Below are 61,655 nucleotides of genomic sequence, written 5' to 3'. Positions count from 1 at the left end.
TAAGTAAGTATAATTCTTACTTACACTGGTAGGCACCAGGAAAGAGTAGAAATTAATAGGGGTGCCACTTTACTCTATACTCGGAACCCGATTAGCTTTCTCAAACAAATGTGGTATTTACTTGTAGAAAGGTAACTAAAAGTATTAAAGTGTAGATAATAAGTTTTGGGCATCCTCCAGCCAACTGAACCCCGACGACAAAGCAAAGTAAATACATAGTGTCGCAAAAGGGCTATACTAAGCCAAAAGGGGATGACTCAAGGGGTCATTCTGAACAACTTTTGTTCTACGAGATTTGCAAATTCGCGAAAAAAAATATTCGTTTTCCATGGTAAAAAGTCACATGTCCAACAAAGTTTCTATGAAAAAGGTTTTTTTTTGTTTATTTCCAAAACTCGTAGAGCAAAAGTTCAGAATGACCCCCTGTCTTACTCCTTTTTACCCGACTGCCGAAGGAGGAGGGTAATGTTTTTTGATTGTATGTATGTATATATGTATGTTTGTCTGTTTCTTTGTTGGTGGTGGCTTGATAGATTTTGATGTATGAGGTATTGTTAGAAGCGTATTGATGGCGCGATGGTTATAGGCTATGTGACGTTCCATTAAAATGTACATAGCGCCCTCTTGAGGACATAACGTGATGATCGAAAATATAATAATTCAACTTTGCCGTGTAAGGTATCAAATGAAAGGACTTGATTTTCACATTACAAAAATATGCATATTGAAGGTATTTAAATAACAACACCAAAATTATTGAAATAAAAAATGATCATGAACTACCTACCGACGTAAAATTTCATAAAATAAAAACAACTAAAAAGTTACAAATAAAAAAATACAATTATAAAAAACTAAAAACCTGACTGTACGCTAAAAACATGAAAACGAGTCCCAATGTTAATGGAAAGTATCGCAGGCGGGGACCAACTTGACCGCCACTCAAGGCCGTTTTCTAAGTAACATTCAGCTAAATGGTGAACCCTCTGCTGGTATAATTTGTCTATATACCGCTTTTTCAATACCTGTAAGTACATTTTTTGGCAGCATAATATTTTTACTTAATTTTAGGGTTTCGAACGTCAAAAGAAAAAAAGCAACCGTTATACGATCTCTTTGTTGTCCGTCTGTCTGACTGACTGTCTGTCACCGCCCTTTTTCTCAGAAACGGGTAAAGATATCAAGCTTATATTTCGCATAGATGGGGAGTACCCCAAAAAAAATATTATGGTACTCCCTGTCCCACACAAGTAAATTGGGGCTTATATTTTTTCCAGTTATTTTGATGTGTATCCTTTTTTTTCTTTGTTGTTTTGTATAAGTATGTGTTTCTTTTCTTTAAATCTGTATTTTTTTTGTTGTTGCTGTCTATGTGTCGAAAAAATGTATCTTTATCTTCAAATCACGCCATCTATCGTTTGTTTTTTTTGTGGCTACTGTCTATAGAAGAAATTCCGTCATTGACAATTTTACGTTACGAATTTATTTTTATTTATTTTATTTTTACATTTTCGTGGAGAATCAACAGCATTTTGTTAATAAATAATTATTACTTATGAACACATAACAACTTGATGCCATTAACAGAATGAACTTAGTAAACCCAGTAAACCTAACACATCCAGAGGAAAAACAAAATCTCTTTCTCTCTCTTTGAAAAACATACTTAATAGCCCAGACTCGATGCTTTTAGCTATTAACATCTTTGAAATAAAATTGAGCCACCACCGTGTTACTGCCCTCATCAGATCCTCACGAGACCATACCTCAACCAGCACCAAGAGACTGTATTTTTGATCCCTAACCTAATGTTCGTGCGTATTGTCATCACTTAGATCCATTCGCTATATTCCTGCTCCTCATCAGACCTTTACGAGACTGTAATATCACGAGAATATTGCACACTATCTAATTTAATTTAATGTATTGAATATACTGGAAGAATTATGCTTCCTCAATTTCAAATCAAATTATGTTGGTGCCATAAAAGTTGAAAAAGTGCAATGACAACCAATGTGCAGTGATTTTGTATCTGTACACGATAAGATCGCGAGCTGTCAGTGCTGCCTAAACCGACGTGACCCTTCTTTGGAGGCCAGCGGCCAACTGAGTCAAACGTCACTTGTGTTTATGATTTTATAACACAGAAAGCCGCCATAGATATTTGTATGAAGATTTGAGGGAAAAAAATTGCTCAAGTTTGGGATTAATTTACACAAAATAAGTGTGTGTTTATTAAAAAACAAGGTATTTAGCGCCTAGTCCAAGCCTTTAACTTTATAATATGATAAAAATCCTATGAAAATTCTTAATAATTACGACACAGTTGTTACAATACGGGAGTGTGATTGACTGGTTTTTCTTGATATTCTGAAATTAATTTACAGTTATCCATAATCATTTACTTAAATTCGAATGATTCAGCACCTAGCTAGACTCTTCAACTACCTGTGTGATTTTTTTCAAGGCTGTAGAGCATCATTTACTACATAATTCTATGACAATGCCAACCCTCGATTCCCTATTGCAGACCCTTAAGTTTGCTTCATGGAAGTAGAAAAAAAGACGGAAGGAATCTCGCGAACTAAACATTGACGCACAGCAATGGCGGCGACCTGAGAGTGTGTGGGTGCGTAGGGTTGCCATTACAAAACCATTTTTCCCGAAAAATCGGGTAAGTACAATTTGTACTCATGTATTGAATGATTTATGGGCAAAAACTCATTAATGTAATGTAAATGATACTTACTTTTGTAAATTTTGCAGTCTGTTAATAATAATCTATAAAAATAAAATAATATGTAATCAGAATAAATTAAAATTCTACTGGTCTGTATAGATCAGGTTTATGAGTCAAAGCCAATTTTTGTAGCCCATATATTTTAATTTACTACCGTTATAGGTTGCTAACGGTATTGCTTTTTAGGAATGATAGAATAATGTAATTCACATCTGGAATCTAGATGTGCAGGTTTCCTCACGATGTTTACCTTTGCCATAAGAGTACGTGATATCATTGAACTTAGATTTCTTTTATAAAAATAATTTATAAATATAATTTAAAGTATGCAAAGAAGCCTGAAATCACTATTTTCGTGCTCAGTATAAGAAAGTAGTTCTCGAGTTTTAGCGAGACTAACAAACAGCAATTCATTTTTATATATAAGATTTACCAAACCACATAGAAGACAACATTAAATAAGACCAGGCAGTATGGGATAATTCCTTTAGCCTTTTCTGTAAAAAGGAAAAAAAAATACCTTTTTTGGCACTGCATTAGTGACAACACGAAAAAAACCTTTCTTTAGTGGTGTATAAATCATTTGCATCAAAATGAATGCTGCAAATGACGCTGGATTTGGAAGGAATCCAATTATTGTCACCCCCAACATCCCGTATTATGTCGATCCACGATTTTCTCCATGCGTCATGTTTTTTAGAAAATCTAAAAACAGAAGTAGGTACTGGTAAATTAATATTTTGTGATTGAGTTTGGTTTGGAGCATTAATAATATTAATAATCCTTTATTTCAGGCATAGTGGCTCACATCATAAACTAAACTCACAAATTTGAGGAAATTTAAAAAAATATTACTGGTAACACTGGAATGTTTGTTTACCTACATTTTTTTCTAACAAAATGTTTTGAGTAAAAAAACGTAAACCATATGAAATATAGTATTAATTGAATAACTTACCTGTGAAAAGTGATCCCTTCACATTTTTTCTTAAAACCATTGTGATTCTTGCAAGATTTAACAACGCAGGACGGCATATTTTTCGCACTTTTCAAACAACGTTTATGTGTTTACTACGGTAAGGTTCGCGACGTAATGGCGGCGCAGTGACTTACTTTTTGTGTGAATGTGTGGGTGTGTCTCGTCGTTACATGAAACTGACTTACTTTTGGTGCGTCACTTTTTAGTTCGCGAGATTCCTTCCGTCTTTTTTTCTACTTCCATGGTTTGCTTGTATTTTTAATTCGCTCTTGCGGTGTTAATAAACCCATCTAATCATTTACAATATACAATTCATTAGTAAGTAATGAGATATGGATCAATTTAGTTCGCTCTCACCGAAACAGATAAGTTTGTCACACTATAAGCCGATAGATGTCAATGTCATGAGACTACATACAGTCTACATACATATGCTCATGGAAGGCGTGGATGCGGAAATGAAGAGGTCTATTGTGGGCCCCGCGTCCGTAGTCGAGCGGGCTCATGGAAGTAATAAGTACCAAGTTGTACGTACGTAAGTACTTATTACTTCCATGAGCGGGCTTCAGTGATCGTAAACTGGTCGCTGAGGTTAAGCAACAAAACAACTGACGCGGCCAGCCATTGGATGGGTGACCGATTTCAAGTGGTTCTTTTCTGGACGCTTCCGTGCTTTGGACGGCAGGTTAAGCCGTGGGTCCCGGTTGCTGCTTCGGCAGCAGTTGTTAAGCCTAGTCAGAGGCCTTCGGGCGGCTTGAAAACATCTGACAGTCGGGTTGCCCACTTACCCAACAACTCTCTCAGCACAAGCTTGCTTGTGTTGGGGTTTGGGGTCCACCAACCCGCACCAGGCGGCCTAAAATCCTTCCTTCATTGGAAGGAGACCCGTGCCCCAGCAGTGGGGACGTGATGGGTCGTGATGAAAAAATCGTTGGCCCAAGTCAAGTGAAGGATCAAGATAGGGATGTGTGGCGAAGAATATATGTAGCCGTAAGCTCCACAGGGGAGTACCTACAGTCCAACTATAAAGTCATGACAATAAAGAGTGCGATTTTGCTAAGACTTTATCATTATCAGTTATTTTCTTACATTTAGGTACTTACATACTTTAAAAAAATATAATACTGATTGATAAAGGCTTTTTAACGGTTTTGTCCTTAAATAAATATAATAGGTACTTACTTAGTTCCATTAAATTTAGGATCCACTTCCGTTTTCAGGACTTTATAGTTTTACTGTAACAGGACTACAAGACCAAATTATTATACACAATTACACATACAGTCAAACTATAAAGTCCTGACATCAAAAGAGTGCGATTTAGCTAAGACTTTTTATGCTCATCAGTTATTTACTTACTTTTACATAGGTAAGTACTTACATTTTAAAAATAAAATACCGATCGATTATGAATTTTTAACGAATTTGTCCTTTAATAAATAGGTATAATAGATCGATTAAATACGATCTTAAACAATTAGTTAGGATCCACTTCCGTTTTCACGACATTATAGTTGGACTGTACAAAAAAGGTGTTGCAAAAATGGTACTAAGCCGAGACCTACATGTGCAGCATGGTATATCTATGCCATAGAACAACGCGGACTCGGGTGTACCCTCGGGAAGCGTCATAGCAATCTTTCTTGATTCAAAAAAGTCTGCCAATTTTTGCGGGGGGAAATTTTACCGTTTACCGATACGATACGATTTAACGATAATCAATTATGTCCCATGGAACATGTCATTATGAGTTTTAATTCCCAGCAATAAGGGTTATGTGAAGTGACATTTAATAATGAACACAGTGTCGTCATTTTTATTGCCAATGGATGTAACAATTATCGATAAGTATTATCGATGAATTCGAGAACATGGGTTGGAAATAATTATTATAAATTATTTAAATTATGAATTAAACGAAGCATTTATTTATATAACTATGTATTAATTATATTATACTTACTAACTTTTGTAACTATCATCACGACCCATTTCGTCCCCACTGCTGGGGCACGGGTCTCCTTTCAATGAAGGAAGGGTTTTCGGCCTAGTCCACCACGCTGGCCTAGTGCGGGTTGGTGGACCCCAACACAAGCAAGCTTGTGCTGGAAGAGTTATCGGGTAAGTGGGCAACCCGACTGTCAGATGTTTTCAAGCCGCCCGAAGGCCTCTGACTAGGCTTAACGACTGCTGCCGGAGCAGCAACCGGGACCCACGGCTTAACGTGCCGTCCGAAGCACGAAAGCGTCCAGAAAAAAACCACTTGAAATCGGTCACCCATCCAATGGCTGACCGTGCCAGTTGTTGCTTAACCTCAGTAATCAGTTACGATCACTGAAGCCCGCTCGACTACGGACGCTTTGTAAGATATGAAAGAAATATTTTGCAAAATAAAATAAATTGTGAGAGCCTTTAACTATGAACTTTTTGTCGATCAATACATAATATCTACTTACTGGTACATCACTATTGCATTTTTTTGACATTGGTTGCTAGGCAACTGCTTATAACAATAAACCATGACTATGGGCTTGTATACAAAACTGCGTCGCGACGTCGCATCGCAAAAATCTGCTACAGTTTTGACAGTTTTTCAGGGCAAATGTTTGATTACTGTCGCAGGTTTTTGCGATGCGACGTCGCAACGCAGTGTTGTGTACAAGCCCAAAATCTGTGATCAAATCCGGAATCCGGATATTCTATGAATTGAAGCTGTCATTTTAGTTTGTAAACAAATAATTTTCTATGAAACGAACGCTTTGCCAACTAGATTGAGTCTAGTGAAAATTGAGACTGCAACTAGTTTTTATAAATCGGTGGGCCTTTCTGGCCTACCACCCCGCCAGAGGGGAACGTCTGCCAATTTCGTCTCCAGACCATTCATACTCAATGATCTATGCCCGAAAATGAAATCAGAATTTCAAAATTCACGTGACTTTTTACTTGCTTTTTACTATGAAAGAAAGAAACATTTATTTGACACACTGAACAATGAAAACAGAAACAAAAACCGGCCAAGTGCGAGTCGGGCTCGCGCACAAAGGGTTCCGTAGAAGGAAATAGTTAAATCAACCTATCTCAAAAACTATAAGAGATACTTTGATCAAACCAAAAATCGTTGAAAGAGTTAATTAGCATGCATCACCTCTATTTTTTTTAGAATTTTATACCCCGTAGTTATAAAAATAGAGGGGGGGGGACATACTTTTTACGACTTTGAGAGCTGATATCTCAAAAACCGTTCACTTTAAGAAAAATGTTTTTTAGAAAACTTTATATCATTTTAAAAGACCTTTCCATTGATACCCCACACGGGTATGTACATCGAAAAAAAAAATTTCATCCCTCAGTTACATGTATGGGGGGCCCCACCCCCAATTCTTTTTTTTACTATTTAGTGTCATATTTTTGTAGCGGTTCATACAACACATATTCCCATCAAATTTCATCACTGTAGTACTTATAGTTTCCGAGTAAATCGGCTGTGACAGACGGACAGACGGACATGACGAAACTATAAGGGTTCCGTTTTTGCCATTTTGGCTACGGAACCCTAAAAAAAGAAAAGAATACTACAAAAAAAATATGGAGAATGACTTTATTTTTTCGCGAAAATTGCAGGTTGGAATACTTAACAGTTTATTTATTTAGTTTGTAGCATATGTACCTACATAAGTAATTGTTACAAATGAGGCAAGTAAAATACTCACTCACAAACTTTTGCATTTATAATATTGGCAGGAAATAGGGATACTTATTACATTTTAGTCTTAGTTAGACTTCATTAAAATCCCTACAATGTATCTTTATGTGTTAATAGCCGCTTACCCACCTAGCGCACAGGCTCGCGCGGCAGCCTCGGTGTCCGGATCGCGAGCGAGGCTTCCCGCGGCAGCCTCAGTAGTTTTGTTCAACATACGCGAGGCCGCATCACGACTCACGAGGCAGGCTGAGCCATCATAAAACAAACATGGCAAGAGACAAAATTTGAAGTAGCTTCGCGCGTGAGTCAAAACATACCCGTCCCCACCTAACGCACAGCGCTCATAAATAATGTAGGTACTCGGTGGCGCTCACTGAGGCACCTTTGAGCGCGTCAAGTTTACCGACAAATGGTTCGAGGCCGAGCCGTTCTCGGTCGAGCAAACGCGCGCCCGAGGCACGTCCATACCAGCCGAGCTTTTGGCTCGCGAGGCTGCGGCGCGAGCGTGTGCGCTAGGTGGGTACGTGGCTAATTTATTTCACTGCAGTCTCATTTATTCAGATCTCACGTAAATTCTATATTTCACACACTAAAATCTTAAATGCTTATTTTTTAGTAAATACCTATATTAAAGCCAACTTCAGAAATAAAGTAAGTAACTACTATAAAGTAGGTACTAAGTGACAGCACAAAAATACAATATACCTAGCTGGTCCCTTCATCATCAGGGATCGCTATTTTAAAAACTCCGCCTGTATACTTTTAGGCGCAGGCCACCGTACCTAATATTCTTTGCCATGCTTCACTTCGGATTAGGTTTTAGGCAGGTACTATTCTCTTTTGGAGTAAACATTATGACTGACGGTTACTCTGGTGGAGAAATTGCAGATAAGTATAATTATATGTCAATCCTTACTAATATTATAAATGCGAAAGTAACTGTGTCTGTCTGTCTGTCTGTCTGTTACCTTTTCACGCCAAAACTACTGAACAGATTTGAATGAAATTTGGTATACATATGGTCTAGACCCTGAGAAAGAACATAGGCTACTTTTTATCCCGGAATTCCCACGGGAAAACTTTTTAAGGCGAAGCGAAGCTCGCGGGGACAGCTAGTAAAATATAAATATGTTTATAGTTACAAAATGGCCAGAGAGCAGTCAAGATCACACTATTTGGAATGCATCATACAGAAATGCCCTATTTGAAAGTAATATACCTCGTTTACATTCAGCCGAAGTGAGCAGGGAAGTGGGCAGGGAAGGCGGCAGGGAAGTGGGCAGGACAGTATGTAAACGCGATACTTCTCATGCCGCTGCCATTGCCACTCGCGCTGCCCGGCACTCCCCTAAATGGCGGTTTTTTGTGCGGAAGTCAAAGGACCGGCAGCGCGAGCGGCAGTGCGTGTTTACATTCAGCTCCGACGCTCAGTACTCGCTGAGCGCCTGGAGGAGGTTCACTTGTACTTAAGTTGATTGTCTAATAAAGAAGAATGGCGAAACCTGACCCGCTTTGCGTAAGTTAGCAGCCACTAACCAAACCTATTTTAAGTTATTGATAAAAATGTCTACTATCAGGGAAAAATATTTAAAAAAATCTAAACCATGGGGTTCTTGAGATATTAGGGTTCAAAAGTAAATTAATTTAATATATTTTTTTCGTTAAATAAGATTTTGATGGATGGTACACGCACAAATAAGTTTTATAATCTAAATCATGGGATTCCCAATACATAGCGCATCACAAAATGTATTACATGATTTTGTTTATGCAAATAATATCATAATTATTTTTGCACATTTCACACTCAGAAACCTATTTTTATAAAGAGACCAATTTCAAAAAATATTTCATTCTATTCAAGTTCCCGTTATCCCGAAGTATTATAAAATACTTTTTATCCAGGAATTCCCACGGGAACACTTTTAAAATAAATTTTTAGCTCGAGGGTAACATCTAGTACAGTAGAAAGACTTGATCTTTCATCACCTATATCTTCGTTCTCCCATGCCTCATAATAATAAAATTAATACCAGTATATGCTGTAGTCACGGACTACACATCAGTGTATGTTTCATCAATGGCCGCTCTGGGTCATGGCGCCATAGAGAAATGACCATTCTCCTTTCGGGGTTTTAACATTTTTTATCAAGAGCTAATTTCTTACGTACTATGGGTACATTCGAGTAACGCATGTGTCTTTTGTTTCTACTACGGATAGTGATAGTTTAGGTAATTGCAACGACTGAACCGATTTTAATGCATCAGATAATGTAGTGTCGCTCCTTAGTGGTTGTTTCTTTTTTCTGCCTATACATTTTTTCTCCCTATATAAAATGAGGCCGCGGCCGATGTAATTATTTCGACGTCTGTCATTGCCGACACTTGAAAGCGAAGTGAGTGATACGGCAGTATGTAAACACACACTCCTCTCGATCCTGCTGCAGCAATATTTAGGGAATTATTCCCTGCAGCGCGAGGGGCAGCGGCAGGGGCTGAATGTAAATGGGGTAATAGTTATGGTGGTACATATGTATCTTCTAATTCTAAATGATAGTGCATACATAAATTGACCATATGTTATGATTATGATGCCACTGGATAATCCAAGGACACCTGAGGAGATAGTCTATATAATGAGTCCCAATAATAAGGAGCAGATTTCCCATTGAACGCCTCTGGACAATGGAAACCATGCTTGCTTGGGGATGCAGATACAATAAATAACCTGTTTCGTGGCTGTTAGAGTTAACATCTAGGCATTAGTTTGCATTTACTTAAACGTGCGACCTACTTAGACTTAGCGTCAATTGTACCTACATAATCATATTTCAGTGTTCAATATACCGTTCACACATTACGACGTCTTTTCATTATCATACGTCACGCGGCGGTTCGGCACTCACCCTATCAAACTATCAATTATCATTAACTATCAACCCCGTTGTTGTGGGCATCAATCAACCCCAACATCGTTTTGGTCCTTCGAGCCGGATTATCTGCTGATGCCACATACCTCCATGAGTCTGATGGGATGGTCTTCACCACCTTTGATACTCTGTTGGCCACGAAAGTTTTCCAACGTGCCGGCTCACCCTGAAGCCATCCTAGCACTATTTTACTATCGCACCATCCGTAAACTGATATTTTATAGTCTTCTGATAGACATTGTATGACTTTCTCCATAACAACTGATAGTAGAAGAGAGCCACATAGCTCTAATCTAGGTAGATACCTTTTCTTCTTTTGTGCTGCTAGCAGGAACTAGTCTTGCCTTTCCAGTTACTTGGTTGATTGATACATGGTCTCCTCTCTTGATTTTACAGTAGATGACGCACGCATAAGCTTTCAGAGACGCGTCGCAGAAGCCGTGCAACTCAATCTCGTCGCCGTTAACAGTGCCAAGCCATCGTTGTATTTTATAATAGTTGATATTTATGATGTCCTCTCTAAGCACCATCCATTCTGTGGTTAAATCTTTTGGTAGTTGATCGTCCCATCCAATCTGTGACATGAATACTTGCTGGAACATAATTTTTAATTTTGTAGTTAGTGGGGAGAGCCATCCGATGGGATCGAAGATCTTCGAAAGGTCTGATAGGAATGATCTCTTTGTCACCATTTCTGATGATATTTCAATTTTTGACTGGAATGTGAAACAGTCTTGAATGGGGTTCCAACTTAACCCTAAAGTTTTTGCTGTTTCTGCTTGCTTAAAGTCAAATTCTGTTTGTTCTGATTCTGATGTGGTTGATATAGGTAAGTGATTTGATTTCCACTTGCGCAGGTTAAATCCTCCACTCTGGAGCACCGACATAAGGTTTTCTTTCAGTTCTTCAGCTTCTTCTGCTGTATGACAGCCATGCACGACATCATCCATGTAAAAGCAGGACTCAATGACATCTGCTGCAATGCTGTTTGGGTTGATTTCTTTTTCATCTGCCGCTAATCTCCGCAGTGTCATCATAGCAAGAAACGGTGATGAGCGGAGTCCATAGGTGACAGATCTTAGTTGATATTCCTGGAGTACATGCTCTGGTGAATCTCTCCATACGATCTTTTGAAGGTTCTGATCTTCTTCATGCACCCAGATTTGCCTATACATTTTTTCTATGTCGGCTGTGAACGCGATTTGATATTGCCTCCATTTAATGATAAGCGTTTGAAGGTCTTGTTGAAGATTGGGCCCGCATTCCATAAGGTCATTAAGGCTATGTCCTGTTGAGGTAGGTGCTGACCCATTAAATACTACTCTAGTCTTAGTAGTTGTTGATTCTTCGCGTGTGACACTATGATGCGGCAAAAAGAAGGTCGGTTTCATATTGCCGTCATATGTTGATAGTTTCATGTGACCGAGCGATAGGTACTCATGAATGAATGCTTTGTAATCAGATTCCATTTGTTTATTTTTACAGAATTTTCGCTCTAATTGACGGAATTGAGCAACAGCTTTATTTTTGGAGGTCCCGAGTTTGTCCTCGAAGTTTTCCTTCATTGGTATCCTCACTTCATACCTGCCGTCCTCTAATCTCCGGGTTGATTTTTGATAAAAATTGATAACTTGTTCTTCGGATGATGATAGTTGCGATTTGTCGGTGATATCTTCTATTTCCCAAAACCTCTTTATTTCGTCAATATCGCATAATGTTACGTTGCATTGTAATGTTTTAACATGACCGCATAAAATCCAACCCAGCTGTGTTTGCTGGGCTATAGGTACGTTCTCATGTTGCTTGCATATTCCTTCCAACAAAATGATAGAGTATATATCAGCGCCGAGCAGTAAATCGACTGGCCGACTTATATAAAACTGTGGATCAGCAAGTTTGATATTGTTTAAAAATGACCATTCTGGTTCATTAAATGAGACACTGGGTAAATTTTTGATAAGAGATTTCATGATAAGTACCTCGGTCTCGAATTGATAATTGTTGTCCATTGATGAGCAACAGATTTTGGTGATAACTTTACAAGTACTTTCCTTAGTACCTACTCCTGATATGATACCGTGGAATTTGCTTCTCGATAGTCTCAATGCCTGCGCTGCCTTTTCTGTGATTAAAGATGTTTGTGATCCTTGATCTATAAGTGCCCTTAATGTATGATATGTACCATCCGCTGATTTTACTTTTAGCATAGCTGTGGCCAACAGTACTTCGGGTGGAACGTCACGTTGTAGTGACACGTGAGTATTTTTATTCCTATTTGGCTCAAACTTGATGTTCGATGATGTCGGTCGCGATGCTGTTTGGCCATATTGATGGCCTTGCGAAAATGCGTCATGTATAGTGCCACAAACTTATCTGTTCCGGTGAGAGCGAACTAAATTGGTCCATACCTCATTACTTACTGTACTAATGAATTTCATATTGACATAGATTATATGGACCAATTTAGTTCGCTCTCACCGGAACAGATAAGTTTGTGGCACTATAAGATGGTGTTATGATCTGAATTGCATTTTTGACAGCGTTTTTCTGATATACACGGCTTTCCAAAGTGACAATACAGACAGTTTTTGCATAAGTCATGCTTATTGATGATGTTTAATTTTGATTTGTTTTCCATTTCTAAGAATTGAGGGCAATAGAATAACGCGTGTTCGAATGTGTCGCAAATCGGGCATCTTTTTGCGAAGTTGTTGTTTTTATTGTAGACCGGACGTGCGCTACTTTTATTCAATGACGTAAATGATTGCTGGTAATTTTTGTTTAAATTTTTCGGCTTGATAAATGATATTTTAGATTTTTGTGGGGTGATATTTTCCTCGATTTTAGTTTTTCCGGAGGCTGACTCCATTTTCCTGAATTTGCCTTCCAGAAATGATAAAAATTCCGCAAGGGTGGGTAACTCAAACGGTTTTTGGAGAGAATCGATGTATGCCTCATTTGTACTCGCATCTAGCTTTTGTGACAAAATGTGGACTAGTAATGGGTCCCAAGTGGCAGTGTCGATTCCTAGATTTTTGACTGCGTTCAGGCACTCGATGGTGACGTCATGTAGTCGCTTGATCTGGTTGATAGAAGCTTGATTTTGCATCGATGGTAGATTTAACATGATATTGATATGAGCTGAGAAGATGAGCTTCCTTCCGGTTATTATATCTATTGTTAAGTATTTCCCAGCACGCTCCGTAGTTATCGCTGCTTACTTTGAGGTGTTGTATAAGGCGCTCCGCCTCACCTTTAACTTTAGATTTCAGGAACTGCATCTTCTGCGCATTAGAGAGCGATGAGTTGTTATGTATGGCCTCCATGAAGAGATCTTTGAATGAGGTCCATAAGTGATAATTTCCATGGAATTGAGGAATCTCCAGAACTGGTGTAGACTTCTCACGATGCTGCGTGCTCCACATTTTCTTATTGATGGCTCTTTTCATCTCATTGTAACACTGCTCGTACTCAGAAAATGCTTCTTCATACTCCAGATTCTGGCCGTTCAATTCTCCATCCAACTCCCAATGAAGAGAATCAATAGCACGCCACCTGGTTTGCAGCGTTTTAAGACAATCTTCCAATTCCCATCTCTCTGATAAATCGTCTAAATTAATGCTTGATAATGTTCTGTTTAAAGCTCGAAAATTGTATGCTATTTTGTTTGATAAGTTTCTCAGAGCATCTCTCAGGCTGCATCTGTTCTGAGGGATCGTCATCGGCGTCGTGTGAGCTAGTCTTCACTTTGAATTTGATAGGTGCCGGGGTCAATGTTGAAGTGTCCCGAGGTACGGCTCCTGACTCTTTCATGTTGATGCTGTCAACAGGTACCAAATCCGTCGCCCGACTAGTTCCAGGTGCTGCTGAGGCCGGCTGCTGCATCCTTGACGCCTCATCGACGTGCTCATGCTGTTGTGCTGTTCCCGTTCCCAATTTTAGGACGGGTGGTTTCATAAAAGGTGCTGATAATGATGATTTTGATTCCTTAATTTGATTCATGATATATTCGTAACGAACGCGTACTGCCTCAAAGACGTTGTTGACGAAATATTCGTGCGATTTGTCGTCAAATCCACATAATTTAATATGATTACTTTGAAATTCGCCCCAATAACTATTAAGCACATCTAATTTCCGCTTGAAATAATCAGTTTTTGATTTGCGATCCTTGGGGTCTTTTTTAAAGTTGATATAGAGACTTTCCATAGCATCAATGATTTGCTGTTTCGTAGCTAGGATGTCTTCCATGTTGACTTCCATTTTTTAAGTTGAGAGCAAGCAAAAAAAAAAGGAAAGATCTTACTTGATAAAGCTGGCTGAAGATGATAGTTTGATGGTTCCCTGACTCCACAGGTCTCCAAATGATAAATCCTTGCAAAACAATAGGTAAACCACTCGCGAAGCACAAATGCTAAGATTCACGACACTCGCGACTGATCCCGCCTGTTCCGAAGGCTCGAAGGACCAAAACGATGACCATCCCATCAGACTCATGGAGGTATGTGGCATCAGCAGATAATCCGGCAGACTGTGCTAGCCGAGGACAATCAGCCACAGAACTCAAGAACAACGCCCTCTGGTGGTGCGGGCCGGAATGGCTTCGAGAGTTCGAAAAAACAACCGCTCAAAAGGAAACATATCAAACCGATCAAGAAATCAAAAAGATAAAACAAGTAAACGTCACGCAGCAAGACAACAATGACGTCATCAATAAGGTCATCAAGCATTTCAGCTCCCTGAAAAAAGTTGTGCGTTCAATCGCATGGTTGAAGCGTTTCGTGCAATATTTATCAGACAAACATCACAAAAAACAGCAAATTTGGAAACCTTATCTGTCCATCAGCGAACTCAGAATCAGCAAAATCATAATAATAAAGCACACACAGCAGGCTGAGTATAGCAAGGAGATAGATAAATTACAATCAGGCCAGAGTATCAGCGGAAAAAGCAAACTGTTGTGTCTTACGCCCTTTTTAGACGAGGAAGGTATCCTCAGGGTAGGGGGTAGATTGAAACACGCTAACATGCACCCCGATATGAAGCACCCGATCATCATACCAGAAAAGTGCAGATTATCGGAACTTATCATAGATCAAACACATAAACTCACATTCCACGGTGGACCTAAAATGACTACAGGAGTAATCAGACAAAAGTACTGGATTATTGGTGGTTACCGTGTTGTAAAAAAGCAAATAAGATTGTGTGTTAAGTGCAGAAAGCACTCACCATCAAAACATCAACAACTAATGGGTGACCTACCGGAGCCAAGAATCAACACCGCTCGACCGTTTTATCATACAGGTGTCGATTACACCGGCCATCTTTATGTGAAACCTAGTAAAGGTCGAGGCACCAAAACATCAAAAGGATATGTTGCGGTATTTGTATGTATGGTGACAAAAGCCGTGCATCTCGAATTAGTTTCGGATTTATCAACATCAGCGATGCTTGCAGCCCTAAAACGCCTATCAGCAAAAAGAGGGACACCTGGGCACCTGTACAGCGATTTTGGATCCTGCTTCATTGGCGCTGACCGAAAACTGAAAGAAGAATACGAACAGATCAAAGAAACATTCGGTACAGAGTTCATGAGCGAGATAGCAGATATGAATATCGAATGGCATTTCCAAGGACCATCATGGCCATCAGCAGGAGGTTTGTGGGAGAGTCAGGTCAAACAACTGAAACATCACCTAAAGAGAGTTGTCGGCGATCAAAAACTGACATTTGAGGAGTACTCCACGTTACTCGCTCAGCTAGAAGCCTGTTTGAACAGTAGGCCCCTGTGCCCAATCACAGAAGACCCGAATGAGCTAGATTGTTTAACACCTTCGCACTTTTTGGCAAGCGGTCCTTCTCTAAACGTGATTGAAACGGAAGAAGATCATAGAAGTAGATGGTATCATACTCAAAAAATATTCAACGACATCTGGAGGCGATGGAGAAATGAATATCTCACGCAGTTATCCATCAAGGGTAAATGGCGTAGCCCTCAACCAAACTTCAAGGTCGGAGATAGTTATCATAAATGACGCGAATTTGCCGGCTGGGAAGTGGCCAATGGGCCGAATCTTAGAGGTCCGTCCGGGAAAGGACGGATACGTGAGGGTGGTAACTGTCAAAACGAAAAACGGCATAATAAAACGTCCTATCGTTAAATTATCAATACTGCCTGTAGAGCAAAATTATCAAACTATCAACAACCAAGCAGCAGAAAGCGATGACTCATCAAATGCTCAACGCAACTTGCCTCCCACTGAACAAAACAAAAGACCAAAAAGAACAATCAAAAAGAAGAAACCATTCAACCTATCATTACTCGTATCAGCATTATTGTTCTTCTTCAGCCTAATATCAAACTCCGAATGTGCCTACAACTATACAAGGTTCAAAAACAATCAATCAGTCTATTTTGACAAAATATCAAACGCACAATTAATAAGAGATGAGTGGCGGCTTATCGTTTATTATGACATGAACCCATACCGAGACGGCTTGTCGACAATTACAGAGTACTTATATTACATAAACAAAGTATGTACCAAGATAAGAAGTCAGTCACACTGTGAAGAGATCATGTTACAACTGCGACACGAGTTCGGAGAAATAAAGCACTACGATGGTGTACTATCAAATCAACAGACGGTGAGGCGCCGGCGCAGACGAGGCTTAGTCAACCTCGTGGGAAACGTAGCTAATACCTTATTTGGTGTACTAGACAGCCAGTTTGCAGAAAAATATGAGAATGACATCAACCTCATCAAGCAAAATCAAAATCATTTAGCAATGTTGTGGAAAAACCAGACATCGATAGTTGAAGCAGAGTTTAACTTTATCAAAAGATCTGAGGATATTATGGATAAACATCATAAGGCGATCAACAAGAGACTGTTAAATTTAGAACAGAATCAGAATAATATTCAGAAAGACTTGAACAGCATATCATTAATCAATGACTTCACGATGTCAGCTGCTATAACCAGTAATCTAATTTCTCAAATCAAATCTATGCAAAATGACCTACTCGATACCATTACCAACATCTATCATGGGAAAATAAACTTACATCTAATAACACCTGAACAACTACAACACGAGCTCAATATCATATCATCTCATCTTACCAAGGACCTTACACTGCCTGGTGAAGACTCAAACTTAGCGAAAATTTATCATCTATTAAAAACAAGAGCAAAACTATCAAAAAACTATATCATCATTGAAATAACCATACCCTTAGTCACCAGAGACTACTACGAGATTTTAAAAATAATACCAATTCCCCATCAAATACAAAATCGTAAAGTCAGCATAGTTCCAGTATAAAATTACATTGCTATAAACCTAAGAAAGGATACGATGATTCGAGTGTCTCAAAATGAATTACAGTTATGTATGGAGAGGGATCAGTCATCAATCATTTGCAACTTAAGGTCTCCAGTATATTCAATCAAAAGTGATGAAGATGTAAGTATGTCAGAAGAAAAATGGGTCAAGTCTATGTAAAACAGCTGTCCAGCTATGCGACAATGAATGGATAGAGCTGAGTCAAATAAATACATACTTTTATTTCTGTTGCGATAAATGCCCTGTTGATTAAATTATTATGCCCAGATCAGATTACATCATTACAATTACAATCAGCTGGCATGTTTGCTGTCGGAACCGATTGTGCTATAAAATCAAAAGAGTTTACATTATACTCACACAATCAGAAATCCAACAAATTAGTACTGCACTCCGAAATAGAACTACCAAAAATGGCTGCTATTAATCACATGTTTAATATAACGCTGCCATTAGAGAATATCACCACAGAATCAATATCAGACCAAGAGCACCAGCAACAATTATCAGAAGTTCAGACACAACTGGATGACATGAAGCAGAGAGTACCTCTGGTAGCAAGCAGTATGAGCAATCATGACATTCATCACTACGTGGCGGTGTACGGGATAGTAGCGACCCTGGCGATCGTCGGCGCGGCGGTGGCGTGGCGGCGAGCGTGCGGCGGCAGGCAGCGCGCCCGGGCGCCGGCGGCCCCGGCAGCCCGCCCAGCGGCCCCCCGCCCGGGCTCTCCGGTCCTGGTGGGCCACTCCAGTGTGTTGTGTAGTGACAACATTCGATTGCAAAATCTATCTTATGAGTGCAGTGATAGTGGTCATAAAATTCCAGTAGTATGTGCGCGTAAAAATAAGTACAATCGATCAATGTGATTGGACAAAATCATTTTCTAACTATCATTAGATTAACTGTTAACTTTAGATTAATTCTATTAATATTATAATTTTTGGAATAACTTCTATTTAAGAAATGTATCAATTTCAGATAATTTACTTAGTCATTACCTTATCAGTAGATCATGTATTCAATTTTATCATTTCGTTTCAATATCATTTTCTCTCTTCTCTGAGTGGGGAAGATGTTAGAGTTAACATCTAGGCATTAGTTTGCATTTACTTAAACGTGCGACCTACTTAGACTTAGCGTCAATTGTACCTACATAATCATATTTCAGTGTTCAATATACCGTTCACACATTACGACGTCTTTTCATTATCATACGTCACGCGGCGGTTCGGCACTCACCCTATCAAACTATCAATTATCATTAACTATCAACCCCGTTGTTGTGGGCATCAATCAACCCCAACAGTGGCCACAGCAGTTTTACATAATATCCTGATAAAGGCCCAGGACTATTTACCTGAGGATGAACCTGATGTAGAACTTTGTAATTACATAATATTATGTGTTGGCTGGTTTTTAATGTTTTTATGTACCTAATTTACTTAACTAAATGTATAAAATGTCCCTAAGTATTTCAAAATTTATGCTATTATAAAAAAAATATTGATCAGACTAGAAGATGATGCAGCATAAATTATTAATTATTCTTATTTAATAATTCATACTGTGCTGCTTTCAGTTTTAGCTCTAAAATTTTTGTGTTGATTTTTTCTTGTTTTAATTGCTCCTCCTGAATTTTATATTTCATCTTCCCCTCTGATTCAGCATTTTTTTGTAATAACTTAGCCAATTCTAGTTTATGTTCTAGTATCTTATATTGTAGATCAGTATATTTTGGTCTTCTTTTTTGCAACCATGTAGGACTGTGTTCTTTATTATTTACTAATCCATCAGACACATTTGTCATGCATTCATATTCTCTTGTTATGTTGTCTTGATACATCTGTGATTGACCAGATTCATTCTCTGCTCCTATGAAGCATTGGTCTACTACGGAAGTCTTGGTGTTTGAGATCTCTGATTGATATGATTCATTTTCTGATACTTCTACTTCATTTGCTAAAACTTTCTTTAAAACCAAGTTTGCATCACTATCTAATGGATTCTCGATTCCACTTAGTGTTGTCCCAAGTATTATTTCTACCTGGCCTTGGAATGGATTTGTCCCGCCTCTTCCTGCAAAAAATTATATTGAATAATAAGTACATGATACAACCATGAGACGAATTGAGTACACTGCACCAACACACCACTGATTTTACTATGTAGATACCTGTTGTTAGGCGTATTTCTTTCTTAGTTTTTGCCTTATCTTTTCTTGTGGTTCTTTTTATGTTTTCCCACAGTGTCTTTAATTGTCCCGTGTTTCGGACACAGCTAGAGTTTTTTAAATTAAACTCGTCGCTTATTTTCCTCCATACTTTGTTTTTCTTGGCATTGGTCTCATTATCAGTAATCAGTCTTTTTGTTCTCCACCACATCCTTATATTTAGTTATTAAATTTATAAGAATGTCTTTCTCAATTACGGTAAAGTTCGGCCCGCGAGTTTTTTTCGACATTGTTTTAAATACAAATTTGTGTTAGATCTGGGAAGATCTGTAGAAATTGGGACACCAAACAAGCCAGAGAGCAACATAATAGGGAAAGTAGACATGAAAAGTTGAAATTGGTGAAAACCTCAGTGAAAACCAAACCAAAATCCAAATTTAAATTTATCTGAGAAATTTATAGTTTATAGTACCTACTCTGTGGTTTGACCACAGATTAGAGAGCCTATGGGTTTGACACAGGTTTGACATCACAGCGTCAAGGCGCCGCCGACACATAAGCGGACGCGGCTTACGGACGTGGCTGTCAGCCGTGACTGATAGTCTGCGCGGTCTTTTGGGACAGTTTTAAATAAATATTTTTTCATTTACATTTTCATTTTCAGTTCGTGCCAGATCGCTCTCGGACGTCTTGGTCGTTCAGCTTTCAGTCGTCCGAGAGCGATCTGGTACGAACTGTCCCAAAAGACCGTGCACACTATCAGTCGCGGCTTACTGCCGCGTCCGCTAGTGTGTCGGCGTCTTCACAGAGACAACACAGATTTATAAAGGCGGTTATCCACTGGCGAGCCGACAAGCCGACGACACGGTAGAGTCTGACAAGCGAGTCTTGGCATAATGTCGGCAAATTTAAAAATCTTAAGAATAGCCACACTTATCAAAGTTGGAAAAAGTATTTTTGATACCTTTGTTGAAACGTGCACAAAATTTTACCACTGTATTATATGGGAGATTTTCAACCATAGACAAACAACCATAGATTATAGATGACTTCATACTCACCAGCACTGCATTTTTTTAACGAACGGATTTCGTTGGCCTTCGTTGCTGCAATCTGCCCTGTATTATGTATGATAAATATCCATCGTTGGGATAACCGTTGGCGTTCGTTGGGCGTTCGTTGGCCCGGTGTGTACGCAGCTTTAGCCGGCATCTAAAAAAAAATGCAGTGCTGTTGAGAGGCTGTTGAGTACATGGAAGTAATAATACAACGTTGTTGTGGAGTTGTATTATTACTTCCATGGTTGAGTATGAAGTCATCTATAATCTATGGTTGTTTGTCTATGGTTGAAAATCTCCCATCGTTTTAAGCTGCGTACAGACCGGCCCAACGAACGCCAACGAACGGATTTCGTTGACCTTCGTTGCTGCAATCTGGCCTGTATTATGTATGATAAATATCCATCGTTGGGATAAACGTTGGCGTTCGTTGGCCCGGTCTGTACGCAGCTTTACAGTTTTGGTCGCCCGCCTTTAAGAACATGACGGTCTGTGGAAGGTCTGACTGTAGATTGAGCACTGAGCAAGTTGGCTTGGCTGTTGCTGCTGGCATATTATGGCAGTGGCATGCATGACAATAGTTTGATCTGTTAAAATTTATTCCAGTTACTGGATTTTAATCTGGATCTGTAGAAGAAAAAAAATGTCAAAACAAACATTAACTTTTTCACCACGAAAAAGAACGAATTTTATTATTTCAATGATAACTACATTCTAGTTCATACGACCAATCTAAGCAAATTCAGTTGCTGAACAATGTAAGTAACATTCTCATTTAATTATGGATATTTATTCAGTTGTTTCTACTGATTGTATGAATGTAGTTGTGACAATATTATTATGATGTGCAGGCCGGCGCTGCCGCAGCCCGGGCACAGCCCGCTGGTGGCGAGCGCGGTGGAGGCGCGCGCGGCGGCCGGGCGGCGCGAGCGCGCGCTCTGCTGGGCCGCGGTCAACGCCGCGCTGCTCGCGCTGTTTGTCGGAGATCTGTGAGTACATGCTTTGGAGGTTAGCTTTGCTCCCGCCAACTTCTGGACATAAATGAAAAATCTAGGACTCATAGTGAGTTCCGACACACAATTATCTTTGTTGTGAATAGCTATCCATAATTTTCTTTCCACTTTCTAAACCTCCCGTAGGTTGACGTAAAACAAAAAAAACCCCATTATATTCCATAATTGTTCTGTCAGTTGGATGGCGTGCCCGGGGCACACGTCGGCGCTGCACGCGGTGGAGCTGGCGGCGGCGGCGCTGCTGGCGGGCTCGCTGCTGCTGCACGCCGCCCGGCTGCTGCCGCCGCGCCGCAAGACCAGCCTCACCGCCCGCCAGGCGCGCCTGCTGGGGCTCGACGACTCCACGCTAGGTAACACACATGCCACCCACCACTATACTAATCTCTGTTTTAAACTCAGATACTAAATTGACGGATTCCGAATAGTTCATCAACAGTCAATTGTCCTGGGATTAAGTTTTTATTTCTGTTATTTTAAATATGTGATCAGTTTCTTTACCATATGCAGGTTTGTTGGATTAATCAGGCGTTTAAGGAGTTACTTGTCCAGTGACAAGTACTCTTCTCTCTCTCTGGCGAAAAGTGGGTGCAGCTATGCACCTCTGCCTACCCCGCAAGGGAGTAATGATTGGATATGGTAAATGTTGGCTGCAGTTAACTAGTCCACATATAAGCCATATGCTTGAAAAGTTAATTACAGGAAACTAAATAGTTTAGAATGCCCAATACCTAAAGGCTTACTATCCTGTGTCAGACTCATCATTCCGCATTGTGGAGACGAGTGAGCTGAGCTCGTCGAGCGGCGCGCTGCGGGCGGCGGGCGAGGACACGTCGCTGCTGTCCCTGTCGCGCTCGTGGAGCTCCGCGGGGGAGGAGGGCGGCGCGGGGGCGGGGGCGGGCGGGGGGTCGCCGCGCGGCGGGGCGGGGGGAGGAGGGTCGCCGCGGGGCGCACGCACGCCGCCGCTGCAGGACCACTTCATCGCCGACGCCACCACGCTCGAGGAGTACTTGAGGTATGTTCCACCTACAATTTAAATCTCTTGTTTGGTGATATTTAAACTTGTTTTTGTTGTTGTTTCATCTCATTTAATCGCATCTATGAAGAAGTGGCCGGACCATGGTAAAGAAGAACTGCAATGATGGGGGAAAATGAAGGGGTCTAGGGCAGGCCTACACTGAGAGGAAAATCAATGAATTATAACGATGTTGGTGTGTCCCGCAGGTCGGTGAGTCCGACGGAGTCCCCCCCCGCGCCGCCCGCGCCCCCCGCGCCCCCCGCGCGCCCTGCGCCGCGCTACCAGCTCGCCACTGTCTCCACCGGTAATACAATAATAAATAGTATAATTATATGGAGACATCTTTAATGTTACACACACTAGCTAATTACTATAAACTTCCACTACAATCTAGCGCTGCTCATGGTCATGGCTACATCCCACAGTGTAAACTCAAACGGTCTTTCTGTCATTTACTACATAATAATGTTCGTTGACTGGGAAGGCATTGGCTTTCAAAAAACAGTGGAGTGAGGGTTTTCATGCTTTGTGTTTACAGTCAGTTTGATTGTAATAATGACATTAACTTATATGTATATTATTAGCGTAAGGACAGGCCCAACCGCACTAGAAAATGACATCCTCGCTCGCGTTGGCCCTAAAATGTCATAAATCTGTCATAATTTGTATGAATTAGGGCCAGCGCATAATGCATAATGGCCCACCTTGGAGGCTAAATGCGGAAAATCAGCTCGCCATGATAGATAGGGCCAGCGCGCGGGTGTCATTTTCTTTTGACAAAAAGATCTGACGTATACTTACTTTTGAAATGATTGAATAATGGTGATGTTGCAGAGAGCGGCGGCGGCGAGGCGGGGGGCGCGGAGGCGGGCGGCGCGCTGTGGCGGCGCCTGCGCGTGGACCCCGCGCGCCTCACCACGTACAACCTCAACCTGCGCCGGGTGCGTACACACGAGCCACACATCCGTCATGGACATACACACACATACATACATTATATACATCGGTCAGACTCTCAAATACACAAAGTAGGCTGAAACTTTGAAGTGTTGCTCTCAAAAGATGCACAATTATATTCCCTGACTTTAATTGATGTGTGCTGCCATCTTCACGTTGAGGTCGGAAACTTTTCAGACCACCGGCGTAATGCTAACCAGTTCACTACTTGGGTCTGTTGAAATAAATGAAGTATAACATTGCAGTGGCTGCACATGACGATCCTGGCGCGGCTGGAGCGCGAGCTGGAGGCGGCGGGGGGCGGGGCGGGGGGCGCGGGGGCGGCGCGGCTCGAGCCCTACCTGCAGCCGCGCGCGCACCAGGCCTACGTCGCGCAGCGGATACGAGGTATACCAAATGATTTTTTGCATAAGGCTTGAGAGAAAATACGATTCATTTCCTACTTGACAGACTCGGCGATCAATCTAAACAATTTTTGTTCCCCTTTCCATTGGTCTACTATTTACGAAACATAATTTGTAAATATAATAAAATAATATTAGAAATGAAGGGCTACTGAGCCGAAGGTCCCGGGTTCGATTCCCGGCTAGGGCAGATACTTGTTTAAACACAGATATTTGGTCTCGGGTCTTGGATGTGCCCGTGAAATGGCAATATGCCCGCCCCCTATTACATTGGGACTAACATAAACACTGGCGAAAAGTGGGTGCAGCAATGCACCTCTGCCTACCCCGCAAGGGAGTATACATGGTACAAGGTGTGAGTGTTTATATACCTATATAGAAATGAAGGGCGCACTAGCCCGGGACGCAATTGAGACAAGACAAAAGTTTTTCATCGCGCTCACTCACATCGCGCAGCCTCAAGAGCGAGCGCGACGGAGAACTTTTGTCACGTCTTAAATGCGCCCCGTACTACTGCCCTGCCCTGATGCAGATTGTAACAATGTGATGTCCGCAGAGCTGGCGCGCGGCGGCTGCCTCAGCGCCTACAAGTGGGACGGCGGCGGCGACGACTGGAACGACTCCAAGCCCACCGACGCGGAGGTCAGCCCACTACCACATCATTACAGAGTCGAGCCACGATCACTCTGTATCGAACCTTATTCATATTTACTTTGCCTATTTAAATTAGATAGATAGATAGGATAGAATACACTTTATTTGTACACCAACAAAAAATAATAAGTTTAAAAAAAGGGCTAACAAACAACTTTCAGATTTCGTAAATTTCTAATTGCAGATAATAATGCACCTGTTCGCGACGTACGTGGACAGCCAGGCGCCGCGCGTGGCGGCGGCGGCGGGGGCGGGGGTGGCGGGGGGCGCGGGGGCGTTCTCCGCGCGGCACGTGTCGGCCGCCCCCGCGCGCCCCCCGCGCTCCCCGCGCACGCTCGCGCTGCACCGCGCCTCCTCCCGCCCCCCGCACTACCTGCTGCTGCTGGGCGAGGACACCATCGAGGTACTGCGCCCGGCTCCTGGCAGAGACTCGTTATAATTAATACTTTACTAATACAGTATATTCCGGGGTCACTGATAAAAACGGTCATTGATCTCTCTGAGTATTAATATTAGCGTCAAAAGAATCCATGCATTTCTGTCACTAGTGTGTCGTTCCCGCGTAAGTGCTGCGTGTCGTGGAACTCCCTGTTCCCCTGTGGTGTGGTTAGCAACAGCAAGGCTTTCAGTCTGGCTAGTCACCTCTATCCTGTTGTACTCAAAGGCAAAAAGTTCACTGACCGTTTTTATCGCTGTGTGTATAGACTATAATAGTAATGATTGTTGTTGTGTGCAGGTGTGCTCGGGGCGCAACAACGTGTTCCACACGCTGCTGGTGTTCCTGGCGGCGGCGGCGCGGGGCGCGGGGGGCGGGGGCGGCGGCGCGGTGGCGGGGGGGCTGCAGCTCGGCCGCGCCGGGCTCAACCTGCTGTGGGTCATCGGACAGTAGCCGCCCGCACCGCATCACGACTCTACCAAGTGCCACTGACTACTATGCGGGTGTACACACCCGATATTGTAGATCATTACGTTTCCTGTTAGTTGTATAAATGGTTTCGACTATAAATAATTACTTAATATTTTTGCATCCGACTAAGTATAGTTTTAACTATCTTTTAAGTAAGTATTAATAACGAGTCTGCGTTGTTCTAAGATAAGATAAGATTAGGATTTTTTTATTTGTAAGCCTGAAGTGATTTTAAAATAAAAAATAATTGAAGATATTCATTTGTTAGTTTTTTTATTCTACAAAAGTGACAAGCATCAGCTAAGTCACTCACCCCGAGTGACTCTCTTTTCGCTTTGTATTGTACATCACTTTTGCAACCCCGTGTAGATACAAGTTATACCTTTATTATAAAGCAAAGATTAACTTATTACAGAGTGTCCCGTAAATAGTGAACAACCCATAAATAGTGAATCCATATTACAAAGCAGCTGCAGTCGGGCAGCCTTTGCGCAAATTCGTAAACATCCTAAGCTATAGATATTTATTTAAAGAATGTAAACTTAAAACCGGAAAGCTGAAGATCGCATCCAGTGGCGTGCTTTGAGAGAGGCCTACGTCCAGCAGTGGACTACAATAGGCTGATAATGAAACTTAAAATCGCAAGTGTGCGAACAGCTTTATACCTCCATTTCACAGATACGAATTTATAGCTGTCACTGTCATGTCAAGTTTACTAATTGTTAGTCTGTGCAAATCTGATCGAGCGAAACGCTGCAAGTTGTAAATCAATACATTTCGATTTGTATTTGGTTTAATATTGGTGGTTTGTGTGGTGTATCGTGTGATGGGTCGCTAGCGGCGCGGCGACATGGCGGGCGGCGCCGAGGAGACGCTGGCCGCGCTGCTGCGCGAGGCGGAGGCGCTCAAGGCGCGCCTGGAGGAGGAGCGACAGAAGCTCAACGATGTCACCCGTACGTACTGCCCTGCACGCACCGCGGCCCAGTGCCAGCACTGCACCGCGGCCCGCCCGGCCAGCCCCAGCTCCGTCACATCCACACACTCACTCTACACCGTAGTCAAGATCCAAACCTATTCATAGGGTGGTTCTAATACATAAAATCTTCAGCAAACATCTATACTTTGACTATGTGTGTTAACAAAAAGAAATAATACTAGTAACCTTGTATTTTAAGAATCATAACTCTCTTATGAGACCAATCTCCACCTTTGGGAGTGGCCTACGTCAAAGAGTGGACTGCTATATACTGAAGAACTGTATGGGAGTTCTTACAGTTAACTAGGTTTAGTTAACCCTACAAACTACACAACACATTAGCTTTGTACAACAACAAAATAAGTTCTTGGATACTATACATTCCACCTTTCCCCTCTCCTTCCATTTTAAAATGATAATATGATAAACAGTAACTTACTTACCAGATAACTTTCTTTTATTTATCTTAGTTGTAAGTAATTCCATATTTTTTCTTGTTCATTGTGACTTTTGTCCACCATAAGTATAAGATCCAATGGAAATCAAATTTTACATGCTACCATTGATTGAATAGCAAATAATTAGATTGGAAACCTGTTTTTTTTTTTTTTTTATAGCAATTCTCTGCCAACTTTTGTCCTGGCTGAGCCTAATACCATCCTTTATTGTAGATGCAACCTGTGTACAACTAAATAAATTTATGTTACATATACCTACATGCTTGTGTTGACTTAATTAGTAGTTGCTGAAATGTAAAATAATAATTGTAATTGGGTTTTATATGTATTCACACTGATGTAGTACTCTGTTTTGGTTTTACAAAAAAAAGAAATAAATAATAAACAAAAAACCCGACTGCACGCTAAAAAGATGAAAACAAGCCCCAATGTTAATGGAAAGTATCGCAGGTGGGGATCAGCAGAGGTTTCACCATTTAGCTGAATGTTACTTAGATAGGTTGTACATTGTGTGTCGGTCAAATTGTTCCCCACCTGCGATACTTTCCATTAACATTGGGGCTTGTTTTCATCTTTTTAGCGTGCAGTCGGGTTTTTTGTTTGTTTATAATTTTTTTTAATTTATAACTTTTTAGTTGTTTTTTCTTTATGAAATTTTATTTGAACATTTTTTATTTCAATAATTTTGGTGCTGTAATTTAAATACTTACCTACAATATGTATATTTTTGTTAAGTAGGTGAGGATGTTATTGTTTTGTCAATGACTGAGCATGGCGACATGATGTTGCAGTGGCGTCGGTGGCGGAGCGGCTGGAGGCGGTGAACTTCCCCAACCTGAAGCCGCGGCGCGTGCTGAAGGGGCACCAGAGCAAGGTGCTGGCGGCGGACTGGGCGCCCGACAAGCGCCGCCTCGTGTCCTCCTCGCAGGTCAGTGTGCTATTTTCTTTTGTACATGCAATTAGTACCTACACGGAAATCATGATTGTATAGTACTTTCCACTAAATGATTGAGTTTTCATCCTGAAACTATAGATGCGTTCTGGCTCTGGCCTTGTATACTTGACGGTCGAATGGCGTAGTGGTTAGTGGCCCTGACTGCTATGCCGAAGGTCCCGGGTTCGATTCCCGGCTGGGGCAGATATTTGTTTAAAAGACAAATATTTGTACTTGGGTCTTGGGTGTTGATATTTATATTTAATATCTATCTATCTATGTATTTGTGTAGATATATCAGCTGTCCGATACCCATAACACAGGCTCTGCCTAGCTTGGGGTCGGATGGCCGTGTGTGAGATGTCCCCACATATTATTATTATTATTATGTTGTGTCGTTACCATCACGGGACCATGGGGTCCCGGGCATTTGGAAGGCGTGCATGGGGCCGAAGCCAACATGTAGAGGCCCGTTTGACAACATTAATTTAAATTAAATGTGACACCAACCGACGATTTTCCCTGTGAAAACTATAAAAGTAAACCCAAGGAAAACCCCCGGTTAGTGCAGGACTATTGTAGGATATGGAGAAAACTAATACAGGGTTATGGAAGCGGGTGCTAAATGGACTGGGTAATTGGGACTATGGAAGGACTATGGCCCCTGCCTGACCTATATGTTTCACACACGGATAAAAAGGCAGGGGGTGACTCGCACACACAGTAAATGGGCCCCCCAAAACAGTCGCTAGCACATTACAGTGACGTAGCAACAAGGGGGCAACATGGCATGAGGTGCTAAGGATGGAGAGGTATTCCACGGCTCTCAGGACAATCGCGTTATCGGTCAAGATCCCTACAAGCACCTTACTGGGTAATACATCCTTCCTCGAGCATTGCTGCTCTAGCGGTACACCACTCAAACCAGCCAATGAAGGCAAGCAAGAGGTGGGAGATCCTGTTCCTCGTCAGTGTTCACTCTGGACAACCAATAAAGTCAAGCCAGAGATGAGGAACAGGGGTTCTCCCCGGCATCGGGTGGGTGGGGTCGCTAATGCCCAACAGCTCGCCACAAGCTGCCCTGCCGCCTTATTATTATTATTATTATACTTTCAAAAGGCGCAGTTGCAGCCTGCAGACGACAGACACTGAGTGCGCTGTGCTTGTGTTACAGGACGGCAAGGTGATCGTGTGGGACGCGTTCACGGCGAGCAAGGAGCAGACGTTCTCCATGCCCAGCACGTGGGTGATGGCGGCGGCGTACGCGCCCAGCGGCAACATGGTGGCGGCGGGCGGGCTGGACAACAAGGTGACGGTGTGGGCGCTGGGCGAGGAGGGCGAGGGCGCGCGGCGCCGCACCGTGGCCACGGGCACGGCCTACATGTCGTGCTGCGTGTTCGCGCACTCGGAGCGGCAGCTGCTGACGGGCGGCGGCGACGGCGCGTGCGCGCTGTGGGACGTGGAGTCGGGGCAGCTGCTGCAGGCCTTCCCCGGCCACGGCGCCGACGTGAGCGCGCTGGACCTGGCGCCCAGCGACGCGGGCGACACGTTCGCCTCCGCCGGCGCCGACCGCGCCGTACTGCTGTGGGACGCGCGCACGCCGCACGCCGTGCAGGCCTTCGACGCGCACGACTCGGACGTGAACTGCGTGCGCTTCCACCCGGGCGGGGACGCGCTGGCGTCGGGCGCGGACGACGCGGCGTGCCGGCTCTGGGACCTGCGCGCCGACCGCGAGGTGGCCGCCTACCGCAAGGAGGCGCTGCTGTTCGGCGTGGCGGCCGTGGAGTGGTCGGTGTCGGGACGGCTGCTGTTCGCCGGCTACCACGACCACACGGCGTGCGCGTGGGACGCGCTGCGCGTGAGCCGCGTGGCCGTGCTGTGCGGGCACGAGCACCGCGTGTCCGCCGTGCGCCGCTCGCCCGACGGCACCGCGCTCGCTACCGCCTCCTGGGACGCCACGCTCCGGGTACGTACACACACACACTCCTACCGACACTACCACTTTACGTACAGATGAAAATAAAACTTAATATCATTTCATTTTAACTATAATCAAATTATGAACTTTGAACAACAATTTTATTAATATATCGAGCTATAAAATAACTAAAAATCACCCAAAAGTATGGAAGTTTATTGCGAACAGAATATTATCTATTGTTTGAAGGATGCCACTGTGATCGAACAAGGCTCCCTGTCCCAATCAAAAGCATTGTCACGTTCGTTAACTGTTACTTTTAGATATTTTCAATGTAAATATAATTTCAATGTAAATATAATAATAATGTAAATTTACCTATGGCAGTTACATTTTAACTTATTTTTTCATATTTTTGAATATGAAAAAATATTTTATGAATATTATTTGTTATATTTCCAGATCTGGGCTTGAACTGCGCCGGAGCCGCTCGCCGCCGACATTCCGACACTATTCCAGAATATTCAGATATCTCCAATATCTCTATGTATACTGTAACTGTACCCGCAACCATTCCCCCCCCCCCCCCTCACCCCGCTAGCGACCGCTGCAGGGGCAGGCAGCACACAGTCAGTCACACTTGTTCATTATCACGTACGACCCTTCAGGGTGTGTGATCTGCTTTTTGATTACAACTTGTATAACACTGTATATGTAGGTATTTTAAGTTAAATACCGTCTCAACTCTCTGAATGATTATCTAATAGTAACTGTGTAGTGGAGGCGCTGCGTCACAAATTTCTCGATCCTAAGTTAGTTAACAGATCTTTAATAATTAATTTTAATAAATTTGTTGATGTGTAAGAGGAAGCGAGTGGTCGTCGCCTCACGCTAGCAACAATACTATATAGTATAACTAGCTATGAGTGCAACATGCTGCGGTCGCCGCGGGGCACCGGCAGAGGGCGACACTTACCAAAGATTTTGTTAATATTATTGTAAAACAGGCCGGTGGTCCGTGTGCGGCGACGACGAGGGCGTAAGGATATTGATGATACCGATTGTATTAATTCTATGTGTAGAGTATATGTAGCGAGTGTTGTACATAAGCGATGACGCGTGTTCGTAGGACACTGACCTCTATGTGCAGTGCAGTAGAGGTCATTGTCGTAGACGTTATTTATTTGTTAGCAGTGTCGGTCTGTCTGTCACATGCAATGTTAGATATATTACCTACTTACTAGTGAAATAATAAAATAATTAACATCAATGTTGAAATAAGTCGTTTCATTTACCTACATTCTCTTCATACTTACATTTGTCAAGCTTCATCGTCATGTCACGCCATTACGTTTTTTTCCTCAACCTCTAGTGTCCCACTGCTGGGCAAAGGTCTCCTTGAACTTTCCACTTATCCCTTTCTTGGGCCTGCTCACACTGCCATTAGATTATTGACCATTATTCTTAGCTTATCGTGGGTTAGCCATTCATTTTTCCTGATAGACCTAAGTCGCCAAAAGGGCATTATCCTTTTCATTCAACTATTACTCCTACATAGTAAAGGGTGACTCTATCTAGCATTAAAACAACAATTTTGGAACAAAATTTATTTGGTACTAATAATTCATTAATATTAATTTACAATTTACATAACCATTCTTATAAGCAAAGTTTGGTAAAAGGTCACGCATTAACAACTTTCATAGATGACTATCATAATTAACGTATTATAAGTAATTATTAATGAATATGCTAGTTGAGTGTGAGCACTCCGGTGCGGGAAGCTATGTTACTAATAGTTAAGTACCTACTCTAACATGACAACTTGATTAAGCTTACATTACTGAACAGGAGGATTAATTCTGTAAAAAAAATGTATAAAAATAATCAATTCGAACTTAAAATGGCGACCTCGAGATGTTCATATCTCAGTTTGTAATCTCCGCCGATCTTGCGTCACTCACTCGCATGATTCTTCTATTAAATAAATTCGCTAAAACTCAATAAAGATTAAATTTGTTAAAAATATGAACAGGTTTTAAAAATAATAATCACAATTTATCAAATTAGAAAACGAAACAGTAAAGTTCCGTCGACGGCCGCCCCGCTCTCCGCTCACCGCTTACGACTTCTTCCTGAAATGTACAAAATAACCAGATTATAAACCTACTCATGTAATAAATAAATATTATGTTTTAGGATAGATTGGGAGAGGCTGTGTCAAATGTTCTCTAGAAATCCCTATCATAGCTTGGAAGAGATTCATTACTTTGTTATAATAATATCTGAAGAATAGGAATAAGTATGCGTTGCGTTGAAAGATATTGTGTTAGGTGAGTCGGAGATGTTAAACTCCAGTCGGTCGGTGATATGAATGAATATAAGTTCTTTGAAATTTTTGTAAGTATAGCATCACTCGGTGAAAGAAAACATCCTGAGGAAATCATATAGATTTGTGAACCCACTAACGGCAGCTGCAGACCAGCGCGGGGATAAAATGGTCCTTAATGGACTTTAAAGGGATAATGATGATGTGAGTAGCTAGGTAGTAGGTACTGACGCGTCGTGGTGGTCGGTGTCGGAGTCGTCGAGCTCGGGCTTGGCGCGGCGCCGCTCGTAGATGAGGATGACGGCGCACAGAACCAGCACCTCCGCGCAGATGCCGAGGAAGGGCCACAGCGCCGCGTACATGTCCTTCACGCGCAGCACCGTGGCGCCGTTGAACGTGGCGTTGTGGTTCACGCGGCACACGAGCCGGCCCGCGTCCGTGCGCTCCGCCGCCGCCACCAGCAGCGCGCCGCCCTCCACGCCCTGCGACACACAGACACATGACACTATTGCTTAGAAACAACTCATATTTTCCAAATAGGCCATTCATCCATTCGCTCCAAATGTTCTAATGTAATAAACGCCATAAGCGTGACCTCGATAATAAGATATAAAATATGGTAATCCAAGGCCGCACAGTATTTATTGCCTTAACCGAGCCAAGAGTATAATATCACAGCCAAAAAGGAATAGTTAGTAATCTCATTTTATTGAATGTAGTTAGTAATTTCATGTATGTATGTGGATAGGAAGCTGTGATCGTGGAGTGAGTGGTACCTGGTCGCTGGTGGCGAGCTCTGCGCGCGGCGCGAAGGCCGCCAGCGCGTCGGTGAGGTTGCCGCCGGTGCTGTTCTCGTAGAGCCAGGTGACGGCGGGGTAGGGCTTGCCCACCACGCGGCACTGCAGCTTCAGCTTCTGCCCCTCCACCACGTTGGTGTTGGCGGGCAGCTTGGAGTGCGGGTTGCCCTGCACGCGCCAGGCCCGCGACGCGCCGCCCACGGAGCACGTGTAGTTGCCGAAGTCGTCCTCGTGCGTCTTGGGGGGCAGCACGAGCCGCGCGCCGCCGTCCTCGAGCCGGTAGCGCCCGCGCACGTCCCACCACGCCTCCACCGCCGTGTCATTCTTCTTCCTGCAACCCACACCGACACATCAAGGGGAGGCCCAGCCGGAAGATATTCTATTTAATCAAGCTTTACAATTCTTTATGTGTGCTGGAATACCCATATTTAAGTCTGCAAACATTGCATATAGATATTAGTAACTAGTGTTTGTTTATTAGTGGAGGAAGTGTCGCATTAGGAGCGAGGCTGCGGCGCGGCGCGGGGCGCGGGGGGGTGAGGCGAGGGGCGCGGGGGGGCCGCACTGCGCACTGATAGCGGCCGCTAGATACAGCTGATACGCAGCGAGAGATTAGTTACTTATCAACTTGCGCGTTTTATAATCACGTAATTATTTTACTACTTATCTCCACAAGCACCGTTTTTCTAAAATGCGATAAACATTGCAATGGTATTAACATGTGGTACGGTAAGAATGTTAACAAAATGACATGACATTGACATAGAAAAAACGTGGTAGCTCAGTCGGGTAAGCACCCGCTTCTCACACCAGAGATGCGATTTCGAATCCCGGCGCTGACATGTACAAATGAGTTCTTTGAATTTAAGTACAATGTATACCATCGCTCTAACGGTGAAGGAAAACGTCGTGAGGAAACCTGCATATCTAGATTTAGCACATCTAGGTATGTGAAACCACCAACCCGCAGTGGACCAGCGTGGTGGGAAATGGTCCGAGCTTAGGAAGGCAGTTTAGACCATGTTTGGATATGCCTAAAGGTTCCACTCGAGAGAGCCAGGTGCAGGAACTTACACCTCCACAGAGAATACATATAATAGACATGACATTCGTGATGCACGTATGTTGGATGGTATGATACTGACCACACGACGTCGAGCTTGGTGGGGTTGGGCAGGTCGCAGGTGAGCTCGATGCCGTAGCCCACGTTGTACAGCACCAGCTCGGCCTCGCCCCCCGCGCCCCCCGCCGCCGCCGCCGCCGCGCCCTCCGCCGCCGCCTCCGCTGCAACACACGCTGCTGTTAGCAACTACATACATCACCGGACCACCTGGCAATATCAACTACATACTTTTTGTAGATGAAATTATTGAATGTTAGTAAATGTGGTAGGTAGTGCCTAAAATATTGGATTGTGTCACCCATCTCGGATAACAATCAATGGAGGCCACCGTGAATACTTTCATAGGCATCATGTTACCATAAATAAGTGAAACAGAGCGACGCTAATAGCTTCTAATGGATCGATACTCATTGAGGCGCTCGGCGGGGTCGAACTCCGCTGCGGACGTCAGTAGGTACCTATACCATTCATTACATTATTGCCTACTTAGCTAATTCATTAAATAACTGAGATGTCTAAGCAATTACATTTATTACCCACTTACTAACAAATACGTTTATCTAATGGACTATCTACACAAATCTAAAGGCAACAGAAAATGGTGTCAAGTTGTCAAGTAATTGATAGTAAAGTCGATGAGAAGATAAGATATGCCGAGCTGACGACGCGACGGCCACAGTGGCGGAGCGGAGGTGCAGACAGAACATGAATGTGTGTCCCTCGCTGCAAGCGTTACAGACAGATGTACTGTACATCACATTTTAAATGCAATTTCTACTATGTGCGTATAATTAAATATAAAATTAAACATCATAATGAAGAATGTGCGTAAAACACCGCTTACAAACGTAATCATTAATATTAAAGATCATCAAGAGGACTAGAACTAGCGACAAATAAAAACATAAAACAAGAATAGATGTGAACAATCAGCCTCGCGACAAGCGACTAGCTACGACAGGACGCGGCTCTAGCTACTGCAGCACAGTAGACTGCACCACACGCCGCCGCCGCCGCCGCCCCGCGCCCGGCGCCCAGCGCAGACACCCGCATGCGTACTTTTTTTTCTCTTACATGTGTGTACAGAAACAGTAAGTATACTTATCGTATTTTATAGTAAGTATATAATTGTAAAACGGTTATAAACATTTTGTTTGAATTTTGATTGCTGAATTTCCTACTTGTACGGTATTTATCTCAAGGACAGATTTAAGAGAATGTTTCCGAAAATTTAAGAGCGTTCGGTACTTCCTGATTCTACAACATGAGGCGGCGCGGGCATCCTCCGCTTGCGCCGGCGCGGGGCCCGCTACCTGCACTCCGTTAACTGTACTGGTCAATGTATTATACACATACATGCATCTCATTTATAATTTGAAACGATCGACTATGTAAGTAATTTGTGGTAGTCCAATCAATGGGTGCAGTGTGCTCTCAATGAGCTTAATGAACAAGTAGAGTCCGCGGTCCAGCGAGGCTGATTGCTCGACACTACACAGCGAGTCATAAATTTAGTGATGTCTCATCGAATCGAGGTCGCCGAGAGCCGCGGCCGCGTGTCTGCGCTGGAAATAGCCGCGGGCGGAGCGGTGCGGGCGGGAGGGGGGGAGCGGGGGGTACCGGAGAGCGGCGCGGGCAGCACGACGAGGCGCGTGCGCTGGTGCGGCGCGGGCCCGCAGCGGTACTCGCCGGCCAGCGCGGGCGCGGCGCGCGGGGCGGCCAGGCGCGCCAGCACGGTCCCGTCCGGCGCCGCGCGCTCGCCCGCCGGCCGCAGCGCGCGCGGCAGCGGCCCGCCGTCGCGCGACCACGCCGCCGCCGCCGCCACCGCCACCGCGCACTCCAGCAGCACGGGCGCTCCCTCCGCCACCGCCACCGCCGCCGCCGCCGCCGCCGCCGCTGCGCCACCACAACCACACTCCACAACTCACACATTTGGAAATACCCAGTCAACAAGTCGAGATGTACTGAATCTGATTCTATAGATTCACAGTTTAGTTATCTTAATTATCTATTTAAGTAGGTATTTATCTCAGCAAATAATGAATAACAACCTTGTAATAGGATTTTAACAAAGAACATTTACTAATTAGTCTTTGTTTAAAATCTCAGTTTTATTTTTTAACACAATAAATCACACATTAGACTCTAGAGACTGGACAACACTGCAAATAATATACCATACCTATTATGTACTATTATGATGAACATAAGGTGAATGGAGAAAGATACTGCCAACCCTATGTGCCTGTTTAAGGCTGTTTACTGCACTACTACTGTTTAGAATGCTAAAGTCGGCTTGATGTTCTTGATTAGATTGGGGAAACAGTAACTAACAGTAAGCATTCTAGCTGCAGTAACAGCCTTAAAGATAAAAGCATAGATATGATGTTAATGATATTTCAATATGAGATGAATGGCCATAGCTATCACTTCTTGATTAAAGATTATGTAAAAAAATACATACAATATGGTGGCTAGATCAACAGAAAATTTAAAATATAAGATAATAATAAGAATAACTACCAAAATAAAAGCAACAAATCGTATAATATAAAAAGATAATAACATATGTATATGCTTACTGTCGTCACCTGATGGTACAGCGATGAAATGTGTGTTATAAATTTAAAGGTTCATTTAACAGATAATATTAAGGTTTCTATGTCTTAACACAAAAACTAGACACTTAGCAAAACTAGACACAATGTCCAGCACCATTTCAACCCCTGTTAAACATGGATAGAAGTTATTTTGTGGTAATACAGATTGGTTTTCCTCCTAAGGTAATTTTCCATACAATATAATGTTTTTAAATGTCAAGCATAGTGAATAGTGAACATGTTAAAATATTAAGTATTCATAAAACCTGTACTAAAAACTCCTTTAATTAAAAAAATATATATCCTACTATACAATATAGGTACTGTGTATTGTTGAGGTTAGTATTGAAATGAATAATATTGTATTGAACAGTCAAAAATATATTGAAAGTGTAAATAATTTTGTTACACACAAAACTGTTCACACTCTGTAGGCTAGACCTGAACGCTGTGTCTCCACAATGGTCATTCCTATAAACCTCTATTTTATAAAATTGATCCTTGCCATTCCTATGTAACTTTGTGATTCAGTATTGGTTTTCATCTTTGTATTGTTTGTGTTTATGTGCAACTGAACAGTTGATGATTGCAGCTTTGTGCTTTGTGTCCTGAACCAATAGTAACAACAGTAAAATACAATTCCTTAATGTATGTACAGATCGATCCAAATTTAATAGTTCTGAAGTTGGATGCAATTAAACTTTCATACTTTGTCAAACTAACAAACTATGAACTTCAAAACCAGGTGAACAGATTTGTTAAAATAAACAAAATTATTAATGTTGTTTTCCTCTCAGTAACAAGGGAAAATTCCATTGTGATAAAATGGTTTTGTTTTTTTGCAATATTTTTGAGAATGCAAAGGCAAAAATTTCCTTTCCACCTTGGATAATTTAAGATTTTCAAATTATTATCTCCTATCACTCATGGCTTTCATTGATGCAAAAATGAACCACAAAAGACCGCGGCGCGCGAGTCCTCATCGGTATGCACGACCGACCACGGCAATGAACTAGCGCCACTCCTTGCACCATCATCGCAATGATGACTAATCTCAGGCCTTTTGTAAAAATCGATATTTGAACAAGACCAAGACAGCCTAGCTGTCAGGTGCCTACTATCATGTATTTAAAATGTATATTGATAAGAGTTATGAGAAATGAGCTTACTTTGTGCCCGGGTGGAAACAACGGCTGCTAAAAATAGGAGCAGGAGAGCCATGGGAGAGCTCAGCGCCGTGCGTCGCGACATCGCGCAGTCAGGGCCCGGGCTCGGGACACCACCAGTACTGGAACAACTGAACACTGGGACACGGCCGGCCTACGGTCGACACGCCCGATTGCAAGAGGGATTACACAACGAGTAAACGAAAAATACGGAATTAAAATGGCGATGGCGCATTAACTACATCTAAAAGTCAGTCAACTGTCAATGTCAAGTAATAAAACGTACGTCACACACGTCAGTCGTGAAGCAAACAAAATAAAATATATAGTCTGTGTGGACTACATTACTATCGACAGGTTCATTTTCCGAGGATCGGAAGTGTATGTTTCGCGTTTGCTCGCGAACGCTGGGATAAAGGAAAACTTTATTTGATAAAATCATGGAAGTAATAATACAACAGGAATGCGCACTGCACCAAAAAAACGAGCCGACAGAGATAGTCAGCACGGAGCCCTCCATCTCTTTCTATTTTTGGTGACCATAATTTTAGGTAATACATGAGACATCACTTATAATCTATCATGTCGCGAATAGGTGTCGATGATCTCAAAGTCACCTATTATTCAAATAATTCGATTGCAATGTAGGTTGCAATGTATTTTGGTGATATGACAATTGAGTAAACATTGTGTTGACATTGTGAAAATTTGTGGGAATTACTTGGAACCACTGAAAGCTGAAATTTGGGAAAATATAATTTTAAGTAAATAAAATTAAGTTGGGTGTAGTGTTGACAAGAAAGTGTCAAAACAGGTTAACATTAAACGCAACTATGTAACTAAAACTAGTTGATGAAAATCATAAGATTTCAAAAAAAATATCTCAACCTAAATGCTTCCGCCGGTTTTAAGCTTGATAAATTATCTTATAATACTCATATCTATCACCAAAAAAATCAACAGCTCATAACTCTTTACCAGCCTTATAAGATAACAGCCACAATAATACCTAATGATACTTAGGTATAAAATAAAACAAAAAGTTGAATGAAACAGGTCCTAATTAATGGAAAGTGATTCAAAAGTACGAATGAATGGTCACCCTAACCATAACGTCTCTCACAACAGTATAAACGTCATCCGTCATCTTGACAACTTCGGTCTTGTCGTAAAGTATTTAGAAAAACTACCAATATTTTTTATGAAATTATCATTCATACAAATACCAAATATTTCATTAAAATTACATGTTTATAATGATTTATTATAAATTTGTTTTTGGAAATGATATGATATACAGTAGTCTATGAGTTAATTTAATATTTTTTTTGCATAGCTCTCTTCGTACAAAATCTACTAAAGTTTACACAACTAAATCCTGGCAATTGTTAGAAAGAGAGGAAGGGCTCTGTGGTAACCCTCTCTATCGGCTCGCGGCCTCTTTCACTTCAAATATAAATCTTAAGTTGAATTCGTTAGGTTTATTTTTGTTTGCATCATTTTGGTGAGTGCGCATTCCTGTTGTATTATTACTTCCATGGATAAAATATATATATGGGATAAATAATTTCACTTTTTAATGTGATATTTTCTGATTTCACAAAATTTAAAATACTCTTGCACCCATTGAACTAATATTAGTTAGGTACCTACTAGAGTAATATTAGTCCATTGAACTATTAGTTCAATGCTTGCACCAAGCAGTTAATTGCTCCCTTGCTCTGACCGTAGGTGTTAGAGCAAGAGATCATAGATTTAATTTTTATTAACCTTTTGGCGTAAGTCACCCTTATTAGGCCCTGTCTGCACAGCGAATATTTCACCGCGCGAAATGGATTCGCGCGAATTATATTCCGCGATCAAAGTTCGCCTGTTCACACCGCGAATAAAATTTCGCGCGAATTTTGTCACTTCTATGCAGATTCGGCTTAGACAAATCCGCGGATACTCCTATGGTATTCAATGTGTTACAGAATTGCGGAAAAAAATTCGCGCGAAATTTTGGCGAAATATTCGCGGTGCGGTGCGGACACAGCCTTAAAGTTCAAAATACATTCCGTCATAGACAACAGCTACTAATAAAACCGGCTAAGAGCGTGTCGGACACGCACATGAAAGGGTTCCGAAGCCATAAGATAGGCCGACCGCTTGACACAAAAAAACGAGGGTGTGGCTGTGTCCCCTTGGACACAACCGTATATTGACGTGAATACGAAGTTAAAATTTTAGATGAATAAGTAGTTATTGGTAAATTAATATTAATTTAGGTACTTTCTTGGCACATAAATATTATTAATCACATTGATGGACACTAGATTAACGGTGAAACTCATAAAAACGCACAACATTTTTGTATGGGAGTTGAGTGATGTTTTGCTGGTGCACATGCCGGCACACTGCATAGACGCAGTAAAGAAAACACGACGTCGGTGACCGTTGTGTGCGTATGAGTGCACACTTTTTTCTGTATGAAAACTTATTGCTGTGTGAAAAAAAGGTACTCTGGGTGCACATATAACTTTGAAATGGTTCTACCTTTTTTGGCATAAGATTTTTTTGCCTAATCTCGTATTGCATAGTAACGTTTGGTCAAAGTCTCGTTACGCCGAAAATCGTATGGTATAAATCTCGTTTAGTAAAAAGTTATTTCGCATAACATTGTTTAGCCTAATAATGGTATGGCCAAATCTTGAATAGCCTAATAATGCTATGGCATAGGTTTATACAAAGTAATAATATTCGTTTGGCTTTAACTTTGACGGAGCGTCTCCCTACATAGCGCAAACTGGTGCCTTGTATTGTTTCCGCTGTTTGGAAAACGCTCCGCTCCGCTTCGCTGCGCTCCGCTTTGGTTTTGATGAACATGTGCACCTAACACGCTCCTCCTCGCTTTGCTCGTCGTCGCACCTATTTTTAGGTTTCGATCTCATGGGGTTTGTAATAATTATATTGGTCGTTAACTTTCGATTTTTTGATCATACAATATCGTGATTTTCGAGATGTAGGAGAAAAATACCACAGTTTGTACATTTACTACATACTTAATATATTATTTATTAAGATAACATTACAAGAAACAAGATTATACATAGGTATAGACGAACATAAATTTGAGCAAACGAAACTTAGGTGTTTAAAGATTGTGCCTAAAGAGTTTTAGACGAAACGAGCCTTATGCCACATAAGTCTTGGCAAAGTGATGGTTCGGCCAAAAAAGTTTAGACCATACGAGTTATGCGAAATGAGTTTTGGTCAATAAAGATTATGCCAGATGAGCGGAACCCCTTTGAAATCCTGCCAAATAAAGCACAACAAGATGGTCTTCATACAAACTCTAGGTAAAACAGGACTGCATTGACCGTTGTTGAAATAATTAGAAAAAGAGTGGGGACTGCATTCGACGTTGTGATTTTTTTCTAAAAGTGTGGAGGACGTCAAATGCAGTCAGTGTCTGTCAGTGGGTTAGTTGAAGCTTCGACACATGAAAATTTTAAAAATAAGTCGCTCAGAATGACCTTCTGGGTGACCCCTTACTTTCTATACCACTTTCGCATCTCCCTGTTGATAGCTGAGCGAAGCATTTTCTAAACCCTAAAGAGCCGAGCGAAGCGAGGCCATATAAACCAATCTCGCATTCCTAAACCCTTGAGAGCCGAGCGAAGCGAGACAATACATACGTCATACTTAACCGGCATTTCCTAAACCTTAAAGAGCCGAGTGAAGCGAGGCCATATATCTTAACCCAGCATTCTTTAAAGCCAACCTTATCGGCATTTTCTAAACTGTATAGAGTCGAGCGAAGCGAGGCCATACATCTCAATCCTGTATACCTTGAAGCTTAGAGAACCGAGTTAAGCGAGGCAATACAAACTTAACTGCCACTTTCCAAATTACAAAGAGCCGAGCGAAACGAGGCCTTACAAACTTACCCACATTTCTTAAATTTAAATAGCTGAGCAAAGAGAGGAAGTCCAAATAAAAACTGGCATTTCCCAAAAACCCTTAGAAGGGAAGCGAAGCGATGCCAAACACATCCAATCCACATTTACTAAAAGCTGGAGAACCGAGCTTCGCCGAGGTAATAGATATAAGTAAAAATTGTAATAGATATAAGGAAAAAGTTGAAAAGATGCTCGAGGAGTTTCTTTCGCCATTTCTTTCCTTCTCAATGACGGGGCCTTTGTGAAATGGTGGTAGATGACTATCGACAAATAATTGTAAAATTTTACGTCGATTAAATCATTTGAATTTGAATTTTGAATTGAATTTGAATTCGCTCGGCTCTTTGTGATTTGGAAAGTTCCAAATTTTTTTTTTTACGTTTGAAGGGGAATTCCTTTATGGACGCCTGACAGCCCGTACTGTCAGGGAGTGTCGGACTCTCACCGACTAAAACCCCTCCCTTTCTGATGCTCCCCGGGCATAACCCGAGACTTTATGTAACAAAAGTTTAAGTACCTATATATCCAATGATTTCAAAAGGAAGGATAGGCCCTTCAGAACATTTTACTCAAACCTTCTTCATACAAGCAAAATAACTGTCATCTGTCATAATTTGTTTGAACTATGTCAGTGCCTAGCAACTATCTTGACGACGTAACCTTGTACGTGCGTTAGTAATTTACCATCCCGAACATTGTTTTATTATTTGCAGGCGCCATATCAATAATTTAAGACAAATCCAACTACTAAAATTAAATCTGTTTTGGGCTGTAGACCTGTAGAGCTTCCCGTACAAATGGACTAAAAATCACGCTCCAAAACGTTAGTGTGTGCAACAAGAAAATGTTGTCGGAGGATAGTCAACAAAAAATTACGTCCGCACAAGGTTACAGCGCGCGGCCATTGTAGACTTTGGTAGTAAAATAATTATCACTTTATAATGTGTTTATTACTTAATTTAATGGTAATTACCGATGATACGATATTCGATGTTTCTTTTTGACCTTCGTATAATGGTTTTTGCAGCCTTTCACAACACAGCTACATATTTATCACAAGATTCACAAGACCATCTCTCGGCCACAGACAACTGTCGACTGAGGAGCGTTGGCCCTAAAATTACGATTTTAGGGCCAACGCGCGGGTGCCATTTTTTTGAGTGGGAGGCCCTGTCCTTACGCTAGTAATATATATGTCAATGTATATATCATAATGTTTATTTCTTATGATTACGGGTGGCCGCATATGCGGTCAGACAGATCCGATGGTATGTACACTATAATATTATTATCAAATATTTATTTATTTTTTGCATACAGCATTTTTTTATCTTTGTTTTTTTTTCTTGTTTTTTTTTTACGTTTTTTTTTCATTCATCTTTTATATTATTATTATTATGTTGTGTCTTTACCATCACGGGACCATGGGGTCCCGGGCATTTGGAAGGCGTGCATGGGGCCGAAGCCAACACGTAGAGGCCCGTTTGACAACATTAATCTTAAATAAACCCAAGGAAAATCCCCGGTTAGTGCAGGACTATTGTAGGATATGGAGAAAACTAATACAGGGTTATGGAAGGGGGTGCTAAATGGACTGGGTAACTGGGACTATGGAAGGACTATGGCCCCTGCCTGACCTATATGTTTCACACACGGATAAAAGGCAGGGGGTGACTCGCACACACAGTTAATGGGCCCCCCAAAGCAGTCGCTAGAACATTACAGTGACGTAGCAACAAGGGGGCAACATGGCATGAGGTGCTAAGGATGGAGAGGTATTCCACGGCTCTCAGGACAATCGCGTTATCGGTCAAGATCCCTACAAGCACCTTACTGGGTAATACATCCTTCCTCCAGCATTGCTGCTCTAGCGGTACACCACTCAAGCCAGCCAATGAAGGCAAGCAAGAGGTGGGAGATCCTGTTCCTCGTCAGTGTTCACTCTGGACAACCAATAAAGGCAAGCCAGAGATGAGGAACAGGGGTTCTCCCCGGCATCGGGTGGGTGGGGTCGCTAATGCCCAACAGCTCGCCACAAGCTGCCCTGCCGCTTATTATTATTATTATGATTATTTATTAATCAAACATATTTTACAATAAAGACTTGAATAGTGTGACAAAAACCAGTTTAGGTTTGACCGCACACTGGCACTCGCTCGACATTTCTCATTAATAAAACTATCTTAGGGTACTTACAGATAAGGCTTACATTCTAAATACAGTGACATTATTGGTGTAGACACACTAGGTGGTTATTTTTATTGGTTAGTTATTTATGAAATGGATTGTGAGAAGAAAAGAAAATTGTAAATTTATTTTTAATGTTGTTTTTTGTTATTTCACTTTTCATATTTAAGGGTAGGTGGTTTATTAATGTAGGTATTTGGTATTGTAGCATTTGATTTCCATATAAGTTATTGTAATATGGGGGACTTCTAGTTTGTTATTTAATGCACTTCGGGTCTGTTTTTGGTAGTGTTAAAGAAATTTTCAATTAATAGGCTATATTGGACTTGATAGTGTACGGGTATGACTTTACAGTGACAAAATAGTTCGTGGTAGTTATTTTTATATTTATTTTTAATTTTAGGTGGTACAATAGATAAGTATTCTTAGTTGCAGTGCATATGTCGCAGGCATCTGGTTTAATCTCCTGTTTGATTGAACCACTAGCCCGTTCATGTATAGTTGGAGCAATGTTAGATATGGGATTTTTTGGAAGATGCTGTGGCCAGAGTGATTGGCAAGATCCACCAGCTGGGTCTCAAAACAGCGCCCCACAAGACCGAGGCGCTGTGGTTCCACAAACTGCCTAGGAGCAGGGAACCAACTGACCTAGCGGTGCAAGTTAGGTTAGGTTAGGTTAGGTTAGGTTAGGTTAGGTTAGGTTAGGTTAGGTTTTTTTTTTTTTTTTTTTTAAATGAAATTCTTTATGAACTGACGCTTTTTATTTTGCGTCAACCTTTATACTTTTAATCATTTTATAACTTTTAATAAATCAAAAAATAATATAAAATTTAAGTTTCTTTTATGAAATTGCAATAGGTAGGAGGAAAATCCATCATGGACACCTGGGAAGGGAAGACCCAGGTAGTGCCGGACTCCTACCGGCTAAAAACCCCCTACCTTTTATCATTATTAATTTAAAACATTATTTTAATTTAATTCATTTTCCATAATAAAATCGATATGAAGAAGTATACAATACATAAAATGATACAGTAACAAATTAAAACAGTATAAAGAAAAGAAACAATAGAAGAATACAATGTAGAAACAGAAGAATGAAGTCTAAGGGACAGTAAGTTAAAGTTACATTAAAATAAACATAATAACAATAGTTATGCATTATAACATAATATAATGCATCATTCATATAATTAACATTTTACAAATAACAATAAATAATTATAAATCAAATTCATTACATCTAAAACTAATTATATCACAAATTACAATTAAATAAATTAAAGCTTATTATTACAAATTTTTATTTAAAAACAACTTAATTAATTATACTAAAATTATCACAGATTATTATCACCTGGTCCTATTCGCACCGTTTGTTAGCTTTACAACATTTAAGGCAAAACCCATAAACACTGATCGTGTGGATTCATTGGCCATGAGAGCAGGGAATTCCTCACTTCTTATTCTTCCTTTGACCTTTTGTTCGCAGTCAAACCTAGCAGCTCCAAACCTAGGGCATTCCTCCAACAGGTGTTCTATGGTCTCCGGAGTCTCATCGTCACAAGAGCAGGATGGGCTCTCGGAGAGTTTGAACCTGTGGAGGTACGCTCGAAAGCCACCGTGTCCAGTCCACAGCTGCGCCTTGGTGTTGCACATTGTGAATGAACCAAGGATTTTGTAGGCTGACGTGACATTTGGGAAGAACAAGAAGGTGACTCGGCCAGTGAAGGAGGTTGCGTACCTCTCCTGCCATTGCTTTGTCGTCTCCCATCTAATTGCATATTTTGCATGAGAGAGGGGAAACGAACTGTACGCCGCCGAGTCTTTTCGAGTTAATGCTGCTCTCTTGGCCAACTCATCAGCCCTTTCATTGCCAGGGATCCCGATGTGAGCTTTGACCCAATAAAATGCAACATCACCCCCACCCCCTTTTAGATCTTCTATCTTTTTTCTAATCTCGTAGGCCAGGGGATGGGTTGATGATGGGTCCCTCAGCAACTCCAGTGCAGATCTAGAGTCGCTTAGTATATTGCCTCTTTTCACATGGGGCTCCCTGGCGATAAGATTCAGTGCCCTTGAAATTGCCACCAGTTCGGCCTGGAACACCGAGTTGTAATTTTCCAGTCTGAAGGCGTTCGTTTTACACTCTTTGCCATTTCTCCACAGAGTCACCGCACCTCCCACTTTATCCTCGATCTTACTGCCGTCTGTATAAACGATCGGCCAATCGTTCTCGATTTTTGAGAGCTCCTCCTCACTGGCGATTGTTTCGAAGGGTAAAATAGCCCTTCGGGCTGGGTGTGGCAGTGAGAAGGTGCTCTCTCTCAGTTCAGGTAGTCGGCCTGGAAGGCCGATGAAGGGTTTTCCTCTTTTGACTTCATAAAGCTTGTAAACTTCTTCTGCTCTCAAGTCCAGAGGTAAAACCCTTGCCAACAGGACGGCAGATGAAAGTGACGTGGTGCGGTGGGCCTTTGAAATTCTAATGGCAAAGGCCCTGGTGACTCTGTCGAGTACAGTCCGTGCGTATTGACGCCGCGCAATAGGAGCCCAGACACATGCCGCATACAGAACAGTTGGTTCAATGATGGCAATGTAGAGCAGCCGGAGGATATTGGCATTTAAGCCCCACGTTGCTCTCGCCGCTCTAGATACCATCTGGAACCGAGCCATGGCCTTGCCGCAAACTTTATTAAGATGGCTCAAGAAATTAAGGTTCCTGTCTATTGTGAGACCCAGGACAGTTACTTCCCCCGACAGGCTGATTTCGACTCCGTTAAGTCTCAGCTGTGGGAGGTCGTATTTCAGTCGTTTAGTGACGACCATAGCCTGGGTCTTATGAGCAGCGAACTTCATCTTGGCCCTCTTTCCCCACTCAGACACGGCTTCCAGCGCCTCGTTTGTAATTCGTTCCAGCTCACCAGTTGTAACGTTGTAGACGTACATGTCTTTAATAAAACATATTTTTAAACTAAATCTTGCTTATTTTCTTAATTTTAACAATTAACTTCAACTAAATTACATTTTAAACCAAATAACTAAAACTAAATAACATTTTAAAACATAACTTCTTTTAAAGTACATTCGCACTCAAAATACTGAAACGTAATATGTAGTCATAAACAGTTTATGGAAGAAATTTAGTTTCATAAACCTGCCCACATTTTAATATTGGTAGAAATTTATTGTTCATAATCTGGTATTATTTTTAACATTCCGTGACATCGTGACACTTTCAACGGCTGTCGCCGCTCGCTAGTCATTCATTAGCTTTGCCATCACTGGACTCGAACGTACGCTTGCGCATCTAAATAATAATTGCTTTCGCACATATCATTGCGACTTAAAAGTAAATTTTTAAATAGATAGTGCACCTTAAGTGTCCTAACCGTTCCGGGTCCGCTATACAAGGCGCTGCTGGCTCTGTGTACCTGTGTTTTACATAAATCCTCAAACCCCCATATTGGGGTTTCAGTACGGGATTTTGAAGACCTAGGCTTCGCTTCGCTACCTACTGCCGCATCACCCTCTGCTTCGCTTCCGCTTCGGACCTACAGCTGAGCACGGCGACCTACAACCCTGCCCGTGGCTGACGACCTGTTCCACCGGCATCTGACCATCCAGGGGAGTGCTTGAACTACGCAGTGAAATCAGATACTAGGCCGACACACCACGACCCGTTCTACCGACTTAGGTGGCCTGCGGCCATCAATAAATTTATTTTCGTTGGACCTACCTACCTCTTTTATTTACCTCCCAGTAGGGACGATAGGTAAACAGGTAGGGAACGTCACACAGTTCCATTTGCCGCAGCGATTATCAAAATGTCATCGGCAAATGCCTGCACGTGAGCTGAAAGTGAGTCGGAGCGCTGGAGCAAAGGGTCGAGTTGGATATTCCACAACAGAGGACCGCATGTCGAGCCTTGGATGCATCCCTTATTGGTAGGTCTCTCCACCGCTGCACCAGCATATTTGACCTTAACCGCCCTATCATTTAGGTAGCTGCATAGCAGTGTGTAGAGAGACGGGTCGCATCCTTTGGCCAGGAGCTGATCTTTTATCCCTGGCCACCAAGCATTATCAAAAGCGCCCTCGATGTCTAAAGACACTACCGCGACAATTTGCTTGTTCTCGACATGCGCCCTTATGAGGTTAACGGCGTCGTACAGGGCGTCCTCTGTGCTAGTCTGCGGCATGAAGCCATACTGCCGTGGACTTAGCTTGCCTTCCGAACCGAGCTGCCAGAGAAGTCTCTTAGCGAACATTTTCTCTAGGATCTTTCCCAGTACGGCCAATAATCCTATTGGCCTGTGTGATTTAGGCTGCGAGTAGTCTTCCTTGCATGGCTTTCGCAGGATTTTCACTACCGCAGCCTTCCAGTATTTGGGAAAGTATCCTAGTCTGAGGCAAGTATTTATTAGAGCCAAGAAGATGTTGACGTTGGCTCCAATAGCTGCGCTACAGATGTCCGCTGTGAGGCCGTCCTCTCCAGGTGCTTTTTTGGGACTAATACCTTGAAGCACCTCTGTCAGCTCGTGTCGGGTAAATGGCAAGTGTTCACACGGTGCCGCTCTTAACTGTTCCTCAGCCCTGTCTGTTCGGATCCTAATAGCCCGCTGTTCATCGGTCTCAGAGTCCAATACGTCAGCTGGGTAGAATGTTTGCGCCAGAAAGTCGACCGACTGCTGGGCATCCAGGGTGTTTCCGCCGTTGTCCTTAAGCAGGACGTCCTCTTGGGACTTTGAGACGCATCTTAAAACCCTGTATATCCCGTCCCATACGCTTTCTCCATCCTGTTTAGCACAAAACTCTTCCCAGCTGCTCGTTTTCGCCTTTTCAATTTCTGTCTTATATTTCTCCTTCGCAGTAAGGTACTCTTCAACTACCACATCCCTTCTGCGGCTATTTGCATTTTTGATTCTACCCCTCAGGATCTTCAACTCTCTTTTGAGGTTGTTAAGGTCCTTAGTCCACCAATTTGCCGGTTTGTATTTTTTGGATGGACTTATTAGAGGGATAGAATCGTCGCATGCTTTTTTGATCGCCGCAGTGTACTGTCCAATCGCCTTTTCTAGGTCATCCGGCGTCTCAATAGCCTCAATCATTTCGACCGTGAGGTCAGCGAGGCCTACGTCCATTGAAACGCCAAATTTGACCCAATCGGCTTTTTTGGAGTTGTAGAGTCGAGTTGTCTTTGGAGGAGGAGGAGAATGCGCCAATTTGCCGAAGTCAATGGCAAAAGTGATGGCACGATGGTCTGGAGCAGAGGGAACCAGGTCTGCTTGCACGCTCCAATTTTGCACTCGATGAAACAGAGCCGAGGTTGCGAGGGTAACATCCACTCTACTAGTGTACAAGTTGTCCTCTCGCCAGATATAAAATGTCGGCTCTGTTCCCTCGTTTAGCACGTAAAGGTCCTGCTGTGCTGCAAACTCTGAAAATGTGGTCCCTCTGGGTTCCTCGTGCTCACACCCCCACCACTGGCTCTTAGCATTGATGTCCCCTCCTACGATGACTGTATTGGTGTTAACACGACTCATACAACTATGGACAGTTGATAGATATGGGTTGAGGTTCTTATCTCCTTCGAAGTACACCGATACTAAGCCTAGCTTAACTGGACCTCGCTCTAACACCACGGTGACAATGTTTTCCGTCACCATGGTGTGATCTTCTACTAAAGAAAAAGAGGGGTCCAGAATTATTATGGCTGATTTAACTGGGTTATCCCTTGTAGCCATTTTTTGTACACAGCGGTATCTGGTGTCTACTCGGCCCGTAGATCCAACGTAAGGTTCTTGAATCAGAACTGCCGAGTAGCCACCTTCTATGGCTACTTGGAGCACCTCATGGAGTGCGGCCCGACAACGGCCTGTGTTGATCTGAATGATCTTTAGTCGGGCTTCCGTTTTCCTAGAGAGGTGCTCGTGGGGCCCAGTTGGGTTTTCGGTGTACTGAGGTGTCTGGGAGATCACGACAGAAACTGTTTCAGCAGTATTGGACTGATTGACGGGCTATTCTGTCCCAGCGTTGACGTTCATATTTATATATTGTATAGCTCAAGGAGACCCAATCTCACCTTTGATCTTTAATATCGTCACCCATAAAATTTGCAAACAAATTACTAATGTCTTTATTTGTCAATATGCAGATGATTTTGCCTTATACACTAGCTGTAATAATTTACAAGATGGAGCAGCCAGTATCCAAAGAGCACTTAATATAATGATTGTTTTACTAGATGAATTAGGACTTCAGCTATCGCCATCTAAATCAAAATTTTGTATCTTCAGTAGAGGCAGAAGACGGCAACAGATAGAACTTAAAATTAAAGATGTGGTCATAACTTCTGTACAGACTATCAAATATCTAGGTATGTGGTTGGATTCTACACTGAGATGGGGAAAGCACATTAATGAATGCTGTGAAAAAATATTGAAATTTTTAAATCTTTTGAAAGTTTTGGCTGGCAGTGGTTGGGGAGTGCATCCTAAACTCTTGAGAAGGTTGTACATTGCGCTTATTAGAAGTCGTATTGACTATGGGTGCTTTCTGTACGATTGCAGTGCCAACTGTCATACATACAAACTAGATAAAGCTCAGAATCAGGCATTAAGGATAATCGGTGGATTTATTAGGAGCACACCAATCCACGCTATGGAAAGCGAAGTCAGTGTACCACCTTTACATGTAAGACGCCAATATCTTGCTTACAAGTTTTGCCTCAAAAGCCAATCATGGGAAAATAATTCAACGATTAAGTTATTAAGCAATTTAGAAGGTTTACTTGATAACAGATATTGGCTTAACAAAAAGAAGCCGTTATTAGTTACAGCCTACAAAATAACTAAAACGGAGAACATTCATTCCTCATGGCCGTTAGAAATATTTTCTTTCGATACTTGGCTCTCAAGTATTGAAATTGAAGGTATTATTTGGCATAGTTTAGAAAATGTAGACAAACCAAAGTGTTTTTATGAAAATAAGAAATTAAAAGATATGACTGTCATGGAAATTTATAAAAAATTTAATGGTTGGTACAAAATATTTACCGATGGGTCCAAACAGGATTGTGGTACCGGTGCTGCATACTATGATCACAATTTAGATATTGGCTACAAGCACAAAATAGTATCGAATGTATGCATAATGACAGCAGAGTTGGTGGCGATCTCAACAGCACTCTCTTATGCCTTGAATTTGCCAGCAGAGAAAATAGTTATCTTCTCTGACAGTAAAAGCGCTATACAACATATAGCACGGTGCGCCTCTGGATGCAGAGGTGTATCTGTAGCATATGAAATTTTAAATAAGTTAAATAGTATTAATGTGTCTAACAGAAAAGTGAACATACAATGGGTCCCTTCCCACGTGGGAGTAAGAGGTAACGAGAGAGCTGATGAGTTAGCCAGACTAGCGGCTGTCGATGGTGTAATATATAGTATCAAACCAAGCTACTTTGAGGCATTACCTACAATAAGGATGAAATGTTGGAATTTATGGAAAGAATATTTTGATGTTAAATCTAAAGACAAAGGCATTTGGTACAAAACTATACAAAGTGAACCCCTCAAAGTACCTTGGTTTGCAAGTATAAATATTGGTAGAGAAAATGTTATTGTTGCTCACAGACTGCGTTCCGGACACATGCCATTAAATAAATTTGGTTTTTTGATGAAGAAGACAGAATCCCCCAATTGTGATCGGTGTGGTGTGATTGAAGATGCCCAACATCTAGTAATGGAGTGTGTCCGGAACCAGGCCGACAGAGATTTATTATTTAAGTTACTTAATATTAATGTTTTAGATTTAGGAGCCATGCAATATATTCTCGCAAGCCCACACTCAGAAAGTTGCAAGCTACTATTTAACTTTGTTAGATTTAGTTTAAGATTAAGAAAAAGTGTAAGCTGATTTGTTTGTTATCTGTATTAGGGTATGATGGGACTGACATGCTTTCTATAGAAATCAAAGTCCCTAAATAAAAATAGATTAAAAAAAAAATGTTATGCAGAATAGAGGTTCTACCCCTCGTGCGCCTGACTACCCGCATCTCCAGCTCTTCATGTTCCAAGCCATCCGTGAGGTTTCTATTCTGAGCTCGGAGGGCCTCCAAAACGCGTGCGTCCGATAGGTCTTTAGAAACTCCTATTAGTCGGACGAGCGGCCTCCTCATTGGTGGCTCTGAGGTTTTAAAATCCTTTCTTTCATCGAGAGCTCTCTTGAAAGCCGCTCGTCCGGCACTGGAGTCGCACGAGACCATGACTTTTTGGTTTCGGAGCTTTTTGACTGCGTTCACCCCGACACCCATGGCGATGACGTCGACATTCGATTTAATTTCAGACAATATATCGTCACCGGTCTTATTCGGATCTGTCGACTCCACCACCACAGGGTGGCGAGGCAAGGACGCTGCCTCCGCGTATGTTCGAGCCGCACGTTGTGTCCGTTGAGGGCCGAGTATAGGGGAGGAGGATGATGGCAGAGCTGTGTGGGTCATGGGTCGTGCAGCCAACTCTGCGAGCAGTACCCTCATGTCCTCTAACTCTGTGTGAAGAGTTGTAGGCAGCGGTTGCTCGCATGGCTGTTGCGTTTGCCACACAGCTCGTTCATGTGCACGTGGAATATGGTTGGACTAGTAAATAAAAGAGGACCGCTAGAGTCAAGAGATGTTTAATGACTGACTAAATATGGGTTGAGTAACATACAAAGATACATGCTTACACTATGGTTATACACGGGTTATATATAGTATACAGCTAATATATGTTGATAGATACATAGGTACTGCACCTCCGGGGGTACATAAAAAAATAATAAAAATACATTTTTCATTATTTTTATAGCATACAAGATTATATTATTATAATATTGATTAACATTGATTATTTCATAGTTACATATGGCTTAGTCCTATTTTTATGAACTAACTGAACCTTTCCATCCTTGATTACTTTCACATTACAATCTACATCTTCAAGTACAGTATAGGGACCATCAAACAAAGGATCTAATTTACGCCCTGTTTCATTCTTTAACAAAACCAAATCGTCTTTAGCATATACTATGGGGTTAGCAGATTTATCATACATTTCTTTTCTTTTCTGTTTGCTTATAATCAAATTATTTCGAGCATCTTTAAGAGCTACCTGTAATCTATACTTAAGCTGTAAGGGATAACTATCCATGTTATACAAAGGGTCTATTTCATTATTAATTCTACAAGGAATGTTACATTGTTTGCCAAAAACTAGTTCATACGGAGTATATTTAGTTTCTGTGTGTACTGTACTATTAAAACTAAATGTCCAAAAGGGTAACCAGTAACTCCAAGTGCCGGGATGAGAGTCACATTGGATTCTTAAAAATGCACCAAAGTGTTTGTGTGTATTTTCAAGAGCCCCAATAGACTGGTGATGGTAAGCTGTGGAACATAATTTCTCTATTTCTAATAATTTACAAACCTGTTCCATTGTTGCTGAAATGAACTCCGAGCCTCTATCTGTTGCTATAACCCTGGGAATACCGAATTTTAAAATAAAATTTTGAACAAACTCTTTGGCTACAGTTACTGTTTCTTTATTTTGAATGGGGAATGCCTGTATAAATTTGGTCAACTCACACTGTACTGTAAGAATGTAGCAATTTCCTTCGTCATCTCTATCTAAAGGTCCAACTAAATCTAAGAATATCTTATCGAAAGCCGATGTGGCTGTTGTTGTTATTTGCATCGGTTCTTTAATATAACGAGAATGTTTAATTTTTTGACATTTCGTACATTTTTGTATAAATTCTTGGACGTCCTTTTCGATACCTGGCCAGTAATATCGTCTCTTTATATTGTTTACCATCCTGCGCATACCTGAGTGGCCACTGGTAGGCAGTAAATGGAAGTCGTTAATAATAAATTTCTTTTCATTCTCGTCGATAATTTTCTTTATACCTCTTATTATGCATATTCGTGGTCCGGACCAATTCTTAATTGAATTTACTTCTTCACATATTTCTCTAATAAAGTTTACATTTTCAACATCTTTTACTATACATATCTCTTTTATACCAATATCTTCACACATTAAACTTAATTTCTTCACAAACTCGGCTCGCGACATTTGTGCTTTGAAATCAAGATTGACACTAATTATTCCTTTACTTTCAATATAATTTAAATATTCATCTTTCTTTGTTATCATATTCTGTTTATTTAATGCATATATTTCTTTTCCAGTCATTAATACTACTTCTACTGAGTCACAAGGTTTTCTCAATATATCCACAACTTTTGGTTGATTAGGCCAATCTATTTATTTATTTATTTATTTATTGTAAGGCACACAAAACAGGTTACAATCATTATAAATAAAAGTGTTATAAAAAAGTATTTTGTTCTAGATTATAACCCAAACAATGTGTACACAGCATGATTAAAACTAGAAACATGTTCTTAATTATTAAATTTTTAACAAATAAGTTAATAATACTACAGGGCCCCTAAGAAAGAAACTGAAGTAGCGCCTTCCGCTCCCGCTGCTGCGTCTGCAGCGGCGCCCCCCGCTCCCGCTGCTGCGTCTGCGGCGGCGCCCCCCGCTCCCGCTGCTGCGTCTGCGGCGGCGCCCCCCGCTCCCGCTGCTGCGTCTGCGGCGGCGCCCCCCGCTCCCGCTGCTGCGTCTGCGGCGGCGCCCCCCGCTCCCGCTGCTGCGTCTGCGGCGGCGCCCCCCGCTCCCGCTGCTGCGTCTGCGGCGGCGCCCCCCGCTCCCGCTGCTGCGTCTGCGGCGGCGCCCCCCGCTCCCGCTGCTGCGTCTGCGGCGGCGCCCCCCGCTCCTGCTGCTGCGTCTGCGGCGGCGCCCCCCGCTCCAGCTCCCGCTGCTGCGTCTGCGGCGGCGCCCCCCGCTCCCGCTGCTTCGTCTGCGGCGGCGCCCCCCGCTCCCGCTGCTGCGTCTGCGGCGGCGCCCCCCGCTCCCGCTGCTGCGTCTGCGGCGGCGCCCCCCGCTCCAGCTCCCGCTGCTGCGTCTGCGGCGGCGCCCCCCGCTCCCGCTGCTGCGTCTGCGGCAGCGCCCCCCGCTCCCGCTGCTGCGTCTGCGGCGGCGCCCCCCGCTCCCGCTGCTGCGTCTGCGGCGGGGCCCCCCGCTCCCGCTGCTGCGTCTGCGGCGGCGCCCCCCACTCCCGCTGCTGCGTCTGCGGCGGCGCCCCCCGCTCCCGCTGCTGCGTCTGCGGCGGCGCCCCCCGCTCCCGCTGCTGCGTCTGCGGCGGCGCCCCCCGCTCTTGCTGCTGCCTCCACCACTGCATCTGAAGGATGGACTACCGTCCAGCACCAGAAATACAAACGTAAACCACCCAAAATTTTCACTGGATCAGGCTCACGTGATGAGAGTTTACAGACAGTTGAGCGAGTTAAACACATCCAAGCTTGGTCTTTCAAACCTGAAACTACGGTGGAAACAGTAAGAGACTATCTAAACAGAATTGAGAAATCAAATAACTACACTGTTGAAAAACGAAGCCTAAATACCACGAAACATGCCTCGTTTATAATAGGTATACCTGAGTCCCTATTTACCAAACTGACAGACTCTTCGATGTGGCCGCCGGGTATCAAGTTCGTGGAGTGGTTTCTGCGACGACCCCGTGAACAGCGGGGCCAGCCGCAGCACTAGATCCCCCCCGACCCCGCCGCCCCTGCAGCCCCAGCGCCCTGCTAATGACGACGCTGCGACTGCGGACAGTACTCGACACCTGACACTGATCCATCAGAACATTAACAGGCTGGAAAATAAAACATTTAGACTAGAATGTGAACTACAACTACAGAGTGACGTCGATGTTCTCTGCCTAACTGAACTATTCCTAAATCCTAGTGAGTTGCCAAACGTACGCATAGCGAATTACAAGCTGGCGGCGGGCTACTGCCGGGCGGCGCGCGGCGGCGGCGGCGCCTGCATCTACGCGCGGGACTCGCTGCTCACCATGGAACGGAAAGAGTTCGCCGAACTGTCTGTAGAACTTCACTTTGAAACCTGTGCTATTGAGTGTGTTGGATTAGATGTGATCATAATATGTATTTATAGACCTCCTAAAAGCAACGAAACTGGGGATTATTCCATTTTCTTCTCGAAATTAAATACTTTACTTAGCCAGAATTCTGTAAATAATTATAAAACTATAATTATGGGAGATATCAACATTGACCTGCTAACTAAATCACCAAATTCACAGAAACTAATCTCACAGCTCAAACAATATGGACTAAAATCAATAGTAAAATTTCCAACAAGAATAACTAGCAACTCCAGTACATGTTTAGATCACGTCTACACCAACATACCCAAGCCTGATATTTCTAAACTAGCGCCACTTGAACTTAATGTTTCCGACCACTCTGCTGTTATATTAACTGTTAAGACCAGTAATCAATGCCCTACAACCAGCAAAGTTATAACAAAGAGATTATTTTCTGAAAATAACAAATCTAATTTCTCGCAAAGCCTAGACCTATATGACTGGGACACACTTCTTAGTAAATCTAATTGCCCAAATACTAACCTAGAGTCAGTTCTAAATGTAATTAATCACTTCTTCAATGTCCACTTTCCCTTAAAAAAATATCCAGTCCGAAAACATGTAAGCTCATGGGTTAATGATGATGTGAAGAAAGACCGTCACAGGATTCGCGAACTGAAGCGAGCGCTCATAGAAGATCCTGATAACGCCACACTAACCAACAACCTACTAGAGTCTGAAACATCTTACTTTCTCAGTATAACCAATGTTCGACGTAACTTTATCAATGATCAGATCTCACAAACCCAATCAGACATGTGTCGCAGCGTGTGGCGAGTTATAGCTACTGAGACAGGTCGAGCAGACCGCAAGGGCGGGGGCCCGCTGGACGTGCTCGTCAACTCCCGCCCCGGCGACACCGCCACCGAGCGCGCGCGCTCCGCGGCCGCCGCCCTCAACCAGTTCTATGTACAAGCCAACGATAATCCCAGTGCGCAGCCTGACCCTCCATCTGCCATTCGTTACCTAAACATCTATTTGGACAACAAAACTATTTCGAAGTTTAAACTTGAGCCAATAACATTAGCTGAATTATCTAAAGCTATAAAAGCTATTAAGCGGAAACAATCGCAAGATATCAATGACATGAACACCAAAATCTTAGATTACTTTCCACCAATTTTAATATCACTGTACTGCTCACTATTCAACAAATGCCTTACCGCCGGCCTCTACCCCAATGCCCTTAAAAAAGTTAAAGTACAACCAGTATATAAGGGCAAAGGCGAGATGCACGTACTAAAATACTTTCGCCCTATTTCACAAATACCTATCACATCCAAGATATTTGAACGTTTGATCAGTGACAGGCTGATGAGACACTTGCAAGACAACGCGCTCATGAATGAGCAACAGTACGCGTATCAGTGCGGCAAGTCCACTGTGGACGCGGCGCGTGACATGTTGTCTCGAGTGATGAGTCACCTGGAGGGGCGCCGGCAGGTTGCAGCTATATTTTGTGACTTGTCGCGTGCCTTTGAACTGGTGAATCACTCACTGCTATTAGAGAAACTTAAGGCGTATGGCGTTGAAGGCAATTTCTTCTCAATAGTCAGTGAATTCCTCCAAAACCGTCAGCAATGTACCAGTGTTCGTAACATTAAATCAGACCTAGAATATATCGGCGACAGTGCGGTGCCACAGGGCTCTGTAATGGGCAACAATCTGTTCCTCCTACTCGTCAACGACCTGACGACGGCATCGGACGAAGCCGAATATGTCCTATTCGCTGATGACGGCTGTGTCATTGTTGCGGCAGACAAATTCCACGAACTAAAAGACAAAATTACCAAGGTAATGGCGTCACTCGCTAATTGGTTTGGTGCGAATGGGATGCTTCTCAATGTGGAGAAAACTAACATTATGCACTTCCAACTAAGAAGAGTGAGAGGTCACGATCTGGATGTCATGTGTAATGGACAACCTGTCCCACAAGTTGACCATGTGAAATACTTGGGCTTCACGGTGGACAGCGCGCTCACTTGGTCGGCACACATTGACCTCGCCTGTGGACGGCTAGCATCGGCTTGCTTCGCCCTATCACGTCTAACGCCTAGCTTATCACTTGAAAACTTAAAAAAAGCGTACTACGGCTACTTCCACTCCATCCTAACATATGGAATAGACGTGTGGGGTGATGCAGCTGATGCCTATAAAATTTTCAAGAAACAAAAAAGAGCTGTTCGTATTATTGCTGGGACTCCCTGGGACCATCACGCAAGAGATTTGTTTATAAAGTACAAAATACTAACTGCGCCATGTCTCTATATATTAGAGGTAGCGAAGTATGCGAGACGGAATCTTAATAGCTTACAAACAATCGGTGACACTCACAACATAAACACTAGGCAGCGCCACCGCCTGTGCACGCCCGCGAGGAGACTCGCCAAGTCCGACAAGACGCTGGGCGTGCTGGCCCCCAAGGTGTACAACGCTCTGCCTAGTGACATTAAGTCTGCCCCGAGTGACGCTGTATTCATTGCCAAGCTCAAAAAGTTGTTGGTTGGTATGGCCTGTTACTCCACTAGTGAATTTTTCACTAATGTATCATTTGCCAATGAGGTAGCTACTGTATAGTTAAGAACTGTTTTTGTAACTATGATTTGTAATTATAATGTGTGACGTCTGTATACTTGTGAGTCTTTACTTTTATACTGTATCCTCTTTTTATTACTTTAAAATATGACGTGTAAATTGTAAAATTTATCAATAAAGGATTGAAAATTGAAATTGAAAATACAATTAATAAGTACATATATGACCTAAATTTAAATTACAAAAAAAGATATTTTTATTGATGATCGTTGAGGATATTTAGAATAGATCGTCGATAACGACATGGGTTAGAGTCAAATATATCTATGTTATGTTCATTGGATAAAGTGTTGTAAGTGCGACGCATCCTTACTAAAGGATTATAATAAGAAGTATTATTTTTGAAGACTTCAAGTGGAAACAAATTTGGCTTACGTGTTCTAAACTGAGTATTAATTTTCATTGACGATAAAAGTGCTGGTGAATCTATTCGTGAATGGATAATCTTGTGCAAGTACATAAGGTCGCATTGTGTTCGACGAGTTTCAAGAGTAGTTACGTTAAATTTGTCCAGCCTAGCTTTATAACTGTTAAGTGATCGAGTGCTATGCAGTTTGTAGGCTAAAATTCTGAGGCACTTTTTAACCGACTTCAAAAAAAGGAGGAGGTTCTCAATTCGTCGGGATCTTTTTTTTTTTTTTTATATTTTTTTTTATGTATGTTCACCGATTACTCCGCCGTTTATGGACCGATTTTGAAAATTCTTTTTTTGTTGTATTGCATTGAGCTCCCAGGTGGTCCCATTTTTTTTTCAGAATTTTAGTTCACCCCCAAGGGTGGGTAAAGGGGTAAAAACAGGGTATGAATTTCCATTTTGGGCACATATTAACCGATTCTAATGAAATTAAGAACGTAAATATAGTTCTTATAACAAAAAAATATGATGGTGACCTTGAGCTGATCTGATGATGGAAACGGAAGGCAGTCAGGGGAACTCCTCAACGGTATATAGCAACTACTTCGTGTTTAGGCTTGAATGATTCGTATTGATTAGTAGGACTTTTTGGTATCATTTCCACCTTACTTTTGATTGAAAATTATTGCAAATAAACTAAAAACTATAAAATAAAATAATAATTAAAAAAATTAAAAAACCGCCTTCAAAAAACCACTAAAATGTAAGAAATAATTTAAGGTTTACACAAATTCTACTCGTATGTGACAGTACAAATATACCTAAGCAGGAACTGTTCTTTTTTGAAGTTGGTGCCATATTTCTTCAGATTACTTTGTCACCGCACCAACTTCAAAAAAGAACAGTTCCTGCTTAGGTATATTTGTACTGTCACATACGAGTAGAATTTGTGTAAACCTTAAATTATTTCTTACATTTTAGTGGTTTTTTGAAGGCGGTTTTTTAATTTTTTTAATTATTATTTTATTTTGCACTCTTTCAATATTTGTGGTGTGGACCATGTAGCAAGGAGACCATATAGGTGAAGCGTACTCTAATATGCTTCTTACTAAACTATAATACAAATAGAGGAGACTATGAGGATTTCTAAAATTGCGAGTAGATCTTACAATAAACCCTAGGAGTCGATTGCCCCTGTTAACAATATACTCATAGTGATGTCTAAATGTCAGTTGTTCATCAAACATAACCCCGAGGTCTCTAATTACAGTTTTACGTTCAAGAGATTGAGCACTAAGTTCATAGTTGAATAATATACGGTTAATTTTTCGAGTGAACGTTATAACTGAGCACTTACTGATATTAAGTTTCATATGGTTAACGGTGCACCATTCTGAAATCGTATCAAGATCTCTTTGCAGGTTATTGCAGTCTTGTAAATCTGTTATAGAAGTGAAAACCTTCAAATCATCAGCGTAAAGTAAGCAGGGACTATTGAGCCTGTCAATTAGGTCGTTTATGAATATTATAAACAAGAGCGGCCCAAGATGTGATCCTTGGGGCACTCCAGATGTCGTAATTATAGGAGAAGACAAGAAACCCTTTACTGCAACTAACTGAGACCGCAAATGCAAGTAGGAGCATATCCACCTGAGCAAGCTACCATGCACACCATAACAGGAGACCTTGAAGCATAGAATTTCATGGTTCACCTTATCGAACGCCTTAGAAAAATCTGTATAAATGGAGTCGACTTGTCCGTTTTTTGCAAAAGCACTGCATAGGTAGTTTTTATACTCTAAAAGATTACTTACTGTAGATTTATTTTTCATAAACCCATGCTGCTTTTGTGACAGGAAAGGTGAGACGTGATGATAGATACGGTCATAAACTAAAGATTCGAATATTTTCGCCATGCAAGAGAGAATACTGATTGGTCTATATTTATCACACATTGACTTATCACCTGACTTATGAATTGGGACTATATGAGCAATTTTCCAACGGGAAGGGAATACCCCAGCTGTTAGACTTTTATTGAATATTATAGTCAGTGCACCTGTAAGTTCTTTACCGAAAGTTTTGATGAAAGAGGGTGGGATTTCATCAGGCCCTGCACCTTTATTGGAATCTAGTTGTTTTACTTTCGTGAGAATGTCATGACTACTTATACTGATATTGGAAAGATTAGTGTTTTCAATGCTGATGTCAATCTCAAAGTCGCCAACATGTGTACTATTTTCGTAAACTGAGCCAAAATATGCGGAGAAAAGCTCGCAGATGTCTTTTCCATTGGACGCAGTTTGGTTATCGTAAGTCATTGTTAGAGGT

The 61,655-nt window shown here is 42.0% G+C and overlaps 5 protein-coding genes across 5 annotated transcripts; 2 read left to right on the top strand and 3 right to left on the bottom strand.

The window, feature by feature from the left end:
- Positions 1-9,875: 9,875 nt before the first annotated feature.
- On the bottom strand, positions 9,876-13,501 carry LOC125489993. The gene is made up of 4 exons (XM_048627892.1): positions 12,857-13,501; positions 12,332-12,707; positions 10,709-10,945; positions 9,876-9,917 (listed from the first exon to the last, which is right to left on the bottom strand). Exons 1-4 carry the CDS (start codon positions 13,477-13,479, stop codon positions 9,876-9,878), a joined length of 1,278 nt encoding a protein of 425 aa, XP_048483849.1. The 5' UTR covers positions 13,480-13,501.
- Positions 13,502-19,019: 5,518 nt separating this feature from the next.
- On the bottom strand, positions 19,020-20,200 carry LOC119690588. The gene is made up of 2 exons (XM_038106202.2): positions 19,882-20,200; positions 19,020-19,784 (listed from the first exon to the last, which is right to left on the bottom strand). The coding sequence occupies exons 1-2, from the start codon at positions 20,087-20,089 to the stop codon at positions 19,246-19,248; spliced, it is 747 nt and encodes a 248-aa protein (XP_037962130.2). The 5' UTR covers positions 20,090-20,200; the 3' UTR covers positions 19,020-19,245.
- A 1,346-nt stretch (positions 20,201-21,546) lies between these two features.
- On the top strand, positions 21,547-26,142 carry LOC119690587 (transmembrane protein 209). The gene is made up of 10 exons (XM_048627996.1): positions 21,547-21,694; positions 21,788-21,925; positions 22,127-22,299; positions 22,703-22,961; positions 23,171-23,268; positions 23,799-23,905; positions 24,167-24,308; positions 24,882-24,967; positions 25,164-25,382; positions 25,716-26,142. Coding segments are annotated over exons 1-10 (1,377 nt in total). The 5' UTR covers positions 21,547-21,692; the 3' UTR covers positions 25,869-26,142.
- A 458-nt stretch (positions 26,143-26,600) lies between these two features.
- Positions 26,601-31,450, top strand: LOC105387348 (guanine nucleotide-binding protein subunit beta-5). The gene is made up of 4 exons (XM_038106046.2): positions 26,601-26,839; positions 28,112-28,248; positions 29,429-30,220; positions 30,635-31,450. Exons 1-4 carry the CDS (start codon positions 26,737-26,739, stop codon positions 30,644-30,646), a joined length of 1,044 nt encoding a protein of 347 aa, XP_037961974.1. The 5' UTR covers positions 26,601-26,736; the 3' UTR covers positions 30,647-31,450.
- Positions 31,451-31,764: 314 nt separating this feature from the next.
- Positions 31,765-38,434, bottom strand: LOC105387336 (basigin). The gene is made up of 5 exons (XM_048627743.1): positions 38,191-38,434; positions 34,444-34,582; positions 33,278-33,629; positions 32,733-32,983; positions 31,765-32,307 (listed from the first exon to the last, which is right to left on the bottom strand). The coding sequence occupies exons 1-5, from the start codon at positions 38,270-38,272 to the stop codon at positions 32,295-32,297; spliced, it is 837 nt and encodes a 278-aa protein (XP_048483700.1). The 5' UTR covers positions 38,273-38,434; the 3' UTR covers positions 31,765-32,294.
- Positions 38,435-61,655: the final 23,221 nt, after the last annotated feature.

The sequence above is a fragment of the Plutella xylostella genome, chromosome 19, assembly GCF_932276165.1.
Source record: "Plutella xylostella chromosome 19, ilPluXylo3.1, whole genome shotgun sequence".
Taxonomy (NCBI): domain Eukaryota; kingdom Metazoa; phylum Arthropoda; class Insecta; order Lepidoptera; family Plutellidae; genus Plutella; species Plutella xylostella.
This window is presented reverse-complemented; position numbering and strand designations above follow the sequence as displayed.

Coding starts and splice junctions, on each gene's coding strand:
- LOC119690588 (XM_038106202.2), bottom strand. CDS start 20,089: ATGTGGTGGAGAACAAAAAGACTGATTACTGATAATGAGACCAATGCC. Junction 19,785..19,881: donor AGAAATACGCCTAACAACAG/GTATCTACATAG, acceptor AATTTTTTGCAG/GAAGAGGCGGGACAAATCCA.
- LOC105387336 (XM_048627743.1), bottom strand. CDS start 38,272: ATGTCGCGACGCACGGCGCTGAGCTCTCCCATGGCTCTCCTGCTCCTA. Junction 34,583..38,190: donor TGTTTCCACCCGGGCACAAA/GTAAGCTCATTT, acceptor CGTGTGTTGCAG/CGGAGGCGGCGGCGGAGGGC. Junction 33,630..34,443: donor ACCAAGCTCGACGTCGTGTG/GTCAGTATCATA, acceptor TGTGGGTTGCAG/GAAGAAGAATGACACGGCGG.
- LOC105387348 (XM_038106046.2), top strand. CDS start 26,737: ATGGCGGGCGGCGCCGAGGAGACGCTGGCCGCGCTGCTGCGCGAGGCG. Junction 26,840..28,111: donor GAAGCTCAACGATGTCACCC/GTACGTACTGCC, acceptor ATGATGTTGCAG/TGGCGTCGGTGGCGGAGCGG. Junction 28,249..29,428: donor GCCTCGTGTCCTCCTCGCAG/GTCAGTGTGCTA, acceptor CTTGTGTTACAG/GACGGCAAGGTGATCGTGTG.
- LOC125489993 (XM_048627892.1), bottom strand. CDS start 13,479: ATGTTAAATCTACCATCGATGCAAAATCAAGCTTCTATCAACCAGATC. Junction 12,708..12,856: donor TCAGATCATAACACCATCTT/ATAGTGCCACAA, acceptor TTGTGGCACTAT/ACATGACGCATTTTCGCAAG. Junction 9,918..10,708: donor ACCATGTATCAATCAACCAA/GTAACTGGAAAG, acceptor ATTTACATTCAG/CCCCTGCCGCTGCCCCTCGC.
- LOC119690587 (XM_048627996.1), top strand. Junction 22,300..22,702: donor GCTCGACGACTCCACGCTAG/GTAACACACATG, acceptor ATCCTGTGTCAG/ACTCATCATTCCGCATTGTG. Junction 25,383..25,715: donor TGGGCGAGGACACCATCGAG/GTACTGCGCCCG, acceptor TGTTGTGTGCAG/GTGTGCTCGGGGCGCAACAA.